We start from the raw sequence: 59,651 nt of genomic DNA, 5'->3' as shown, positions 1-59,651 counted from the left end.
TTGACTCAAGTCATGAAGTTTACTTTGTCCCCCACTGTCATCAATTCAGAGGTTTCCTCAAATCAAGAGTGTTTAAGTCTCTGCTCAACAGAGTTTGATTTTCAGATCAGAAATGTAGCTACTTCTCATTTCTCAATTTGTACATCCTTATTCCTTTACACCCCCCCCCCCCTTTACCCTGCAATCACGCTGAATTATGGGACATAATGATTTTCCAACTTTGACAAATTTGTGTGAAGGACAATTCAAGTTAGACACATGAAGTCAGAGAAAATGTTGGTATCAGTCCCAGACTTAAAGAGTTAACAAACTGGACTTCTTATTTCCTGAATCAAGGAAAACTAAATGAAATAACTCGGCACCCAAAAACTTTATTTTTTTTACTTCTTTTTAACAGGGTTTTACAATATAGTATATACATTTGTTCATGTCTTTATACATTCAAAGCTTAAGCCTTTTCCCATCTAACGATGCATTTAAGAACCGGAAAGTTGGAAACAGAAATAAGAACAACACTTAGTTGTGTGCCTGTGCTGCTTTAACTGTCAAATAAAAGGCCAGGGCGAGGGTTAAAAAGCTTTTGTGTTAGCTTTGCAAAATGTGCTTTTTTCCAATGCTTTCTCTCACAATAGTTTCTTTTTTTTAAATCATCACTCTGCTGCTCTGGGGTCAGTTCAGTTCATGCCATTTCAATAGCTGTAGCCAACGTGAGATTTTTGTAAAACCCATAAAACCTTTCCCTTTATCGCTTTTTTAAATGTAAAAATAATCTTTATATTCAGAAACTGTCTTCTATGGTGTAAAACAGTTTACAATGTGAGATAAATGACTACAGATGTAGGTTATTACAGTATGTAATATGTTGCAGCTTTTAGTTTCCCGGAGGTTTTGAAGTTCTTCTTCATGGATGTATTTTTTTTCAAACTTTATTCAATTAACAAAGAGGCATTTAAACTGTTGAACATTTCACTAATCATTTCACTACTCCAAGCAGAATATTTAATTGACAAAATAAAAACAAAACAACCAAACTGACCAGAAAATAACAATACATCAATATAACTTGAAGAAATTCAAAAATAAAATTAATTTAAGTAAATCTAAGTAAAATAAAATTTGGGGGGCTTTAATCCATATTAAATTCAAGTAATTTAGAGAGTCTCACTTATTTTTATCAACTTTTCAAAGACTGAAAAAAAGATTTTCACGAGATTTTGAAATGTAAAACATTTGAGAAACTTAAAAATATCTACATTTGTGAAAATATAATTTACATATACTCAAAATATTATTAAACAAGAATTCAACCTCTTTGTTCCGCATAAACACAACAATCTTGAACATAAAACAGGTATCTCATGCTTGTTTGTAGACCGACCATTCATAGATTCTGTCCCAGCAACAGCTTCCTGTTTTGATGCTCGCTCCGCCCCCATCCCGACGTCATGGCAACAACGCCAGAGGCTGTTTGGCCGAAGCAAGTGTGAATAAAGTGTTTAGATATGGTTAAGATACAGTTATTTAGAAATAAATATATCCCATAGCCTCTATAAGTGTGTTTTAATATTAAATCGAACAAAAAAAACCTCCTACCTGAGCTGAAGTCCTGCAGAGTTGGTGTCAGTCACAGCAGAAGAATCAGGAAATTCTAACTTTCATCACCCTCCTCCCCTTCCCTCCCCTTTGTTCTCCTTCCTTGCAGTGAAGTTTGTGGTCGGTCATTTAAAGAAATCAGATAAAGGAAGAGGTCAGGATCGATCATATATGATGACTCATTTTAAAGGGTTTCTTCTCACGTCGTTAGTTCAGTTTCAGTGACGGACGGAGCGACATGGAGCCGAGCAGCCAGGACTGGATGTCCGCTCTGCCGGAGGAGCTGTGGGACATTCCTCTGACAAACCTGGCCATACCAGGTAGGCTAAACAGATTCTCCTGTTTTATGTCACTAAGTTCAGAGCATTACTCCTATAGACTATACAGCAGATATGAACACTCATGAAGTTAAGTTATACTAGAATAACTTCTAGATGTCTATTAATCTAAATGATTAATATTGTCATCATTTAAAACGTTAGCTTCTTCTTTCTGCTTGAATTAAGGATTTTCTTCTTTTGTTTGACATTTATCTTGAAGACTAAGAGTCTTTGTCTTTTGGACACTTGGTTGGACAAAACATGCAAATTGAAAAAAGTTTTGGACATCATGATCAGCATTTTCCAAAATATTTTGACGGGTCACTAATTGATCACTTGATCACTTGTGACAATATTTGATAATAATAATGATAATAATAATAATAATAATAATGATAATAATAATAATAATAATAATAATAATAATTATTATTATTATTATAATAAACCAAAATTATTTTATATGCAAATCTAATTTTGACAACCTCAGAGCAGAGCAGAGCCTCATGCCCCCACCTTGGGGGGCCTGGACCCCAGGTTGGGGTTAAAACACTCTCAGATTAAAACTCCTACAGTACCAAACTAAAAGAGATTAAAAAGAGGATAAAAAGCAGCAAGTTGGTATGGAGAAAGCCCTTTTTATTCAAGAAGTCTCACATGGATGAATGTTTAGATTTCACTCGTGATTTTCAAAAATATAACTCATCACTATAAACAAGGTCATCATACCAATGAGCGGTTAGTCCATCACCAATACATGGAAATGAAGCCTCTACTTTAGTTTTTCATAGGAGTGAATGTCTTTAGGTTTACTAGTAGCAGTAATAGAATAAATAGTCAGATCCTGTTTTAAGTAACAATAATGATACCACAGTTTTAAAAAAAAGTCTTATGTGAAGTCCTGCATTCATCTTTATTTATTTAGAAAAAGTATTAACATGAAAACAAACTTAAAGTACCAAAAATAAAAGGGATCATAATGCAGAATGACTCAACTCATAAAATATATATTATTGGGATGATTATTTTGAATATGTTCATCACTTTGGTCAACTTGTAGTAAAGGTAGGCTTACTGTTAAAGCCTTTTTATTCCACCGGCCTCAGTCTGTTAGTATGCTTGTGTGGTGTGAGCAACAGCATCGACCTCAGAGGGTTTTAAATAATACAACTATAATAAGGCTTAACATGTTAATAATCCATCTCAGGATTATTTTGAATAGAAACTATTGCAGTTCCTTAATGAATGGATACTTCTATTCAGCTCTACTCTAAAGTGCACCTTGTATTTGTTTGTCTGATTATTTGTGTATTTTTTGTAATATTGAAGGTGTGATGTTTAAAATGTCAATAAAGACTTGGACTGAATCATCATTTATTAGTTTCTAATTCTTTGCATCAGTATTCTAACTCTTGAACTCAGAAATGTAGAAAAACAAACTGTCTTACATTTGAATGGGGTTTGTAAAGACAACGTTCAAAGTTTCTGTGTTTTTTCCGACCTTGTTTTTTTTTCCAGGGAGCCATGATGCCATGAGTTACTGTCTGGATATAAACTCCCCTTTGGTGCCCTCCGAGTCGGATGCTTTCAGACTTCTGGATGGACTTTTCTACTGCTTTACCAGGCCGGCCATCTTTAAATGGGCAACAACACAGGTATGCGTGATAGAAAACAGACTACAGGTCAGCATAGAGCAGGTGATCATGCAGATGTGTGAGGACCCCTTCTGGATTGTGAAGGTGTTTCTGTGTTGTTCCACAATGCAGCCTTGGTTTAATTACCTTACTTACTACCTGCTACTACCATGATAATTATATGATTTTTTTTTCCATCATTATAATAAATGTTAAAGTTATTTGTGCCATCAAGACACTGAACTCTGAAGAACTAAGTCTGATTATAATAAAGGTGCAATTATTAAATGCAAGAGTATATACATGTATTTTTCACTGTTGGTCTGTGTACATATTTGTTGTCGTTTTCTTGTTTTGTTTTATCCATCTACCTCTGAGGAGATTCACTGAGATTTTATTGTATATTTGTGAAATGACAAGAAAGTATTCTCTTCTATAAAATATCTATAACACAGGGTTATACTGCTAAAAAATACTTTGGGTGATGTTTTATGAATCATTTCAGGATAAAAGCATCGAGGAGCAGCTGTCGATGGGGATTCGGTTCTTCGATCTACGCGTCGCACACAAACCCAAAGACTCCTCCAGCGACCTGTACTTCACACACGTCATTTACACACATCTTACAGTTCTGGTGATGCACAACCTTTCTTCATTAAAGTTTCACTTTTGGATGTTATTGTTTATTCATAATAAGGTTGTCAAATTTCCGATAGTTTGATACCTTTCGATATCACTAAAACAATACAAGCTCTGTTATTCTGACGAGCGATCGTATGGAAAAGTACCAAAGCTTTGAAATAAAGTACAGATCTGTAACCCAAAGTTAGTGTCAGAGAAAGAGAAAGCAGAGGTGATCTATTCTAAGACACAGTTTGGCAAATAATGTTGTTTCTCAAGTCTTTTGGGTGACTCATAGGGAAGTTAAAGTTATGTTTATGTCTCAACAGACTTAAAGAGGTGACACCGTCTACCATGTTGTGTAATTTTGACAGTTCAGGAGTTTGTTTGCAATTGTTTATTAGAAAAAAAAAGCCAAATATTGAGTGCCTAGGACTTCTATCATTTCTGTGGAATCGAAAGCCGTATCAATATTGATTTTTACTAGTATTTTATCGCAGTTTAAAATTCAGGTTCATGAAAAGCCTAATTCATAAATTGTTTTATGTTTTACAGGAAACTCTGTCCTCTGTTGCCACCTGGCTGGAGTCCCACCCGAAGGAGATTGTCATCCTCGCTTGCAGCCACTTTGAAGGAATCGACGACAGACTCCATCAAGCGTTAATTTTCTCCCTGAAGAAGCTCTTTGGCTCAAAACTCTGCCCAAGGAAGGTGAGTTTTCTCCTCATACACAGCTGATTTACAGTATAAAAAAAAACAGCACACTGTCTCACACAACCAGACCTGCCTTCCCCAGGACTCTGTGCCGACCCTGAGGAGTCTGTGGGCGTCTGGTTATCAGGTCATCCTCTCCTATGAGTGCCAAACTGCAGCCAGACATCGTGAGCTGTGGCCTCCAATCCCCTACTGGTGGGCCAACAAGTGCACAGCACAGGGAGTGATCAGTTATCTGGACTGGAACAAAGAGATGGGACGTCCAGGTGAGTTTAATTCACACTTTGGCACAATTTTGATCTGGCTTTCCTGGTGCTCGACTCAGTTTTATGTTTGTTTATTTTACTCCCAGACAGCTTCTTTGTCTCTGGTTTGAACCTGACAGCGGACAGATATTTCATCACTGTGAACCCCAAACAGTCTCTGAGGACGCTAACGTTCAGTAACTGGGACTGTTTGAGGAAATGGCTGGAGGAGCAGACGCCCGGATCAAACCCTGAGAGCCTCAACATCATTGCAGGAGACTTTGTGGGTCCTCTCCCCCTCTGCTCTCTGGTCATTAAACTGAACCAAAAACTTGTACAGAAGAAAGCTATCAGATGAGAAAAGACAGACACAGTTATAGTTACAAACGCCCTAAGCGGACATGTATCCAAACTTTTACTCTGTTATCATACAAAGAGGGATCGTTTCCAGATAATTTCCAGCTGCAAAATCATGAAACAAACAGAAATATGCCTAATTTACCTCAAACCTGTCAGCATGGCATGTCATGAAAATGATCCCATCATCACAAGAAAAACAAGTTTGTAATTCTATATATATATATATATATATATATATATAATATGGGTCATGGAACACCTGTTGCTTTGCCGTGGTAACTCACTCATATCTGGCAAACAGAGGGGCGTCCAAAACGGCCTACCTTCACTGGTCAAAACAAATCCAGACCATTCAGGACCAGAATCTGAAGGAGGACATACTGGCTGCTGCAGAAGCCAGCACTTCAACATATCATTTGATCTGAATGTGTGATGATACTGTAAGGTCATTCTGTGATTTAATTTAGTAGATATCTTTAATTCAGCATATTGTTCATTTTGTTCATTCTCTTCACATCCAGAGAAAAATAGGACAGTGGTTCTCAACTGGTCAAGCCTCAAGACCCACTACCAGCTCCTTCATGAAAAATCATGACCCCAAAAATCAGATATTTTTTTAACCTATCAAATTTATTTCATAAAAATTTGTGCAGTTTGAACCTCTTCAGTTGTGGAGCGTCAAAAAAAAACGCTCCACAGACTCTGACAAAAAAAGAATTCCAGGCACACATTCCCGACCCACTATAAATGGCTCCCTGACCCACTTTTGGGCCTCGACCCCCCAGTTGAGAACCATCACAATAGGTGATAAAGGAGGTTAAACTTTTGATACCTTTGCAACCTGAAAAACGTCCTGCTAAGCGTCCTGTCGTACTTAAAGACATTGTGAAAAATACGTGAGCCGTTATGACTGTAATCTGTGATGCATTCCTCAGATTTAAAGAGGTTTAACACAACTGGGTTTCATTTTTTATCAATATATAAGTGATTATAAAAGTTGTGATGCTGTTTTTCAGACAATTTGAGTTAAAGCTGAATCAACATGGACCCTGTGGGATCCTTAATGCACTTAGGGGTTTATTTATCAGAATGCAATATAAGTCTGTGTGTAAACGATCATGTGGAAGGCTTATTTACATTATCAACAGATTGTCATTTAAAGTTCATATTAAAGTAATTTAATAGTAATAAGTCAAGTGTTTAAATGCATACATGTTTAATGTTTCAGTGGATCAGTTAAATGCATTTAAAAAAATCACTAGTAAGTAGGTGACTACTTTCTTCTCAGTAACTCTGCCCCTTTAATTTACTTTGATTGGGAGAGGAGGGTGAAAGCACATGGTTTTTTTTCACCCTCTCTTTTGTTTTTTGTGGCAATGTTTAACTTTATTGGACAGGGCAGCTGAAGAGTGACAGGATCTGTGGGGAGGAGAGAGTAGATGACATGCAGCCGGATTCAAACCCACAGCGGCTGCGATGAGGAACAGAACCATAAAATCCATACGTTTTGTACGTATTTGCTTTTCCAGTAAGACCAATTTGATGTAGATTTTTCTTTTATCTTGCTCAGCACCCCTGTGGTGCTGGATAACTCACTTGATGGAGAGTACATCCTACATGCGTGGGGCTGTGTCGTTGATGTAGTGGCCCAGGGTTCGACTCTTTTCCTGTCTGTCTTCAGCTGTCCTTTAAAAAAAACACCATGTAATTGAATAACATAGTTATACATTACAGATGCAGGTGATAACTAACAACCTGTCACTCCACTCCAGCTCCACCATATTGTCCAAATATGGTCACTTCTGGCTCCCTGAAACATAATATGGCACATACAAATCAAAGGTTCTTTATATATTTTCTTTATTATGAAAACATTCATCCACTTTAAAGTGCAGTTTATACATGTTTACCAGAATGTACATCATTCTGTAACAGTCCTCTTTTTAAAGGTGTTTGTGGTAGAGTTTGCAGCAGCAGGAAGGATCACTCTCCTCTTCTCTCCACTATTTTCACTTGAACAGTTTCTTGTAGCGTCCGTAAGCAGCACGGCTGATGATGACTCTGATGACAGCTGAGCCTTCGTCTGCGTCCACCTGCACGTCCTGAACGGCTGCTTCTTTGTAGAGCCAACTGCGGAAGGAAACACACACTCACTATGGATGCTCTCTTGTTCTAAACCCTACAGAGAGAGAGAGATTCAACAGTGCTTACCTTAACTGAGGAGTGCTGAGGTCCACTTTGAGATCTAAAATGTGTTTTCCTGTAGAGTTTACAATCTGATCTTCCACGGCTCTCTGCAGCTCATCCAGGCCTCGCTCCTCTAAGGCAGATATGGGCAACACACCGGGCTCTGTAATCTGATAGCTGAGGGGGACAACAGAAAATACTTTTATTTTCTTCTGAAGACTAAACCATTTCTCCACCTCTTTTTACACATATGGGTTAATACCAATATGGGTCTGCAACACCTGGGGAATCACTACAGAAGATCTACAGTATACTGAAAAAATGATTGGCAGACTATTTGTCATGGTTGGGACTCTTTTTGTAAATGTTTGTTTATTAGCTAGTGTGGGTTTCATAAGTGTTGTGTGTTTCTTCTGGGGTGTTTTCGGTTTAGCTCTGGGTAGGATTTTGCTTATTTTCAGTGCTTCTTCTTTTGCTGCAGAGGCTGGGAGGTGTGTTGTCAGAGGCGGAGTTACTCATTAGGTACAATCAATGGCTGCTGATATGTCCCTCTGGTCCTCTGGTTGCCCAAATTTTCTCAGCGCTTTGCCAGTGATCTAACCTGTGATTTCCTCATTCTACAGTGACACTTTCCACCGAGCTTCAATCAATCGATGGGCCTGAGTATTTTTTTATTTAAGAACAAAGCAAAAACTCTCTGATTCCAGTTTAATAAAAAAAGAATATTGTCTTATGTTTTTTTCTCCTCTATGACAGTAAACTAAATGTGTTTGTGTTGTGAGCAAAACAGGACTTTCAAAGATGTTCTAAATATCTTTTGGAAACATTGATTAACAAATTTCACCATTTTCTTAAAAGTTATCGATTAAATAGTGATGTTTTTTTTTTAATCATTTACAGATTTATTTACAATTGCAAGTTGTAGCCTATCACCTACTATCATCGCCTTGAGTGTATACATATGTTTGGGCTTTTTAGGCTTTTATTTAGAGATAGGACAGTGGATACAGTTAGGAATCAGAGAGAGAGCGTTGGCAATGACATGTGGGAAAGGAGCAACAGGTCGGATTTGAACACGGGCCGCCCGCTTGGAGGACTATATCCTCTGTACATGGGGCGCTCGCACTAACCACCAGGCTACCGGCCTAGTATATTAAATGTAATTATTTTAAAACCTTTTTTAATTAAAATTTGATTTTTTACTGGTTTTGTGAAAGAAGGTTCTGAGTTAAGACATCACACACTTAAACTAACTTTGATCAACCTTATTTCAACCCTTCACAGAATTAGGTATGTACACTTTAGTGAAACAAATGCGTTGTTGTAAAAGTTCTCTTTGATGCGGCTGCAAAATTTTTATTTCAAAACTTCAAGCTTTTTCAGATTTGGTTTTCAGTCTTGCCTCTCTTGAATCTCCCCTGTACATAATAAATGTCTATATTTAAGCATAGCTTATGGTCAAAGTGCAGCAGAGTCCAGGCTGCTGCACTTTACATACAATGCATCCTGGGACATGTAGGCACTGCAAGCATGGCTCATCTTTCTCAATAAAGCTCACAATGAGAAATGTAATGCTGCAGATCTGTATTAACTCTGATTGGACAGCCACATTAAAGGTAAAGAAAAAATGAATTTCTAAAGATCTCTGAAATTCTGAAGGAAAGAAGAGGTTCTTTTACTCGTCAACGAGGTCAGTCTTATTGTGGACTTCTATCATGGAGCTCATCAGCCGGTCAGGGATTTGCAGGTTCTTTAGGACATTCAGCACGTTGACTTTCTGATTCACCGTCTCTGGATGACTGATGTCTCTGACGTGGACGAGCAGATCCTGGAGGGTGGAAGACAAGTCAGACTTTAACTTTAGATAGTAAACTAACTTTATCTGAAACTGTTTCTGGTTTGAGAATCTGGAACATACTGAGTGTTTTATGTCTTCCAGGGTGGCAGAGAAGGAGTCGATGAGTTGGTGGGGCAGCTGGGACAGGAACCCGATGGTGTCCACGTACAGGACCGTCATTCGACTGGGCAGCTGGCCGGCGTGAACAGTGACGTCCAGCGTGGCGAAGAGCTGGTTTCTGGGCTGGAGGCCGCTGTCGCCTGTCAGAGCTTTGATCAGAGTCGTTTTCCCTGCACATAGAAAATATGAAGAAAATAAAGATGTGAAACTGTGAATGTTTACCCAGTGAACAGTGTGTCCTGACTGTGTCCAGGCTCTCACCACAGTTTGTGTATCCTAACACGGACACGATGGGGAACTCTTTGTGTGTCCGCTGAGAGCGCAGAAGATGACGCTTTTTCCGCAGTTTTTCCAGCGCCGAGCGAATCTTCATCTCACGCTCTTTGAGCAGTCTCTGCTGCACCTCCAGCAGAGTCTCACCTGGGAAATGAATAAATCACCTTACTGAAGCTGCTTCCTAACAGGTCAGCTCAATCACTGTCAACCAGGTGTTGGGATTCTGTACCTGAACCTCCGATGTACCTCGCTCCCCCACCCTGCTGGTCCATGTTTGTGATTTCATTTCTTAGACGAGACCTGAAGGCAACAACATTAATTAAAGAGAAGCAGATATCATTCATAGAGAGGAATCGTGCTAATTATGGTACAAGAATTTCACATGTTAGGTTCTTTCCTCCTAAAGTTTTTGATCAAATCTGGAAATCCAACATTGGGACAGGTTTTCTAACCTCATCGATTTCTTTTTTTGTCATAGAAATGTGTGATTTTGGTTCAATGTTTGAAATATTACGGTGGCTGGGAAGTGCAAACCAAAATGACAAAGTGTGAAACACTTTTGCAAAGCTTGAGACAAATTTACATTTTGGAAAACCTTTTTACATTTTATAAAACAAAATTATGAAAGTAAAACACACTACATAAAAAATATGTACATTTAAAAAAAAAAAACATTTACAAGATGCTAAACACTTTTACGAGCACCAAGACAAATTTGAAAGAGGCAAGAACACTTTTACCAGTCCTAACAATTTTTTATTTTATTTTACAAATAACAGAATCTTGCCGGAAAGGGAATGTACAGTGGGTACGGAAAGTATTCAGACCCCTTACATTTTTTTTTGATTAGGAAAGGCACACACCTGTCTATATAAGACCTTACAGCTCACAGTGCATCTCAGAGCAAATGAGAATCATGAGGTCGAAGGAACTGCCCAAGGAGCTCAGAGACAGAATTGTGGCAAGGCACAGATCTGGCCAAGGTTACAAAAGAATTTCTGCAGCACTCAAGGTTCCTAAGAGCACAGTGGCCTCCATAATCCTTAAATGGAAGAAGTTTGGGACGACCAGAACTCTTCCTAGACCTGGCCGTCCAGCCAAACTGAGCAATCGTGGGAGAAGAGCCTTGGTGAGAGAGGTAAAGAAGAACCCAAAGATCACTGTGGCTGAGCTCCATAGATGCAGTAGGGAGATGGGAGAAAGTTCCACAAAGTCAACTATCACTGCAGCCCTCCACCAGTCGGGGCTTTATGGCAGAGTGGCCCGACGGAAGCCTCTCCTCAGTGCAAGACATATGAAAGCCCGCATAGAGTTTGCCAAAAAACACATGAAGGACTCCCAGACTATGAGAAAGAAGATTCTCTGGTCTGATGAGACCAAGATTGAACTTTTTGGCTTTAATTCTAAGCGGTATGTGTGGAGAAAACCAGGCACTGCTCATCACCTGCCCAATACAATCCCAACAGTGAAACATGGTGGTGGCAGCATCATGCTATGGGGGTGTTTTTCAGCTGCAGGGACAGGACGACTGGTTGCAATTGAAGGAAAGATGAATGCGGCCAAGTACAGAGATATCGTGGAAGAAAACCTCTTCCAGAGTGCTCAGGACCTCAGACTGGGCCGAAGGTTCACCTTCCAACAAGACAATGACCCTAAGCACACAGCTAAAATAACAAAGGAGTGGCTTCGGAACAACTCTGTGACCATTCTTGACTGGCCCAGCCAGAGCCCTGACCTAAACCCAATTGAGCATCTCTGGAGAGACCTGAAAATGGCTGTCCACCAACGTTCATCATCCAACCTGACAGAACTGGAGAGGATCTGCAAGGAAGAATGGCAGAGGATCCCCAAATCCAGGTGTGAAAAACTTGTTGCATCATTCCCAAGAAGACTCATGGCTGTACTAGCTCAAAAGGGTGCTTCTACTCAATACTGAGCAAAGGGTCTGAATACTTATGACCATGTGATATTTCAGTTTTTATTTTTTAATAAATTTGCAAACATTTCTACATTTCTGTTTTTTTTCTGTCAAGATGGGGTGCTGAGTGTACATTAATGAGAAATAAAATGAACTTTTTTGATTTTAGCAAATGGCTGCAATGAAACAAAGAGTGAAAAATGTAAAGGGGTCTGAATACTTTCCGTACCCACTGTATATGCTGGAAGTGATTGAGTGAGCAGACAATTAATTTGTTAAGACGGAAAGACTGTGCGTTAACTGCTCCACAAAGCAGACGAAACATGATTTGTTCATAAACTCTAAACGCCAAAACAAACCAATTGACCGCTCACTTAATCACTGCAGGTACATTCCCTTTCCGGCAAGATTCTGTCGTTCCTAAATTTGTCTCAGCCCTCCTACATTATTTTTAGCATCTTGTAAATATGTTTTCTGAACTGTAAATTTGTTTTGGCCTTGTTAAATTGTTATACTTATGTAACTGTGTTTTATAAAATGTAAAAATGTTTTCCAAAAAGTAAATTTGTCTCAAGCTTTGTAAAAGTATTTCACACTTTGTAATTTTGGTTTGCACTTCCCAGCCACTGTAGATAAATACTTAAAGTGTGACAGGAAATGATGCAGAAACACTGAGAGTCGGCCTATTGTTAGTGAGATTACTGCCCACATTATTTAAAAACAAAAATACATTTTAGGAGGTGAATTTTGCAACCATGATAAAAAACACTTTGCTTATTTGTCAAATGGAGAATCAAAAGGTCCAGGAGACAATTAGCTGTAACTGTAAAATAAGTGAGTTGTATATGAGAAAACGAAGTCACCTTAACAGAGGGATTTCTGCCAGAGAGATCTGTAACTTGGCCTCTCTAGTCCTGGCGTTACAGCGGAAGATGTGCAGGACCACCGAGTATCTGTCAAAGACTTTGACGCCCCAGGCCTCCTCCAGCTCCCTCTGTGAGGAGGAAAAGAAGAATAAGGGAAATAAATCTGACTTTTATTTTGCCTGATGAGATATTTCTTCTCATCAGGAAATCTATATGTTCTGGTGTTTCACTTCAAAACAGTTTTGATTATTTCAAAGATGCTGCTACAAGTCACAGAGAATGTATTCCTGTTCATGAGAACTTTACAAGAACCAAACTGATTTCAGAATACAAATGTATCTTTTCAAACAGCCACCTCCTTTTTATTCCTTTGTATACTAAGAGCAGAAAATAACCAAATCAGCTTTACAGTTTTATCAGCAGCTTTACACGACAGAGATTCAGTGATTCTTTCATACATAGAAATCAAAAACACACTTTAAGTCATTTCAACTGTTTTACTATTCTGATAAATCCCAAAGACAGTATTTAACAATAAAATTGATTTATCCAACTTTCATTTCTTTTATTGAACAAGCCAAAATCACGTCTAGTCTACACATGCTTTTACCAATAATACTGACATTGTAGATACAAATCTATGGTATTCTTTGTTGTTGCTCTGTTTGTCCTTCTTCCTGCATCTCTCTCTATCCCACTTTTCAACACAGTTTCAGCAGATGGCCGAGTCTGGTTCCACTCGAGGTTTCTGCCTCTTAAAGGAACTTTTTCATTGCTTCTGTCACTTTGCTGAATATTGCTTAGTGCTGAGCTCATGGTGAGTTAATGTTGACTCTTTATAAATAATAAATGAAAGAGTACACTCTAGACCTGCTCTTTTGTAGTGTTTTGAGTATGACTTGGTGCTATATATATAAAGACTGATTGATTGGGGGCTCTGGTGGCGCAGTGGTTGGTTGGTGTGCGTGCCCCATGTATGAAGATTGATAGATTGATAGTCTAGTACAGGTGCATTCAGTCTGAATTACTTATTTTAATCAAGTGTTTTCATACTTCAGGACACTTGCAATAACACCGGCTGCTTAATTCCAGCACATTTATCTTCTACATCCTCATACAAGTATACTAAACCCCTCATTTAATCATGTGATGCTGTAGTCTATTTTTATGTGTTTTTAAGTGTTTTTATGTGTTTTCATGTGTTTTCATGTGCTGTCCTGTAAATGTTTGTTTGTATAGTGTTTTATGCTCTCTGTGCAAAGCAAATTCCCCTAGAGGCAATAAAGGTTTCATTCATCATTCATTGATTGTAATAGTAAAATGAACCTTTTTTTGGTATGTCTTGTTTTGTAGCCTTGACACACTCACATTAAGTCATCTGTTGGTTCTTTGACACTAGTTGTTTCAACTTTTATTTAAAGTTCATGTTGTAATATAGAGACATTGTCTTTTTCTGTTGGCTGTTAATTATGATTACTTTTTTAAGTATTATTGTCCCCTTTCTTCAACTTTTTGAGGGCTGAATTTTTGTCTGTCAAACTTTTCTGTCCAGACAGAGAGTCATTCTGAGACGAGCTCACCTCAGATAAAGGAGACAGACGCTCCACATTCACAAACACAGCAGTGACTCCAGCTGTCTGCCGGATTTTCTCTGCAGAGGAGAAAAAGTATTTGTTAGATGATACTGACCTACAGCACTGACAAATGCGTAAAAAGAGAACAGATCACACTTCAAAAACGCTGTGTGTATTTATTTTTATCAGGGAGGTCATAGATAACCCAGGTTCTAAAAGACGAGTGCATTAATCACTTATAGATAGGTTTAGTGTGGGTTTTTTGAGCTGAGGGGTGACCCGAGCTTGCTTGAATGCGGTGGGGAACACACCCGTTGACAGAGAGGAGTTGATGATATGCTTAAGTGCAGCATTAAGCGGAGAGGAAATGCTCTGCAGGAGGCTTGATGGTATTGGGTCCAGAGGACAGGTGGTGGGCTGAGAGTCTAGCACAAGCTTAGAGACTTCATCCTCAGTCAGAGAGGAGAATGAGTCGAGTGAGGCACTCTTTGTTGGTGCCTTTGGGCTGATTTGGTCAGGCTCATAAAACTGGTTACTGATGGTTTCAACCTTTTCAGTAAAATATGAGGCAAACATGTATGGTGTGAACAGATCGGAGGGTGGAGGAGGAAGTGGTTGAAGCAGTGAGTTAAAAGCAGAAAACATTTTTCTTGTACCTGTGGCATTGCATATCTTGTTCTGATAATATGTTGTCTTGGCCGTTTTCAGGCTGGAGGAGAATGAGACAAGTCTTTGCTTATAGTCACTGAGGTCAGTGGACTGTTTGGATTTTTGCCATTTTCTCTCTGCTGACCTCAGCCCTGCTCTTTGCTCTCTTATGATTTTGGTGAGCCATAGGCTAGGGTGGCTTTTGCGAGCAGGTTTGGACACCAGAGGGCAGAGCTTGTTCAGAGATGAGGCGAGTGTAAAGAAGTGGTCTGATAGATGCAGAGGGGTGACAGTCAGGTTTGCTGTCGAGCAGTTCCGAGTCAGAATTAAATCAAGAGTGTTGCCAGCTTTGTGGGTAGGAGGAGTTGGGACTTGCGTGAGGTCAAATGAGGATAGGAGAGCAAGGAAGTCTGTTGCCTGGCCTTTATCAGTGTGTATATTCATGTCTCCCATTACAATCAGTGGTGTTCCATCATCAGGGATTTCTGAGAGTAGCATGTCCAGTTCCACAACAAAATCATTCAGATTACACCCTGGTGGGCGGTAAATGATAGCAATGTACATTTTAATAGGAGCAGTAACCATGATTGTGTGATATTCAAATGAGGAGTTGTTGCTCAGTGGGAAGAGTTTATTGAATTTCCAGGTATTAGAAATGAGGATACCTGTACCACCTCCACGTCCAACAGAGTGGGGTGTGTGTGAGAACACTGTGTCAACAGAAAGAGCAGCTGGTGTGAATGTATTTTCTGGGCGGATCCAGGTTTCAGTAAGGGCAAGTGCCTGAATGTCTGACATTTTTGCAAGTGCTTGGATGAATTCAGTTTTATTCACAGCAGATTGACAGTTCCAGAGGCCAAAAGTAAATGAAGGGTGGGTAGAAGAGGCTTTCTTAAGCAGAGACAAGTTGTCAAGATTTCGTTGTCTATGACAGATGTGTCTTTTCCTGTTCCCATGAATGACAGAGATTTCTTTGTAGCACATGTTGCGTTTGGCAGGTGACCAGAGGAAATATAGGCAAAAGCAGTAGTGGTGGATGCCCGGGCTCTGTGGCCACGCTGAAGCGTCAGACGCAAAGCAAGTTTCGATTCACCCACCTAGCTGACAAGACCTTCCTAGTTTTCAGATCAGAGCTTGTTCTGCTGGCAGTTTTGGATTCGGACTCTTTTAAGCTTGGATTTTCCCCTGGTTGACTTTCAGCTTGCAATCAACAGAGGGTGTGAGACGCGTCAACTGCCTCTCCTGTTGATGCTCAGAGAATGAGAAAGTCCAAACAAAGCCTGACAGCGACCCACTATCAATCTCTATTAAAAGCAAAGTTTCGCTTCACCCACCTAAACTGACAAGACCTTCCTAGTTTTCAAATCAGAGCTTGTTCTCTATTTCGACGCTTCAGGTGAATGTGGCTCATATTGAGTGGACTTAGATACATTTCTCAGAAACTAATACACTTGTAAAACAGATGTGAGTTTTTCCAGAGCATACCTGTCAGAGTCTGGAAGTTTCCTTTGCCAAATATCTTCTTCTTCTCTGGTGTCTTGGTGGACATGATGATCTTGTCCACCACTCTCCAGTTGTCTAAGGTGTTGACGAGCCCCACAGCCTCGGCCATCATCAGCTCAGCTGCGTAGAAAGTTTAAGGTCAGGGTGGATGAAACCCATCCAGCATCATCATGAACACTGACATATCAGGCTGGCATTGACTTTTAAATGACCTTGGGAATGTTGTTCAAGTAAGAGCCACTCAGAAGGCATAAGCCATCCTGGAAGACCTTCACCACCCTCTTTATGCAGAGATCAGATCCCTAACGCTGGGAGGTCCAAATCCAACAGATATCTTTGGTCATTTGTCCCACAAGCAGCTGGGTTCAATAAGCTGTAGGCATGGTTGTACATTACATGTATACTTTGGACTGTTTGACTTCAATACTTAATATCTGAGTCTCCTCTCACCTGTGGTCAGATGCTGCTTCCTGCTCCCCCACTTCACATCAGGGTGAACGATGAAGACCCTTTGCTGACCCTCTCCGATACCTTCAGGAGCCTGCTGCTGAAACAGCTCCTCCACCTCACTGTCATCAAGGACATCTTCATCCTCCTCCTCCTCCTGAGTGAATCCTGTGGGCTGCCCACTGCTGAAGTCACCTGAGCTCTTCAGCCTCCACGCAGAGAGAGACACACCTGTCAGCCGGTGGAGCTGCTGCCTGTTGACTGCAGGTGACAGGTGAGTTGTGTGGAGGAGTCTGCAGGCTGTTGCTGTGCGACAGCTCCACGTGCAGGGTTGTCTCAGGAGCGCGAAACATGACTGGATCCTTCTCAATGACGTCATGATGCCTCGAGGAGCTCGCCCAAATGAGTCATTGCTGTTAATAAAACAAAACACTAAACTACCATCACGTTTAGCACGCTAAACATGAGCCACTAGGACACACAGCAGCACTGTTTACGTTTTCTTCTTCTTCCAGTCACAAAGGTGCAAAAACCAACAAGAAGAACGAATACTGCCCCCTGGTGTACAACTTAGAAACATTCATGCAGAACCCCCACATGTAAAACCCCCGAAATTTAACTTAATTTTGATTTAATTTAAAGTATTTTTTTTAATTAAATGTGTTTTGGTCAGTCTGGTTGTTATAGGTCTATGTCTATTTTGTCATCTTATTTTTACTATATAACCTGTTGAAGGTGGTAGTCTGTATTACTTTCATATTTGCAGTTGTGAAAATAATATTTGCTAGCAAAAACAAAAATAAAAATAAAAGCGGAAAAAATCTGAATCTAAAAAAAGTGTTGAATATAATATTTGACAAAAAGTGCACAAACAACAATCAATACTGAACATGGTTTTAGGAACTAATGGCATGATACTTTTTTGTAAATGTTGGAAATTGAGTTAGAAGAGGTAATCAGACCTTACTTTAGTCAAAGCAGCACTGCATTATAACAGGTTTAAACTAGAAGATAAAAGCCTGTGGTTGGCTGTAAAATGTGCTGAAGTATCAAATTTCCCACAGGGAAGTATTTCTGATTCTGATGCTGAAAATGTGAGTCAGAATCCAATTTATTGCCAATTAGATTTACACATACTAAGATATTTTCTTTCTGGATTAGTGCAAAAACAATGAACATAAAAGTAGAATAAAAAAGTGGAACACTTTTAAACAGCAGAACTCCTTCTGTCACTTCAATAAGATAAAATAATCAGTTAATGAAAATTTAAAAACAGACAATTAGAAACAAAATGTGCAGGAATGTGCAAAACACTGGATGTAGCAGGGAGAAACTGTGTGCATCGTAAACAGACAATTATAAGTCCAGTGTGTGATAATGTAAATCCCAAACTTGATTTCTATTTTTTTTACATTACTTATATTATGTTGAGTTAAAAGTACACACTTTACTTTCCTGTGCATGAATGTCTTGACTGTATTTAAACATGTAGCTTTTCCTAATGAAGCAAACATTGACTACTTTTTATATGGAGGGTAAATAGAATTCATAGCGAGAAAAACTAGAAGCCTGGGCACATGATAAAGCACAATAAATGTTTAATGCATGTAACTTTATCCAGCACAAATTGAAAAGTGAGTTTCATCAACAATCATTATAAGCACCATCCTGAAATGCTGTTTCACCCTCCTCTGCACATTCAGGTGCAGAGGTTTAGACATAAATCTAATTCAAAGCAGTCTGTTGTAATGTGTTGTGCATAATATATGAAAAATGAAGAAACTTGATTTTCAAAGAAACTTCAGCTGTCAGGTGTATATTTCCCTCTGAATGTAAAGTTTTATAAAATATCATAATACAGATATAGGCTACGTCAGAATTAAATGTTAACTTGTCCTTACTGGGATTTCAGAGTGCTGTCACAGGGTTGGCTAACATCACATTCTCTGCTCGAGGGTGTGTGTGTGTGTGTGTGTGTGTGTGTGTGTGTGTGTGTTTTGTGTGACCTCAAAAGTAGTCAAACAGGTCAGACCATCCCTCATAATATGGCTCTCAGCAGGATGTATGCCGATGGAAACTGAGTACTGAAGTTTTGTAGTGATTTCTGATCCTTACATTTTGTATTTCTTTAGTTTGATTCATTGAGTAGAACAGGAGAGAGAGAGAGAGAATCAGGTATGGCTCAACATGCTGCAACATGATCTACAATGACTTCACACAGAGCGGAGAAGAGGTGTGTGTGAGAGCTGAGAGAACAAGCAGGAGACAGGGAAGTGAAGTTAAACAGGCACAGGAGACGATAATGGAAGTGTCTTTTCTCTCCGGTGTAAAGAAAAAGTCATCTTTGGATTGTTTCTGTGTGTCTCCTGAGAGCTCGGGCCCTCGGCGTGGGGCGATGAAGGGTGGACTCTGGCCCACAGGACTGCTGCTCTGCTTCCTCGGTGTCTGTGCCTGTCTGGGTGAGCTGACTCTCTGTCTCTCTTGTAAAGAATAATATTCAACTGCTGATGATTGACCTTCTTTGTCACTGATTTTCCTTGTTTCTCTCTTCTGTTATTATGTCCCTTTAATTCATAACAAATGTGTTTCACACCATGTTCTCTCCTGATTCTTATAAACCTTGTGTGACTTTACTGCCTCTCAAAACTGAAGCTTTGCACTCGTTGGGGTCACATTGTGTTTTTACCGCTGAAAGCTTCTCCTGTGAGATATTTTACCAGCTTTGACATACATTACATTCTTTTACTTGAACCGTACTGTAGTTTAATATCCTCCTGAATGAGTTAGACCAGGTTTCAGCTCTTCTTTAACTTAACAGTTACACAAAAAAATGCAGGGTGCAACCTGCTGTGGATACTGCTGGTTTGAGGGTGGGGAAGAATAAGATATTTCTGATGTTTTTATCAGAGCAAAAAATATAAACTGTTAACTTTTGAATTCTCTGGACTTAATTTGGAGTTTGCAATTTCTGCACAGATTATCACTTTAAAAACAAAATATCTGATGCATGTTTTATTTCAGTTTTTTTTTTTTTTTTGCATTAGTATTTACGGTGACCCTGAAGGTCACATGCACAAATGTTTCATGATCGCAAAAACATTTCACCTGGACCCAAAAACATTTCACTTGATGCAAAATAATTAATGAAAAGCAAATATATTTAAAAAAAACAACAATTTAAAACAGGACAAAAACAGACTTTAGCTTCTGAAAAAAGATATTTCACCTTCTAGGAAAAAATTGCAAGAATTTGAATATTTTTTATGCATTAATGCAATGTTTTTGGTGTCTGCTGAAATGTTTTTTGCAGTCATGAAATATTTGTGCAGTTGACCTTTAGGGCCACCATAACTATTTCTCATTTATATAAAATTCTTCCAACCTCCATGATTATTTTATGTTTATACATGAACCATTAAACCACCGTAGATTCCTTGAAAGGAAAACATTACACTCCCTTTTTTTCTGTATTTCCACAGGCTGAAGTTTAAACTAAACAAGGATTAGAGGACATATCTTACCGGTAGAGCCTGCTCCTTCCCTTCACATAATATATGAGATGTGCATAGTGTGCTACTGACCGACACCATGTAGTACTAATAGTATTATTTTTACCCTATTTGTTTTTTTTATTTCCCATTTGCTGCCCTCTCCCTTTAGAATTTAAAATCACTTATAATCATTATTTTTAGAGATGGGACCGATCCGATCATGTATCGGTATCCGGTCCGATATTGAAGTAATTTAAGTATCGGATATCAGACTGATGGCGCCGATCCACGGCTGATCAAGAAACATGGTTGGGAGCTTAAAACATTCTCAGCTCACACAGTCTGGCTTTGAGGACGTTCAGACTGAACTGTAAGAAGTGCTCATCAATCGTCTCCGTGACGACGTTCAGACGAGATGGAACAGCTCCTTCTTTATTATCAAAAGTACAACTCTGACACTTCAGTTTGAAAGATTTACATTGAAAACCCTGACAGCTGTTTCTGCTTCCTGTTTGCATGTGAAGCCAGCACAATGCAATGCTGGGTTTACTACAGCTTTGGGTAGCCTTACACATACTACCAACAGCAACAATACCATTATTAGTTATGATGTAAAAATATCACATTCAGTATCAGTATCAGTACATAGGTATCTGAAACGAATCCAAACTGAAAGAAAGTGGATCGTGCATCTCTGATTATTTTCAGTGTGGTATTGCAAGAATCATTACTTTATTTTTTTTTTTCTTAAAGTAGCTCTGACTGATTTATGAAAACCTTTCTGATCCTGTTAATGATCTGTTTAAGACTGAATAGATTCAAAGTGTGAGCAGAAGGACACTGATTCTTTTTCTCTTCTTTCTCTGCAGAAGAAGACTGCGTCCTCGGTATAATCGGCCGGCCGGTCTTGCTGCCCTGTTTTTACTCTCAGTTGACCTTTGTGAATGTTTCCATCGAGTGGAGGCGGGATGATCAGGTGGTGCTCAGAGCCATGTGGCGGGATGACGGAGATGTGGAGGAGTGGAGCATTAACAGAGCCAGCGTCTCAGCTGACGCTTTACTGACCGGAAACATCTCTATGGAGCTGCCCTCAGTGGATCCTGAAGACAACAAAACAAACTACAGTGTGTTCATCATTTCAGGGGACAATCGGAGTGCTGCTGTGTGCAGTGTGTGTCTCAGGATAGCAGGTCCGTATCTCACACACACACACACACACACACACACACACACACACACACACAGAAATGAGAAGGATAAGTAGGATGTCAAACACCAAGATAAACTGTGTTTCTATTAAAAGTTCCAGGAACTTTTAGTCCTATGTTAGTTTTCAAGAATAAAAGCTTCCTCTAACCCAGGGGTTCCAACACTTTTCAGCCCGCGACCCCCAAAATAACAGTGGTAGAAACAAGGGACCCTCATTGTCCCTGGAGGTGGTTAAAACATATAATGTTGCGCACAGCTGGGCACACTTTTACGACTATCCAAAGTGTGCCATTAGAACAGCACAAAAGAACACAACACGAGAAGCTGAACACACGTCACCTCTAGATTTTCACAATAATGGATAAGATATGCTATTTTAATTTTTTTTATGGTTTTGGAAGGAATCTTGCGACCCCCCAGGGGGTCCTGATCACTGTTCTCACCCATGATTGTCTTGAGGTGTTTTCGGACCAAATAGTTGTGGGGACCTTTTGAAGAGGAACTATCCACTAGGAAGTTCCCTGAGAAATACACACGCTGAGAGAAAACCTATTCTGAAGCAGGAGCCAAAAAGGTTCCTCTAAACGATCTAGGAACTTAAATAGTTCATAGTTCCTGTGGTGTGAAATCAATAATAAAGGTGAAGGGTTCCAACAGTTCCTAGAACTATGAAAAATGTCCTGTGCTCCTAAAACCCCTTTAGTTTCATCTACAGTCTGATCTGAGAGAACATTTGGCAAACTAGTGTACCGACAAGTTAAACAGTCACTCCAGCTTTTCACAGGTCACCATAACCATAACTTTTCTGTTTATCAATAAAAAAAATATCAGAGCTGCAAAATGTCCTTTCTTTTGTTCTGCTAATTGCAATACTTGTTCTATACTGTTTTCAAACACACACAAAACTCCTGACAATTTCCTGAGATTTTCAGGATAAACTGCATTTTTTTCACCCCAACTTAACCTGGACCTTTTTCCTGTCTGCTAACTAGAATGTTTTATTGTCTACTATGTATATGTCCAATTACACTTAAGCTCCACCCGCCTCCTTATCTTTTAACCTGTTAACATTAAAACCCCAGCACTTTTTTTTACGTCTTGCCTTGCTTCCTGAGAACCCGAAAACGTCAGGCTGTGATGGACAAGTATGACTTACAACTTTGGAAATGTAAAGGGGCCGGCTATCCTGACATCCTCTAGAAATTTTCCTGGTGTGCATATGCAAAAGCAGCTCTAAGAACCAACCCCAAAGTCCCTGTACTTTTGGAAAATACTAAACCTCAAATCAGGGGCTAAAATAAGGTAAATAGCACTTTATTTAGACCCTGACCCCCTTTGTGGAGTTCCCACAGAAATCTATAGTTCAGCCATCAGTCATCATAATTGATAATAAAAATAAGCTTTATTGAGCATGTTTCAAAACTCGTGTTACAAAGTGCTTTACAAGAATAAAACAAAGCACATAAAGCAAGGTAAGCCCAAAAAAGCAAAAAAAATAAAAATAAGGTTAAATCAATAAAACCTGTAAAATCACGGCCACCTGCAGGTCTGCAGTTGTTCCAGAGCTTTGAGGCTTCAACAGAGAACACTCTGTCCTCCTGAGGTTTCAGCCGCTCCTCAGGAACAAATGAAAGACCTCTGCCTGAGGAGCTCAGGCTGCTTACTGGCTCATATGTGACCAAGAGGTCAGATATGTATCATGGAGAGAAGCCATGGACGGCCTCAGAGGTCAGCAGTATACTTAGATCTCAAAACTGATTCTTAATTATCCAGGGGGCCAGTGCAGAGAGGCTAAAACAGCGTCAAGGTGGTCACTTTTCTTTGTTCTGGTTAAAAGTCTGGCAGCTGAGTTCTGTAAAATCTGGAGCAGATTCATAGATTTTTGGGTGAAAAGGTGTTACAACAATCACTAGTCATCAATCAATCTTTATATGTTTAGCGCCAAATCATAACAAATGCTATTAAAAGACACTTTACAAAAAGTGCAGGTCTAGACTATACATATAAGAAAAAACTTCCTTTAAGAGGCAGAAACCTCGAGCAGAACCAGACTCAGCCATCTGCCAAAACTGTGTTGGGCTTGAGACGGGCTAGAGATGCATAAGGTTTGTCAAAATAATAAAAAGAACGGTCTTCTCTGTTGTCTGTTGGCAGCCAGTTTCAGCTTCCCTCTCCTGCAGAGGGGGGAGGCAGCGCATGGGAACGAGACCAGCTTCCTCTGTCAATCTAGAGGTGGATTTCCTGAACCTGCAGTTCACTGGCTAATAGACAACACCGCAGAGCCCCCTAAAGGCTCAGTGAAGACCCTCATTACATCACTCCCAGACTCCAAACTATTTAACATCACCAGCCACCTGATGGTCAACATTTCCAAAGACTCCAGCGTGTCGTGCGTCATAGAGAACCCGGCCATGAACGAAACTCTGACATCAACAACCTGTAAGTAATCATCAGATCAGCGAGAGAGCCTCAAACGCATCACTCTGTAAACTATCTCTATAAGTGATCATCAGATCAGCGAGAGAGCCTCAAACGCATCACTCTGTAAACTATCTCTATAAGTGATCATCAGATCAGCGAGAGAGCCTCAAACGCATCACTCTGTAAACTATCTCTATAAGTGATCATCAGATCAGGGAGAGAGCCTCAAACGCATCACTCTGTAAACTATCTCTATAAGTGATCATCAGATCAGCGAGAGAGCCTCAAACGCATCACTCTGTAAACTATCTCTATAAGTGATCATCAGATCAGGGAGAGAGCCTCAAACGCATCACTCTGTAAACTATCTCTATAAGTGATCATTAGATCAGTGAGAGAGCCTCAAACGTATCACTCTGTAAACTATCTCTATTTGTGGTGGGTTTCCAGATGGAGCAGGTGGCAGCCCGGTGGTGAGCAGAGCGTCAGAGGCCATGTGGATCTTCAGCACGGCCCTCTCTGTGGTGGTCGGGGTCATGGTGATAGTCGGAGTCTGGTACCAGATTCACCTGGACAGGATAAGTAAGAGGAATCGGAAGGAATTCCAATACCAACAAACACACGGCAATAGAGGTAGGTACCTGCTGGTTACATGTCATCGCTACTGGCACGGCCTTGAAATGTTATGTAAGACACAGTTAGGTTGTCCCTGAAGTTCCAAACACAAAGAAAAGCTTCAGGGGCTCCGTAGGTTGATGTCATCAATCAAAAGAAAAGCTCTCTCTTTTCAATAATCAAAATGCCTTTTACTGTCATGGAGGGGATTAAAAGACCTTAAAACAATCCCCTCTGTGTTGCAGCTCTTTACAATCTTATTTCAGGGGCGCTGTTAGCCTAGTGGTTACTGTGTGTCACTGTACCGTACAGGGTGGGCGCGCCCAGGTTTGAATCCCACCTTCCTGTATGCCATTCCCTACTCTCACCCATCTTTGACTCCATCTACTGTCCTGTCTCTAAAAAAAACTTAAAAGGTCTTTTTACAACAGTTAGTGTTTTGTACTTGGAGATGATCGTGTGATGTTGAGAGGGTGTCACAGTTGCTTGATTCAGTTAAACAATTCTAGTGGAGAATCTCGCTGTTCTGCTTTTAACTTTTAAAAAAATGTCTGAAAGTTTGTCCCATGTCTTAAAAATTAATCATTTTCGTTTGACATGATGCTCAACCTTAAAGGCTTTATATGTGATATTTTGATCCAGCAGATGTCGCCCTTGAGCTCCAGCATGAAACCAAAACAACTCGCGGTACATTGTTGTGTTAGCATGCTAATGCTAGCGATCTTTATTATGCTCGTATCTTCACACTGCATGTAAATTTACCTGAAATGAGCGTGATCTAGAAACACAGTTAATCAGTGAGTACAGTATGTTATTCTTCTTTTCTCTAGTCCCTCAATTAAACAACTTTTATACGTGAGGGGAGGAGTCAGCCAGCTGTCCGGGCGATGTAAACAAACTGAAGATAGGACTCTGAAAACTCTGAAAACATCACAGACAGTGGGACTCGGGTGTTACACCCATTGTAGACAGTCATGACTCACAGAGTTATTTTCAGAGGATATACTTGATTTATATTATATTTAAGTGTGAAAAATCACATATAAAGCCTTTCATTCTTTGTGTCCATTTAATTTATTCATCTTTCATTGAAACCATCAGATGTTAGTTTGCAGCATATTGGTGGCGAAAATGTCAACGTGCTTTCACACGTACAAACACTCCTGAAAACGTTCCTAAAGTTTTGGGTTGAGCTTCGTGTATGAAAAACACAAACTGCTGAACTTTTCACCGCACTTTACTTGAAAGATTTCCTGCCAGCCCTCTAGTTAAATGTCCATGTGATTTCAGGGTGAACACAGCAGGAAATGTTCAGGAAAATTCACATTGATCAAGCTGGCGAGGGTGATGACGTTTATAACCTGTAACCAGCGCACGATCGATTTAATCTCTGCACACATAATGGAACTGTTTCATTATGTTTTCTGTTTGCCAGTGTACGTTCTTCTCTGCTCTTTTGTTGGTAACATATTATGTAATAAAGAGGCAGAATGTGTCCTCACAGCGTCATATTCATTTGCTTCATCTTCTGTTTTATGTCTCCAGCTGTGAGGTGCACATGTGAAATAGTAATTCAGGAAGATTTTCTGCCTTCATGTTCTGAGGAAGTTGGGAAGTGAACACATTTTGCATTTTCTTAAAATGATTGTTTTCTGTCATCAGGATACAAAAGGAGAAGTCCGAACAAGGAGGAGACGGAGGCGATGAAACCGGACAAAAAGGAGACGGATGTGTGAAAATCTGAGTCCAAAAAAAAGCCTCAACAGCTGAGGCAACAGAGCACTGAACTGTAAATGTGTTTTGGTACCTCTGCACTAATCGATACAAGTGATGGGTTTCTGACACAGACAATGTAAATATAAAAACAGGTACCATCCCTTCACTTGATGAAACTTTATCTTTTGTTTACTGAACTCTTTGTTTTTTCAAGCTTGAATAAAAAAATGCTCAAAATGTCATATTGCAAATGGAGCTGTTTTATTCAACTTAACAGATCTGTTCATGATTTTTTTATCTTTACAGAAAATATAACAATAAAATATGAAGTCTCTGGTGCCACACAAGAAAACCTGCTAAAAGACAAGCTTCACTTCTGCTCATATGAAACTGATAAGAAAAGGATGCATTTGATCACATCAGAGAAGTCAAGTCAGAAAACATTTATTTTCACTTATTTGATGCTAACAATTCATTTCTTACCAAAACTGTTTTATAATTTCAATCAAGTAGTTATTTCAGCACCAGACATTTTACAAAACAAATCACCATCGATAAGAAGTGAGCAGCGCTGAGGTGTTTGTGTGATCATCCAAACTGCATCTCCTGTTTCCACGATTAAGACGTAGCAGCCTGGAGCTTCACAGGGAGAGGAAGACGCAGAGGTCAGCTGCATTCTTTATGTGCGTCACACTTTATCTCGAGGTTTCAGCATTCAGCTCGATCCTTCCTGCGTAGACGTCACCGTGTAGATGTCGTCTCGACGCTGAGCCGTGACCGGGATCTGCTGCCGGATGTCGGCTAAATACTGCAGATCTGAGAACAAACAGGAACAGACACGGTGATGAAAAGGATGAACTGAAACAACAACAACAACACCAACAACACCTGTACAATGTTATGGAAACTTTAGGATCTAAACTAACCGATGTCAGCATAAATGACAGCCTCCTCTGATCCTGCCTTTGAGATAACTTCCCCCCTGAAAACAGAAACGACATCAATCACAAATAATAATTTACATTTCTAAAAACAAACAGACAAAAACTCAAGTTTTGATCACAAAACAAAGCTGTTTGAAAAATCACAGATAAGATTTAAAATGATAAAACTTACTCATAAAGCACATTTCTGAACAAAACCACAAAGTGCTTCACAAAGAGAGTTAAACAATATAAAAAGAACTTTCCTGGTCATCCACTTCATTCATTGAATGTCTGAGGTTCTTGTAATAAATAAATAAATGTATTAAAATAATTCACAGAACCGTTGATTACTGGAAGATTTAAAAAAAACAACACGTGGTCGTTGATCACACATGATGCATTGTTTAAACACGCAACAGTAACACATGTAATATAACTAGTTTTAACTTCTACAAGTCTACAGTAAAGGTCAAATATGTATTACAGAGGATCTCATTATCCTTAATAACAACAATAACAACAATTCAAAATAAAACCTATAAAAAACCCTCACACACACTCACACTAGTCCTTCAGTCACTGTGTTACACATTGATGCAGGACTTTACTGGAAATAGCATTTTGTATTTTCTTCCTACCATGGATTTACGACAGTACTGTGACCCCAGGCCACATAAGAAGCACTTTCATCTCTGGCGGGGGACGCTGTGGCTACGTACACCTGATTATCAAGAGCTCTGCAGAGGAGACAAAACATTAGTGAAGTGTAGCATGCTGTCTGTTGAGAGCAGCTTTATCTTTACATGCTGTGGTGTGTTGTAGTGGCTAACATGCTACATACTTGGCCTTTTAGAAAAACACATTCAATTGTTTTATTTTATTTAGAGATGTCAGATTTTTATGATAAAACTCTTTTTTTCTGGCTCTTTTCTTTTGATTTCTCCTCTTATTTTTCGTTATGTTACTCTGCTTACATTAAAATATAACATATTACAAAAATTCAACAACTAATCAAACTTAAAAGACTAAATAGGTTTTGCACAGAGATGTGAGTCTGACCTTCCTCTCTGCAGCAGCTCCCAGTGAGCCGGACCAGTGGTCATGTTGAAGGCTCCGGGGTAAACCAGCAGCTGACAGCCTGAGGATGGAAGAAACACAACCTGATCAACGGTCCTGTCGTATGAGGCAGAGTAAAGCGTCTAATGAGCCGCTCACCTTTCCTGCCGTAGAGCTGTGCGAGCTCTGCAAACCTCATGTCGTAACAAATCCCCACGCCCACCTTACAGAACGCTGCAGGAGGAGAGACAGAGGAGGCAGGTTAAAAAAAGAGTTTGTTTATACTCATGCTAACAATGTACAGAGCATTATTAATCAAACGGATTATTATTATTATTAGGGATGTAACCGTTTACCCAAACCACATTATGATTCTTATTACACTACTGGCTTCATGACACTGTTTTATCAGGATTTTTTTTTTACAATTTTCTAACTTTATAAAGAATTGAGACTGAAGTCATTTTATCAAAAAAATATTGTATTTCAACTAACTTTTTAAATTTTTAAATATCTCTTTTTTATTTAATGAATATAAGTTTTATAGTTATTGTAATTCCTTGTTTGTGGGTTTGGACCAGTCAGCCATTCAATATCTGCAGCTGGTCCAAAATGCTTCAGCTGGCCTCCTGACAGGTAAGAGACGGACCACATCCCCTCTGTGCTGCTTTCTATCCACTGGCTTCCTGTCTGCTACAGGATCTACTTCAATGTTTTGGCATCACCTTTCTTAAGTAAACTGCTCCATGGTTTTGTGTTATATATACATATAAAGTCATGCTGCAATGAAAAGAAGAAGAGTCAGGAGATATCACTTACGAGTTTGGAACATTGACAAACTGCTGCCTGGACTCAGCGTCTCGGACTCCTGGAAGCGAATTTTCCCGGGAACGTCGATGTCAAAGAGGTGAATCTTGAAGACGAAAACATTGAAGAATGAAGAGAAACTACAACACTTAGGTCATTTAAACACAGTTACATTTTGAAGTTGCTGAACATTTACCTTCCTGTGTTTAAGAATCATCTCTCCATCAGGACCAAACACTGTACAGCTGTTATACAACTTCCCTCCGTCCTCTTCAGGGATGGATCCTGTTAAACACAAATCACAGGGTTTCATACTCCACTGAAGAAAAATGATTATATCTTTTTCTTAAACGACTTTCATCATAAACCTCCCTACCTCCCACCAGGTACACCTTGTTCTCCCTGGCTGTCTCTGACAGCACCTGTGTGGACTCTCCTGGGATCCTCTCAGCATAAGAAGAGAAGAAGCTTGTTCCATACGGAGAGTTGAAGCATTCCTGTTTTAAAGCACACAGTGAGATCAACTGCAGTGAAAACTTAAAGGCACAGACGACTAATATTTCTAATGTTGTGCCCCTAATATCTACAGAGTCCTGGATGTTTTCTATTTTGAATACCTGTTTTATAAATTTCATGCGCGTCTTTATTAAACATGCATCTGAAAATGTGTCATTTGTATTCCGCACATGCGTTTCAGTAACTTGCACAAGTTTCTTTATTTAAAGAAGTTAAACTTATTTTCATTTCTTGGATATAGAAATATATATAACATAACTATTTCATGAGTTATGTGAATTATCATACAATTAGACAAATATGTTATACCACCACACCAAGGTCACAACTACAAAAAATATATATAATATATGCCATAATATATTTAGCAACCAAAATTGTGAACTTTCTTGGTGTTTATTGTCATTCTAACACAAGGCATAATGAGGAGGATTTTTTAGCTTTTCTTTAACCTGAATTTAAGCAGTTTACAGGTTTCTCAGATTTTCTATTTAGCTCAGAATGTCTTTCTGCTATGTTTTAATGAATGAATGTCAAAAATAAAACGTGATGCATTTGATAGTAAAAGCACATTGCAGCACTTTCTGCACAGCTGCAGCAGCAGGGTGAAAATCAGCCCCCAGCCTCCCCACCTCAGACCCCTCCTCACCGGCAGCAGCACCACCTTGCTGCCCTGACCAGCCGCCTCCTTCACCAGCCGACGGGCTCTGCTCAGGTTGTCCGCTTTGACACCTGTCACCTGGAGCTGGACCACCGCCAGACGGAACTCTGAGGACACAGGACAACACAGTTACTGTTTTATTTTAATCTTTAACTTAGCGTCACTGCAGCGTCAAAACCTAACTAATGTCACAACAATGCATTAGTGAGTCAGCTTAAACTTAATGAAAATAAATACAGATTATATACTTACTGCTCATCGTTTTAGCTAAAGTTGACATATATGCAGAGAGCTGTTTGGTTTCACGGTCCAGAGTTGACAGAAGACCACGTGATTCAAGTTTGCGGTTTGCCCTTCAAAGTAAGAGTCTGTATTCTAATCTAGAGAATTGAAACGATTCATAAACCTCACAAAATTAATATGAAAAAATAAAACGATTATCAACAATAACAGTCAACGTCTGTAGTTATATGTTACTTATTCCTGACCCTGACAGTCACTTTACGTCGGATGTGCGTAAATTTAAAAAATGTATTGTGAAGTTCGGAGAAGAAGTTGCGTCAGCAAGGGGGGCGGGGTTTACTCCGATGGTCCTCTGACTGGTCTAACAAAACAGCAACAAACATTAACTTTAAATCAACATAAGTTCCTGACAAATATTAACCTACCTGACATGTATACACGTTTTTAATGGTTGCAGGGGTTTGTTATCATATGCATATATATGCATTTATTTTTTATAGTGTTAATAATCACCTCTTAATCAATATTTTGAATTCGACAGCAGTTCTAAAAAGAGCAGCCAGCACATACACTGTTTAAGAGATGACTGTCGTTAAAAAATAAAGTATATTTTGTAGTTGTGACCTTTGTGTGGCGGTATAAAATATTCTCATTGTATGATAATTATTTATAATAAACTGTTACCAACCTCTTTGCATTTAACTTTACTTAATCCGTTAATTTAGTAAAATAAACAATATAGTAGTTTTTAATGGGATTAAATTCTGAGATGGAGAAGGTGGGATGGGACAATGGTTTATTTATTTATATATTTCTTAATGTGCTGAGAAGACAAAATAAAACGTTCCTTTTTTCCAAAATAATTAACAGCAAACATTTAGAGCAGCATGTCACAATGAGTTTATTAAAACTGTAATGTAGTTTATGGTGAAGGCAGAGGGTTGAAAACAAGACTCTACATAGCTGTTGGCTTTTCTGCTTCTTGAAGGGTTATTTGTTTTTGACTCTGCTGTTCAACATTTTGAAAAAGATCATTATCTTGTGGTGCAGCAGGTAAACACGGAAAGCGTGATATTCCTGTTCCAGAGACAACATATTGAGTCAAACATGCTTATTTGTCTGTGTGTGTGTGTTCTTATTTTGTGATTAAGGTCAGCTTAGTTTTTATGTTGCTCTTTAAGGTAATGTCTTTTGTATCAACCTTCATCATCTGTACCTCTTCTGACACATCCACTTTTTATTTACTGAATTTCATCTACTTTAAGTGATATAAATGTATATAAAATATCAATTACAATTAATTATGACGGCTATCAATTTCAAAACAGTACATGTAAAAGAGTGCATGAATGACTCCACCTCCACAGGTACAGTCGAATAATCTCCATTTATTATAAACAGAAACGTTTAGAAAATAATAGCAGAACAGTAAGGTGCAAAGACATGTTGCATTTGGACAAGTGGTGACATCCTGCGATGTTACAGAGCAAAAACTCCTGATTCCAGTCAACACTGATAAATATTACAAAGTTACAACACAATGCATGAGTTACACGGGAATGCTATGTACGACTGGAGTGAAGGAAGACCAGATTTATGACCTTCAAGTTTTGGTTTTGTCCATATTTATAATGTTTTTCCTTCTGTTAATTTAAAGAGACAAAGCCTCTCTGCATCATCTTAAACCAAGGCTGGCTTCACAACTAGACTTCAACACAAATGAGTACATTAGCAAAGAAAAAAAGCAAGAAGAGCAAGAAAGAGCTGAAAATCAAAGGACAAGCAGCAAATGACTGTGATGTGTTGCCACAGCTGGTGCCAGAAATCACATCACAGGCATGAGGCCATGAAGGCAACAAAGGCAAGCTGCTTACTGTAGACTAATAACAATGGACAAGAATGATTTGAAAACAGAGATATATAATGACTTTTCTTTTTACAATCGTTCATTCAGTTCAAAGCTTAGATACTATCTTTTCATCCTAAATATTTAGAAGCATGTACAGTAATCACCTCCAGGTGAGAGTATAATCAAACATTTCACCAGGACCTGCTCGTTCTGAAGCTTTCATCTGGACCATAATGACCTAGATTTGGGGTTGCACTTTTTTCACTATCAAGATTAAGATCATCTGTTTTACTTAAGTCCAGATTCTTGGCAGAAAACTGAAAAGGGTCAAGGTTTTTTCAGATGCAACTTTTTGAGCCGGATGTTGAAATGGATCAAACAGGATTTAAGAGAGAGATGCTAGCATGATGTATTTAGAATGCATTTAATCAGAACACAATGTGAGCCAGACTTCCTAAAGATGTTTCAAGTCTGTTCTGACCCTCGTGTTTCTATGCCGACACATTTACACCGTTATTTACATGCGTTTATCTTCACCCAGATAACAAGTCCAGATGCAGCTCAAATCATAATTGAAGGCATAAATGGGATCTAACTCATGGCCAATTTTAGCAGTTTGACTGTGAAAAATTATCCACATACTGAAACTGAAAAGATGGAAAAATACTGAGGCGCTCAGGCTCTTAAAAACTGCAATCACTGACGCTCCTGTTTGTAATACTGATGTAGTCCAGAAAGGGGGGGGGGGGGGGGGGGCTGTGAACAATGCTTTCTAACAGCTACATCCCACTGCTATAAGAAGACGTTAAATCAATATTTTATGTAAAGGCTGAGAATAAATCATCTCCCAGAAACTGTTCAAAGGGGAGATTCACAGCATAGTCTAAATATCAGGATATGCTTTCCAAAAAATGACTTTGCAAAGGTCTGTGCTGATATAGAGCACTTTATAACAATATATACACATCGATATTTATAAACACCCTCAAATTTAACCCTCTAATTAAGGCTGCCTGCTGGGACATAAATGTGATCAAAAACAGTTGTTGTGGTTGAAACCTCCCTTCTGGTGTGCGTCTTTATCTTTGAGTCTGCTGCCTCACACTCGCTCTTAATAAATCAGAAAAGTAAATAAAAAGACAAATTAAGACTGCTCACTGCATAATGTTCGGGTTAGAATTGAGATGCTGAAAAGGAAAGGGTCAGTCGTGTGAACAGGTCGATCAGTACGCTACGTTAAGGCCAGAGGAAAGTCGCCGAAGAGAAATTGCACTGTGATTAGATTTTAGTCAGTAATAAAGAAAAAAATACAGTACAACCGAGATTAATTAACTTAGAGTAAGAGAACAGTTTGATGATGGTGGAGCACCCAAGTATTTCGTCACATAGCTCATCCCTCAGGCCTGCAGCAGTCAGTAGTGTGCCCACATGTCCCAAACACAGACACACAGGGATCCACAGTCATCGCTGCTCGGGATACTGGATCTGTCCGGGAGGGAGAGCGGGAGAAGTTTCACTCCTGACAGACAGAGACTCTTCCTCTCACAGTTTTATTACGGCAGGCCGTCTCGACCCCCATCACCTCTCTTTACGAGCTCTCCAGAGCGTCAAGGACTTTCATGATCTGCTGCTTGATGACCTTAGTGGCGTCTCCTGCGTTTGGTATCAGATATCTGAAGAGAGGAAAAGAAACAGGTAAACAAGACTTAAAAATGATTAAAAAAACATCAACTAACAGAAAACAAGACTTTTAGAAATACGCATTTTAATTCAAATATTAAACAAACTAGAGCTATGAGGGGGTTTTATTAGTTCCATGCTGATGAGTATCAGCGAGAACATTCATTATTTCTATTTAGGTTGTTTTTACAGCAGAGTAACAGCACGCTGCAGAAACAGCCTGTGTTTACGTTTCTACAACTTAGATTCACGCTGACATGTTGGACTGTAAAAAAAAAATAATAAAGAAAAATAATTCAAAAAGAGGTTGAGCTCAAATGACAATATAGTAGAAAAAAATCAGATCTCAAGAAATAGCCCCTGTAAAACTCTGTACCTGTAATAGATCTGAGTAGCCAAAGGCAAAAATAAATAAATAAATATAGACAGTACACATATCAATGCCATCGTGGGTTATTTTCATTTAAATCTGAAATCTGCTCCTGTAAACAAGCACCTTTCAACAGCTGATATCTCGACTCCAGCCGAGTTGTTGCTTCCAAACTTGAACGTGATGAGTTCTGGGTGTTTCTTTTTGGACGTGATCTTCACCACAGAGTTCAATGCTTGTCTCGACTGGATGTAAGCGAAGCCTTTCCTAGAGGCGATCTCCCTCAGGCAGTACATGTGAGTCGCTGTGATCAACAAGTGGCTGCAGACGAGAAACAGAGTCAGTGTTAAGATTTGATAGATTCCCGAAGGAAGCAATATATCATGTTCATTCACGCTTGTAGTGGAGATGAGTCAACCCCCCCCCCCCCTTATTATTGGCCAATCATGATCAGAGTATTACTAAGGTTCAATTATTACCCACAGTCAGCGGAAGTGACTCACCTGGGGAACATGTGACCGGTTTCTTTCACCTCATTACATGGAATGTGATGTTTAACGTCTGGTTTATTTATCCAGGTCTGAATGTTGACGACCTCTTTCCTGTCATCATCTGACATGGACGAGCTGTCGATCTCATCTGAGAGGGAGGGAAGAAAGACATTAGGTGTAATTTATGATTTTGCTTTTCTACAGAATAGAATGCATCATATGATTTATAGCAAAATTATGCAAGATTTGAATTTCTTTTGGGGTTCCCCCGACAGTTTCTGAGTGGAAGTTATTTCTTCACCAACAACTTCCAAATGAGATTTACTCTCTTAGTCACTCTCACTTCTTCTCTCCAAACAGACAACCATATGGCAATCTTTTTCCTAGATAGGTTTTATACAAATCTCTGAACCCACTGACTATTGTCTGACAGTCTCTGGGACCGTTGGCCAACTTGTCCAGGATTCAAATGTAGTCATTGGTTAGATATTAATGTCTTCCTTGTCTGTGTACTGCACTGTTTACAGTCCAATCAGCAACTTTAGAAATGACCAAGTGTTCAGACCAGAAGTAAAGCAACATTGCCCCTCCAAATGTGTCTGCAAAATAAACACCGTCTTTCTCGGTTCATTACATCCCTCGGTGGAGCCTGTTCAGTCTAACAGTAAATAAGTTACACTGATCCTTCACTTTGTCTTTGTTTAGTGCCGTAAACCAGAAAAACAAAACCCCCTTTTCCTGTGATTTACTTGCAGTTTAGGATTTTAAGGTTTCTGCAAATACAAAATGTCATCAAGAGGAGAATACTTTTTTTCCTTCTGTTAATTGGAGGTTGGGTCGATAATTTCTGTTGCATTCCAAGAAGTCAGGATATCTTAAAAGGTTAATGGCTTTCGCGACAGCGCCATGGATTGTTTTCTGCACTCAAACACAAATATCAGTGTCTAGAGAATAAAAAAGTAAAATGTTTAAAGCCGACTGTTTCTGGGATTGCATTTCAATCATTGCCCACGCAAACAGAATCACTTAATAAAACAAGATCAAGACGTTTGTAGAACACCATGAAAGTCTGCCTTGTATGCAAATATATAACTGGGAGGTAAAAGTAAAAAAAAACATGTCCATCTCCACTTTAAATATTTTACCTGTATCGTACTCTTCTTCATCACCGATACTGAAAACAGGCTTCACCCCCCGGTAAGGTTTACCAACACGGTCGCTGCTGCTCACATGCCTACAGATGAAGAGCAACAAGGCGACTTCAGCACTGAGTGAAGGATGTACACATATGTTAATGTCTGTTTTTAAAGGTTACACATAGAAAATGGCATGAAGACCTCCAGGCTGCTGTAACAAATGTTAGCCCACTACAGTCGGGTTATGCTGTTTGACATAAAAAAAGAGGTTAAATGAAACTTCAGAGGAGCTACAGATTAGTCAGTGTGTGATATTCAGGGCTATTTGCAGCAATCGTGGTTTAGATTTGTTTCATTTTTTAAGTTTCTGCATAGCCCTGTTTATCAACTACAAGAACAATGAAATGGAAAGACAGACTGTTAGGAGCATCTCCAAGCAAACAGCAATGAAGCTGACGTTCTCCCTAAAACACCTCCTTTACTCCTCTGATGTAACGATGACTGAATGCCTTCTGCAGCAGCTCCAGCAGTGAGAACTAAACAGCAGTGCTCGATGTTGTTAGTGAAAGCATGAAGACAGATCCTAAACATCTCGTACACAGCCTGCCCATGAGGAACGTGTGGTGTTTGTATTCTCATGAGTGAGCGGTGTGGGCAGAGATGTGAGACTAGGCATGCGTTAATGTGACACAGGTTAACTCTTAAAAAGCCCCACAGACTGTTGGTGCGGGTCTACAGCCAGTGGGCATGCTGGTGACAGACAGCTTTTGATGTCAGGGAGCTCTTACCGATCAGGGACCACCTTCTCAGGCCAGGGCAGATTGAAAGACATTCTAGCATGAAATAAGGCACAAGGTTTGTACAAAATATGACAAAACTAAAGGTCATTTACAGTCATCTTTCCCTGATGTAATAGTCTGTTTTAGGGTATCAGAGGTAAAGGCTTCTTAGGCCATGCATACACAAGAACGATCTTCTGAAAACTGAGACGTTTTTTGTTCTTGTTTTCCTTGTTGAGAAGACAAAAGATGGTGCTGTTTCCAAAAGTTTGCACTCTGGAAAAGCTTCTGTTTCCAAGCACCCAAAACACCGCCGTTGTGTAAATGAAAAGCAAAAAGGCAACAAAAGGCTGCCGTTTTTGGATGAAATTATTGTTGTGTAAACATGGCCTTAGAGAAGGGTTTAGATATGATCTTAGACCTCACCTTTCTACAGGGGTGGAGGTATTCTCGATGAAGCTGATCATCTTCTCTTTCACGTTGACTGACTTCGATTTCAGTGCAAACGTCATTTTGTTGACCAGAGACTTGACTCCTTTGCTGTCTCCAGGGCTGCTTAGTAAGTCTCCCTGTATCGGAAGAGAAAGAAGGATTCAAGAACTTAAAAAAATGTTGAGAAAAGTGAAGATAAACTGTGTCTCCATACACGTTTCCTTTATCAACCTACATCAGCAGAGCTGAGGCTGCTGTGAGATCCTGATGTGCTGACGATCCAGTGGAGGTATGAAGAGTCCAGACCTTCAATGTTCATGTCCACAAGATGCTTCTGGAGCGCTGAAATCAAACAAATAAATCATGACTTTAAAGATATCACAAATGTCTAAATTGCATATGTGACCAGGGGTAAATTGATAAACACCATGACTAATATGTAAAATGAGTTCAGTGATTAAAGAATGCTCTCTTTTTTATATGAAGACTTTAAGTTGTATGCTTCTGTGTGCCTCAGAATTCTCATATTCATCGACTTACCCATGAAGCCTCCTTTAGCGATGCTGACGTACTCTTTGTTTTTCTGTAACACAAAACCTTCAATTAGCAAAACTATCAGTGAAAAACAAAAACAAATGATGCAGTAACTTGTTATCCTTTTCAAGAAATGATCGGTACTTGTTTTCCTTACAGCTACCTTCTCCTCTCTTTCTTTCATGTCCCTCACCTGCAGAAAATGTGCCAACACCATGTTCATGTACATGTCCTCCTCCTCCCTCCCACTGCCCATGAAACACAGGTGCTCCCCACTGGCGATGGAGCCGGACTCCAGGGACTGTTTCTGAGCTTCCAGGAGGGACTTCACTGAGAGAGCGAACTCTGAGGGGTTCTGCAGCATCTGTTACAAGAAACAAAAACACATTACTACAATGCTGTCATATATGCCATCAAATCTAGCAAAGAATGATTATTATTTGCTCTCACCAGGTCAGAGTCGAGGTGGAAGGCGGTGGAGAGGTGTCCAGTGTTGTACTGCTCTGCAGGCCGACAATCCACCACAAAGAAACGCACGCCGTCCTAAAGGAACATTTCATTATCAGAGGACATCTTCATGTCTTTCTGACACGGCTCACTTACAAAAGATGTATCATCTATTTCTTAGTTTCAATCAGCTAACAATAACCTGAATGTTACTCACCTGCTGAAGCTGGTTAGCCTGCAGGATTTCAGGCACAGACACGGGGAGACACAGAGCTTGACTCAGGTCAGTGTCTTCTTCTTTCAGAGCCACCAGGCTGCTACCAAACAGATTCTGGTTCATCTGCAGGGGCGGCAAAATGCAGACACATAAATAAGGTCTTATAAAGAATAAGTTTGTTGTTGCAACTGCCTTCATCTCTTTGTCAGCCATCACATCACACTTCTGACTCTGCTCAAATCAGGTTTGTTTTGTTTACAAATCCTGTGAACATGGTAGTATATGGGGGCACTGGTGGCGCAGTGTGAGATCCTTTCCCGCATGTCATTCCCTACTCTCTCTCCCTGATTTCCAACTCTATCCACTGTCCTATCTCTCAATTAAAAAGGCACAAAAAGCCCAAAAATAAATCTTTAAAAAACCAAAACATGGTAGTTTACCTTTCGGAGGGACAAAGGGGTCTTGCTCTGGTAGTACTGAGCCAAAGAGAACAAATCTTCAATGTCCTCGGACTCCAGAAGAGAAGGAGACGCTTCAAGATTTTCTGTGACAAAGAAGGAGATGTTTTAAGATCCAGCGTTTATCATGAACCAGTACACATAAACAAAATATCAGAACAGTAAGTCAAACTTACTGATGATGTCTTCTTTGCTGGCTCCTTCTTGTGAAAGGATGGTCTCTCTGAGGGAAAATCATTCAAAGACAAATCAAATTGACATTAAAGGTACTCCATGTAGACCATGTCAGCACTAATACTTTTAAAATCTCAGTAGAGTTGAGTATTTGAAACTATTGCATGGTTCATCTCGGTCATCAAAAACACACAGTTTACACACACGACCGTTCACATACAATAGGCTTGCGCATGCTAGTGTCAACAAAATTGTGTTCTTCCTTCCAAAACAACAGAGCCCAATGTAAGGCAGATAACGACGTGAAACACACTAATGACTTTAAATAAAATATTTTTTCCTGCACATATTTACAGCAGTAGCGGTTAAAAATATATAATTCAATTGTACTACAGGAGCTAGCAGAAACAGCAAGATCAGCAGTGCCTTATTCATGTTTTTTAACCACTGCAAGTCAAACATTATGTTTTTTGTTAACTTTTGGAAAAGGGTCATAAGGAAGTTGTGTGGCACATCAGGGAAGGACTTGTCATTACTAACTAGACCCAATCAGCAAGTGAATGAAAGTGTATACATCATTGTTGATCTTATTCACTGAAAAAAAACCTCGGACGCTGGGCACAAACATAGCAAAAGTTCAGCCTTTATTTTAAAGCCCAAATCACTTACTGTAGATATAGGCTGTGTATCATCATGCTTCTGTAAAGCTTTCCCTCTGTCACTTACTTGGCATTGACGAGGATGATGAGCATGAGAAAGAAGATGAGGAAGGGGTCCGCCTGCTGAAGGTAGAAGTCCCACAAGGCCTGCGTCACATCAGGAAGGCAGTTACTGGAAAACAGACTGCCCAGCTGTGGAGGGAATATGAACACGATAACATACAGTGAGTCAAACATGGTGCTGTACAGTATGCATTCACTTTCAAATAAACAGAGAAATGATCTAAAGCATGCTGTGAAGGGGAAAAAAAGAAAAGAAACAAATACCCAGTTGATGGCGTAGGAGTCGGGTGTGATCTTTTTGGTGTCCAGGAAAGAGCAGAGCTCTGGTTCATGGTACTGCAGCAGGAGTCTGTACAGGTGAAAGGGTCGGCCGTTCGGCACACAGTCCCTAAAAAGAACATGAGTGACACCTTTACAGCCTAAATCTTGAGTTTCCGGTTGATTTTTTTAAGTGGGTTATGATTAAAACTCCAGAGCTCACCTGGGGATGTATTTGTTCATGACAGCGTAGAAGCAGTTGTAGAGGTCGCTGCGAGGGAGCTGAAGGCTTAGCAGCGGTTTGAGGATGTGCGGCCAGCTCAGCTCAGGTGTGAACGAAATGTTTCGGGACTTACAGTAGAAAGTGATGACTGACTCGACATCAGACACCATGTCACTCCTCTCCTCCTCTGACACATCCAGCTGGTCTAAACATGGGGACCAAAGTGGGAAGTGTAAGCAGGACAATGGACATCCATGTTTGACATTCACAAATAAGAACTTGTTGTCAACTTGTCAGAAGAGCAGACTTATAAAGTATTTTGATCAACTGAAATCCTAAAGCCTCTTTAGCTACTGTGAGACTGGGATCACCTGAATCCCTCAAGCTGCCTCCAGAAGTGTGCCTATTAGTGCACGGACTCAACTGTCAACAAACTCACCAGAGGGTAAGTGTGTTGCTGTTTGTTTATGTTTCTGTCATGTTTTCTTAAGAGGACACAACAAAATGTTTGGCTGTCCGACACAAGCTTAGAATACTTATTCATTTTTTGTTAATTTCAGCTCCAGAGCAAACTCCAAAATCAGCTAACCCAAGTCTCATGTTTTACCTGTAAGACTTATGTTAATCAGAGACTTCCAAAAGAGCATCAAAACATTTCCAACAGACTTCTTTCTTAGTCATTAAAAGTACTGCAGTAAACTAAATTAAGCAGATTATAGAGTATCATAATAACTGAGTTACAGTGCTGTAAGCTCAGCAGAAGAGTGTCAGCTTTTTTTTTAATGAAAGCTTTTAATGTGCTGTTTTTACTGGTTCTGCATGTTTTTTAAAACGAGCATCTATAAACAAGCTGCAGCAAGCTCATTTCAAAGATCTGCTTAAAGAACAAATGCCACCAAAGAGCTTTAAAAAAAAAAAAAAAAAGACCTTGAACAAAGAACTGCTTCATTCAGTGTTTAATTACCGGGTCAGATTTTAACCACACTGCCTTTTTTTCCATTTATTATCATTTCACAGTTTAAATGTTGTGAAGTTCCTGAAGCGACAAAAGACTTTTCACAACAACACTTTTTATCCACATGTGCTGTCACAATATCTTCCATTACCGAAATGCACCTCTCACTTCTCATTTACTCAAACATGTTGTATTATTGTTCCTATTAGCTTAGTTTGTGGTGTGGTTCAGTTATGAGCGGTTCTTTTATATGAAGGCATCTCATCCTGAATCTGCACAGCTGCTGGCTGATGTTTCTGCTCATGTTTTGGTGCTGGTTTGATACTTTTTATTGTAGTTTTATTCACACAATAGTGTGAAGGAATCTACTCACCGATCAGCTGTTGACTGCGGTTGTGAATGAGGGTCTGTTCTGGTAAATCAAGAACGCCGTCCCACGGTGACAGACTGTCTCCTTTTCCAGAGACATTTAAAGCAATCTGCGCACACAACACACAGAAAAACTGATAAACATGCAGCACTGAGTGACAAAGAGACACATGAGGAGCACGTGACTATGTGGGACTCATCTGAAATCTGTGACTCAAATGCTGCTACACTAACAAACATATAATCTTCAGAGAAATAGATGTATGGCTTGATATGTTTGGCTTTTTGAGTTACATTAGGACTCTTCAACGAATGGACACAGCAATGAGTCGTTTAATACATTTGAGTTGGTGTCTAGATCTACAGGGAAATCATTTGGATACTGTTTACAAATTGGACAGTGTTAATTTAATACCCTGCATTTTCAGTTATAACTTAAAACCAAATGCTTTGTATTTCCCTTAAATATGTCCTATTGTAGCCGATTAGACTTGAATGCAGGATCATAAATGCTTTATGTGCTAAAGGGGTAGAGCAATGGTTTGAAAAAAAGAAAACTGAGTTTTTTGTAACACTGAATTAGTTTATTCGGTAGAAATGTAGGAAAGTGATCTTTTGTGCCTGCATTGTCCACATATTTCATGTATGTGTGCTGAACTTTTAGCTGTGGGTGTGTTAGAAAGAGGTTATAGTCTTTACATAACTCCAGCCAGAGATGCAGGTCTTTCCAGTCTGTTAATCAGTATGACGACATTCTGTCTCACCTTTAAAGAATGTGTGCTCTATTTATAGAACAACTAATTATATAAAAACTCAATGTCTTTTCATGGCTGATAATCAACTTTTATATTTAAATTAAACTATGGAAACATTATGAGTCAAACTCTTATATTCGACTAGGAGGTAATTTTAACCATGTGTGGACTGACTCCTGTGAGTCTCACCTTCCACATCTTGGCCCTGTGTTGGGCTGATTGCTCCTGGACCTGGATGATGCTTCTCTCCATCTCCATGTCAGAGCCGCCCGAGTCCAGAGCCTCGGCCAGATCCTGGTCCCTGTAGAACCACCGGCAGAGCACATTTTAAAAAGAAATCAACAGATATAAGACAAATGATCATTTGTATTTTAAAGTAATCATTAGCTGTTTCCATGCATTCCACAAAGTTATTAATACATCATAGTAAGCCAGTGTACAAGTTCATTAAAGGGGCTGCAATGATTTAATTTAGTTTTAAGTTTTCAATCGTTTAACTACAATGTCTAAAACATTTTAACTGAATATCTTTGGGCTGTGACAAAATTAAACATTCATGGATATCATGCAGAACTTTTGAAAGCACTGATGGTTATTTTCAACAGTTTCTGGCATTCAAATTGTCAAATCGACTAAACTGAGAAAATAATCTACAACTCCATCAAGGATGAAAGTGATCGGTAATTGTGTCAATTTCAATCACACCTAGCTGTTACAGCCTATTTGTGGTCAATAAAGTCTGAAGTCTAAAGTCTACACATTTTATCATGTAATATCTATCTGTGAATGATTTATGGCTCAAATTAAATGAATCAATAAATGTAAGTGATTTTATAAATATCTATTTAAATGACTTCTCAAATCACTTAAGTCACTTTCTTTAATTCCCTTTCAAAGACTAATTTTTATCGAAATGCCTTCTTGTAATTCTTTTTTTCCATAATGTTTTAAATATTTGTACTGTCTCTTTTAGTCAATCATTGTTTTAATTGTTTCTATTTTATTCTCTATATCTTCTTGTTTATTCAATCAGCATTTACATTTTTGTTTGACATTTTCAATCCAAATGTTTATTGATGTTTGTGTAAAATAATTATTAGATAGGCCTACATCCTATTTTTATACAAACTAAAAACTCAAGGAGGCTTCACAATATTATCCAGTAAAATGTTTTCAACTCTATATTTCATAACTAATAATGATCATTAAAGATAAGTCAATCTTTTAAAGATCAGTTAACTTCATATTCAACTCTTCAACGAGCTTTAAGACCAGTCAGAAACTTCAGGATAATTTAAATAATGCAACGATAGTACATTTCGGGTTAATATGACAAGAGACAGAAACTGGAGCCATGTTTTGAAAGGGAAGCAGAACCCGACAGAACACCGGCTATCTAGCTAGTTATTGTTAGCATGCTGGCTAACTAGCAGTGACTATCAACTTGTCAATGCAAGAAATAAAGTGCAGAAAATATAAATACTTAACCACTTCTTTCTCAAATGCTTATAGGTAACCTGTGTCCATCTTTGTGACCGGTCTGCTAGTTTTTCAGCAACAACTTGGCTAATTAACATTAGCTGGCTAGCAGTAACGGTACCAACCTGGTTTAACACTAGCATCTGCCGTCAGCGGAGCAAATTAACTAAATAAACTCGTCTTTAGTTACTGCAGATCAAACTTTATCAGAAGAAGGTAGAACAAGTGTTTGACAGTCGATAAAAGGTCTCTAATACAGATACGGATAACAAATAGTCTCACCAGCTGCCCTGAAGAGCTTCCTCCACGGCATCCGCCATTGTTGTGTTGACGGAGACACGTCAGATACCGTCAACACGGCAGAGGTGTCGCAAAGCTGTCATTTATCAATGAGCAGCTGAGACGGTCTGATAACTACATCAGCCCATATACTATATGTATCATAATGGTCAGGATAACATTTATAAGATGGAAAAAACGTCCTGAACACTTTCAGATCCAGCTCATTTTCACTTTATTTGTTTTTGTTTGAGTGCCTGTGTGTGTGTGTGTGTGTTTGTTTGTTTGTTTGTTTGTATGATTGTGTTTAATAAAATGTAATTAATTCATTCCAGTACAAAATGTTTCAATCCATTGTCTTTTTATGTTTGAATTGTCGATATCAATCCATCATTGCTCTTAATCATTCCTCCACATGTTTTTGCCTTTCTTGTTTTGTAAATAGCCTTTTATGAATAAAGTAACTAGTTTTGCCCTTATTTCAGTTCCCCTTGCTACCTGTGTGATAACGCTCAGTCAAGTCATGCATATTCATATGTTTTGCACTGTTTGTATTGTTAATCTTACAACAAAACATCTTCATTTACAGATGCTAAGGTTTATTTTTCAAAACCTTTAACAGAGTGGATTTTTGTTTATGAAAACTGTTAAGTAACACAGACTTCAATAAATATGCAAAATGTGAAATTCATTCCAGGAACTTTATTAGGATTCATATATTCTGTCACTTTGGTCACCATACATGTCGTTGATGAAGAGTGTTAGGTATAATTTCTATCAAAAAGCCAAAACTCAGTGGATATCTGCAGAATATCTGCTGATGATGTTACGTAACTTTCTCAAAGGTAAACTCTTGCTTGATTCCTGAAGATGTAGTTCTCATCAGCTGCATCTTCAATGTATGATTCGTTTCCATATCATTACCAAATATCAACAAAATACAGCCATTACTGCTGCTACATGAATGACTGCTACCCCAGAAGTACAAACATTAAGCAGTGGTGGCTAATTTGACTTTCACTTGATGGCATGGATGCTACTTGGGAACAAAATCCTACACTTTTCCAAGAGATTCTTCTGGCTGCATAGGGTCTTAAAAAAATAAGGCTTGAGTTGTGACATAATTTGAAAAGGGGAGAAAACATGAAACAACTTTCCTGGGGTAACTGTCAAAACATGAAACTAAGTGTAGCATGAAAAATAAACATTTGACAATAAAATAGAAAACAAATCCTGTTTCTGAATTAAAGTGAGCTAAACCATCATTATCCCTTGTGACATCTTCTGGAGGTAATTTGAAAACAACAATTTGAAAAAACTAAAGACATTAAGTTGGTTTCTAATGCAAAGTTGTTTCCCAGTCTTAGAATTGTTCTAGTGTTCAAGACAGCACAAGCATTGCATTTACATTTATTTATAAAGTCAACATGCTGCACAGTTTGTAAAAAAAAGAAAACAAGCAATCCCATAATTAAAAAAAAAAAAACTCTCAGGATGCTAAGCTAACCTCTCCGTTTCCCCGCATCAATGGGATCGTTTCCAGCATTACAAACACAGACATTACACATTTGACTATAATTGTTTATCTTGCATTTGAAACTGATAAAGTATGTTACAATGTGGAAGGAGCTGGACAAAACCACTTTAAGTCGGCATAAATTAACAAGTGAACAGTCCATTAGAACTATATGAAGCTCTCACAGTATTTTCTGTAGATTTAAAAGTGTCACAAAAGCCTTTAAGTCGGTAATTGGTTCAACAAACTGCGCACGTTTCAATTCTCTTACATCGATTTCTATTCATGTCATTTAGACAGTGTTACATGGTCGTCATGTATTTTCCTCTCCATAGATGACATAATCTTTCTCTTAATTCTGATCACGATGTTCTGGTTGAATTTGCCGCCCTGACAAATCAACCACAAAGCTTCATCACAGCTTCATGTTAATAGAAATCCTGCCTTCCTTCTCTGATAACAAACCCCTTTAATATGATGTTAACACTGTTTATTTATATTCAGGCTCTTCTTTCCTCTTATATAACCTATACTCTTTTTTTTTTTTTTACAAATCAAATAGACAGTTGCACTTTGAACACAGTTAGGTTGAGCAGTGAGGAGATTGGCGATCAGTTGGCGGTGGAATTACAGTGTTGGGGGTTTCAGCCCGTACTTCCTCGCCACTTCAGTCTGGGCGTACGCTGCGTCACATAACGAGTACAAATGGGCCATCTCCATCTCTGACTTGGCGAGGTTGATGGCCTTGTTGAACATGTCTATTGCCTTGTCCAGATTGCCCCTGAAAGGAAAAAATCTCCGGTTATTTCAAGATGTCATCACATGCCAAGTGTTCAAGTATTAAGAAGCAGCTTGTTTTTATTCACAGGTCATCAAATACTGATGATTTTTCACACCTCTTTGAGTGCTGGTAATCTTATGTCCTCATGAAATACACCACACTTTTAATAAACTCGTATGCAATATCAAACCATTTCCTGCAACAGCAATGCTTTTCTGAAACAATTAAAACACTACCAGGAGAAGCCTCACATGGGAACACATATGTTTGTAGGTGTATGGGACTGTAGGTTTCTACTCAATGAGGTCTTAGCTTGATGCTCTAAAGATTCCCTTGTTGGTATTTCACATGAAGAAATCCACAGAACACTCAGTAAACATTTCATTGTTTTCTGAACTGATCAAAGTTATACGCAAGAGAAAGGTCAAAAACTGTTTGGGTCCATCTTTGGTTGTCTGAATGAATTACAATGAACTCCAAACTTCTCCTCTACCAAGACCACAGTAACTAAAAAGCAACTAGCACTTGCTTACCAGTGCATTTTTTTTGGATGTATTTAACTGATCTATGTACATTATAAATGTGAGCATTTAAACAATTAACTTATTGTAACTGTACATAAAACTCTACCTGTATCAATCTGATTGGAAATACTGTGAAAATGTAAATATGCTTTCCTAAACCAAACCATGAACCTTTTGTACCTAAACCTGATCAAACTGCAACACTTTCACAACATTCATTACGTATTTATAAATGATTGTAGTCGGCGCTCTCACCTCTGAACTTCAATGGTTCCCATGGTTTCGTAGGCAAAGTCACATTTGTTGTCAATTTCGATGGCCTTGCTGATGAGCTCTAGACCCAAGTCAAGGTCCTGTTTCCACTGAAGCTGTAACAAACTGAACACACATTGAACATTTAGCTCAGACATATGGATCTCATACTATTTTTAAAATATCACCTGAAAAAAGGCAAAGATGTTTACCCTTTGTGAACATAAGTGGTAGCGTTGTCTTGTTCCAGTTCAATACATTTGTCGTACATCTCGTCTGCTTTTCCAAACTGCTGCTGATCAGTCAAAGCCTGAAAACATAAATAAACAGTCGTGTTGCACAACATGTGACCATTAAATAGAATGTCTATTTGACATTTAAACTAAACAAAAAAAAATCAACAACTATTATCTGGAGCCATTGAGAACTAATTTGAAGATTTATGCGGTTATATGAGATCAAATGTATTTTCTGTACCTGAGCGTAAAGAGCGTAGCCCTCTGCACACTTGGGAAACCTTTTGATAACGTCCTCAAAGCCGTCCATGGCTTTCTGTACTTGAGAGGGGTTGTTTCCAGTATATGCTTGTCTGTACTGAAATCACACGAAGAAGAAAGTCAATAGCTAATCTTTAGTTATAGCACCCACTGAATCAAAAACTAGACTAGTCACCAAGATTGGTTATGTAAAGAGCAACCACACTTTTCAACAAATCTTCCTTTGATTACTTACAAGAGCAAAGCATTTCTGTGCCTGAGCCAGAGCAGAGTCTGGCCGCAGCAGGATGCACTCATCAAAGTCTCCCACAGCCTCATCCACCTGGTCCAGCAGGATTTTCAGCTGAGGGGAAACACAGATTTCAGAAATTTCTTACTGGCACTTACTGATGAGCAGTAAGCTGAGTCAGACATAAAGCAGGTTTTTGTCCATCGACAGCCAGTCGGTTATACAACTGTCATACCTGACCCCTGTGGTGATAGACGTCAGGGTTACGCGTGTCGATCTCAGCTGCCATGTTGAAGTCTTGTGTGGAGAGCAGTGGCTGCTGCTGCTGCATGTACATGCTTCCACGCTTGATCAAAGCGTTGGCTCGTAGCTGAAAGAAGTAGACAGAACAGAGAGAGAGGGTGTCAGACTGAAGACAATCCAGTCCTGTTCGAGAGACATCTTGGTTGACACATACACTAAGTGTGAAAATGTGATCCTCTGAAGGCAAGACTGATTCACTCTTCTTATGCAATAAAAAAAACATTAAACAGTAATTGAGGCATGATACTTAGAAATTGTGTTTAGACGCAGTTTGAGAGGCCATCTTTTCAGAGCAACGGTGGACAAGACTGCATCAGTTTTCCCAAAAAACAATTTAAAAAAAACCTCAACCTTCTTCTCCTCTTTTTTTTACAGGACACTTGTATGGATTACTTTGAATTAGGGGTGTAACGGTACACAAAAATTTTGGTTCGGTACGGTTCCAAGTTTTGAAGCTTCGGTTCGGTACAGTAAAGGGACCTGATGCAATTTTTTTTTTCTTTATTAGGAACACTTAGAATTTCCCTTTTACACATTGGGCTAAGTGCAGCATCGACAGTTCAGACTTGTACACCTGCTCAGGTTACTTTTTAATAACATTTTAAATTAAAAATAAACTTATGCTGCATCCTTCAACCAAAAGAGTCTCCAATAAATAAAAGATATGAATGAAATAAAGCATTTTAGAATGAAATGAAGTAATTAATATAGCCTATATGTAAAAATATTTCTTCTTAATTACACTGACACCTTTTAGTTTATGAAGGCACCAGTTTTTTGAATGCCCTTTGAGCACATAATAAACCTAATCACATCTGTGACAGTATAGTTTCATCTCAGAACTATTAATATTTCCCTCTGTTGATATAAGAACTTCAACGGCATTTGTTATGGCTTTGGCCCGTTTAGAATTACTAGTAAAAGTCTGTCTGTTGGGGAGGGAGGGGGTTCATTCGATCATGCTGCAGGTTATTTTCACCGGGCAGCACTGTTGGAGCGGGATCATCGCTGAAAATCAAAACTAAATTTAAGAGCTAGTCAGCCTTCCTCTTGTGAAGGAAGGCTGCGGCCGCGGATATGGGACACAACTTTTAGTTAGTAAATTGTAAAAAAGTTCAAACATAAACTGTGCAGATTACTAGTTCCTCGAGTCCTGTTGGTTTGGACAGTTGCATATAACCGGGATGGAGTTCTTTTTACGGACTAGCTCTTAAGTTTCGTTTTCCTTTTCATTTTCAGCGATGATCCTGCTCCAGCAGCGCTGCTGCGTGAAAGGGGAGACACGTCTGTGTGGGAGCATAACCTGCAGCATGACAGAATGAACCCCCTCCCTCCCCAACAGACAGCCTTTTACTAGTAATTCTGAACGGGCCAAAGCCATAACAAATGCCGTTGAAGTTCTTATATCGACAGAGGGAAATATTAATAGTTCTGTGATGAAACTGTCCCAGATGTGATTAGGTTTATTATGTGCTCAAAGGGCATTCAAAAACTGTTGCCTTCATAAACTAAAAGGTGTCAGTGTGCTTCCGCTTTGCGGTCCGTGTGGGAACACAGATTAAAGCACTTCTGTTCCTCGCGTACTCGGATCGGTCCGCGTGCTTTACAATCACTCAGTTACAATAGCACAGACTACTAAAAGTTAAAAATACGTTTTTGGTCTCCCCTAGTCTCTCTTAATAAGTGAATCAGTATTGGAATAGCCCAGTTACTTGTTAAACCTGACTGAAAACAGGATTAACAAATAACTTAAGTATTTAAAAATATATATTCCTCCATACACACATACAGCCAAAAGTGATAAACAGAATCACTTTATGACTAAAAAGTGCAACAATAACACAATAAGATGTCAATAAAAAACTTAATGAAATAATAAAAAGGGAATACAGTTTTATAAAAGCCTATGTTCAAAACTTAAAAACTAAGAAACAAATGACAAATCTGTACCTTCACATTGGCGTCATGCATGTTGATAACCCGGTCCAGGTCTGGCTGAGCAGCCGTGGCGTTACCGATCAGCAGGTAGAAGGTGGCTCGCAGGAGCAGAGCCTCAGCCGTGTATCGACCTCCTGACTCGATCTCCTTGGTGCATTCACTGATAATTTTGTCGTAGTTTTCCTCCTCCATGTACTGCTTCGCCTTCAGGTACCCAGAGCTAAAGAGAGGGGAAGACACAGATCAGGGAAAGTGAAAATCTACCAGGTGATAATACAGTGCTCTGAAGTGGGAGAGGGATGACGTTTTTAAACAGAGTTACAAAAAAAAAGATGATCCAGAGGAGAGTTTCATACAAAGGTCAAGCAAAGAAGAGTTTGACTTTGACCTAAAACTGTCTAATGGTTAAGTTAATGGATATTCCCCAGCACTACACTGGTTTGGAATTAAAAAATGCTTCTACTCAGAAATTTTACATAAAATCTTCAATATTAAACACAAATGATTTTTTTGGGGCTTAAACCTACTGTGAGTAGTTTAAGGAGGAGTGAGAGTTTAAATGTAATACTGAACACTGACCATAATGGAGAGAGTGAATATATTAATACAGCTATTATGAACGTCACCAGGTTGGATTCTGACAAAACAATTCACAACATATTGACTTAAAGGGCCATTATTGACATTTTTAAAGGTAAAGTTTGACAGTGAGAAGCAGGTTAACCACCTAAGGGAAAAAGGTGAAGATATTTCTTTACAGAAAAATCAACACTTCTAAAGAGAAGGATCATCTGAAAGACAAAACATACTGCATTGTTTTATGGAAGTGAGCACAATCAACACAAAATGTAAGTTCCTCATAGCTGCTAAAAGATTTTCTATCAGCTACACATTCCAGCTGTCCTACTTTTAACAGCACACCTCGTGCTCCGAGTCAGACATGAAAATGAAAGTAAAGAAATGAAAGTGGAACAGTAGCATTGTTAGTGTACCAGACGTCTGAGTAAACTGAGTCTGTTAAACAGTAAACACATACTAAATAAACATCATCTAACCTCTCAGTGACATCAGCTGCCTCGCCTTCCTTGTCCTTATCTTCGTCTTTCTTCTCCCCTTTCTGCAGTGGCTGCGAGATGATGTCATCGGTGAAGGAGCTGAAGTAGGATTTGATGAACTGAGGAGACGGCATCATCGGCTCACGGTTCTACAGAAGAGGGGGTTAAAGATAAGTTTCCTATTGCAATTTAGAGAAATAACAGTGGAAGAAGATGTGTCTAAAAGTGGGCAAGTACCTTGTATTTATCTTTGGCCTTCTCTTTCCCCAGCTGTTTCAGCACCTTGTCGGCCAGCAGCATGCTCTGTTGGTTCTGGAAGGCCTCAAGAATACAAACGGCTGTGACATCTGGAAGAGAACGAAAATGACTGTTAATTAAAGTCAAAATTTGTAAGATTAGATTTCAGTTAAAGGAGATTGTCTCACCCTCTAGGCACTCCTTCTTGTTGTCCAGTTTTTCCAGAGCTTTGGCCCTCCTGAAGAGAGCCTTGATGTAGCGTGGATTCAGCTCCACCGCCTGAGAGCAGTCCTGCACCACTTCTGTCCATTTCATCTGAAATCAAAGAGACAGGATGGTTATCTCCCAAAATAGCTCTGTGTCCAGGAGTCCACTACCCAAAGAAGGCTTAAAGTCATAATAGACACAGATGTGTATGGTTTAAGGTTTAAATAAGACTTTTTTGCAGTGATAATGGATTTTGCACTAAAAATAAAAATAAAATAAAAAACAGAAGAGCATCTTTCATAATACAAACACCTTACCCGCATAAAACTGCAGCCTAACGAGCAAATTAACAACTCAAAAGATTTTATTAAAAGATAAAACAAGTCTGAAAGTCCAAATACAACAAACATTTTACACGTGAAATGAAGAATAACTCATGGAGTTGAGTTAACTCTAAGTAAACGTGTTGGAGAAAGTTGATCATTTGCGCACACGCTGAGAAACATTGACAGAAAGTAGGAACCAGTGTTTTCTGCAAAGTAATGCCACCTCTTCTGGCTTTAAATTGTGAGAAGCACCAAGCAAGGGAAGATACGTACTCTGGCCAAAATGTATCCAAATCAAGTCGTTCTAGTAGTAATCGAACTATACTCTATATTCTTCAAACAGCTTAAACACATACTGGAACCACTGTGATACTTATATTTTGTAAAGACTAAGAGCTATTTTCATAGCATCACAGATATGACACATCCTTTTAATGAAAAACACCAAACTATCTCTTTCTACATAACAGAATGACAAACAAAAAAAGAATCAATCAATAGGACTGTCATTGGTGCACTAATCAGGTTTTATCAATTCACAAATGTTGAGGATATGCACAAGTCTTTCTGTTCATGAAAATATCAATTAAGGAAATTAGACCTTGACTTATCAAGTGTTATTTTTATTGCTATCTATGATAAAATATTTTACAATCTCATCACTAATGTATTTTTAAATCCATATAAAGCATACTCTTAGATCACTGAAGAGAAGGAGGAAAAACCTGGGAGGCTTTCACTCTACAAGCATCAAAACTATTAATGCGCTTTTGGAAAAACTATTAGGTCTCTCATGGGATATGTATGTACCAACAACAAGTTTACATTTTATGTGGAATAAGTGATTTATAGGTCAGGACACCTCTGCAGAACCACAATGCTTCATGTATAATGGTATGACGAGACACATACTACAAAAAAATAAAGATCCTGCTATTTGTAAAGAGCATTTTACAACAATAATATTTTAAAAAGTATAGAAAGTGGACACACACTTGCACTACACTACACTACAAATAGTCAATGAATAATGCTAGTTTCTGGGGGAAATCAACACCAGTCAGAGAGTATGCTGTCATTACATAACAGCTTGCATATTATATTGAGAAATTCACTTTCTTGGACAAATCTCAAAGTGTATCATATTTTTGTAAGTACTGCACACCATGTAGGTCTTTCATATGACATTATTCTCTGCAGAGATTAAAAGAAAGTGTTACCCACCAACTGTTCGTAGGCTGCGGCTCTGTTCTGGTAAAATGTTGATAAATCCGTCTTTTGCTCTGTCGGGCAGAGAGCAATGGCCTCTGTGTAGCACTGGATGGCGTTATCATATTTTCCAGCCTTGAAGTATTTGTTACCCTTGTTTTTCGCTCCTTGGGCCCGATCCAGGGGGCTCTAAATGAGGGTGAGTAAAGAAAGACATTTATTGATTAAATTATCCCCCGGTGGATTCATCGGACTGGCTTAAGGCTTGAAGAGCCCAAAGACTGTTTTCCACATAATTAGGTATCCTTTCAGCATCCTACACTGTAATAGGATTTTAGTTAGTTAGTAGTTAACCCTTTAGTTAACCGAAAGGGTGTACTGAGGATTTAATGCCATCAAAATTACAAAGCAGGAGAGTTAAGAAACCATAACTCACAGCGGCAATGATTTAACAGTAAAGACTGCTATGTTAAATGCATGTCGACAAAAACAGTAAAGGTTTGTCAAGCTTAAATAATCCCAGCAGAGGAGGCATTTCTCATTCAAGTAAAAAATAAAGAGTTAATATTAGCTATAAAGCAGTTTAATTATCTTTCTGCTGTTCTTCATGTTTATACCTTAGTATAAGGTATAGTCATTCTGACTGCACCAAAATGGTGAGAAAGCATGGAAATTATATCCAGGCCTAGATCCAACAGGTAAAATACACACATGCTTGGTGTGTATTCTCATCAAGTGTTTTTTATTTATTCCAATAAAATCAGAATTTTGCAATGTGTTTATTGCGAAGGCTGATACCGATAAAATTGCGATTAATTGCACAACTCTAAATATTTTTTATTGTTGTACATCAGTCGCTTTAATTTAATTAATAACAATATGCATATCGCAACATTATATACAACTTTATGGTATCTTCACTGTATTTTAACTATGCGAGAGTAAAGATTGTTAAAGTTAGCTTCACAGGCCAGGCAGTTAAGGCAGGCAGGGCTCAGAAAATCAGCAGAGACACCTCCCACCCCCCACCAAGGGCTGTTTTCGCTGCTGGACTCTGGAAACAGGTTCTGCAGCCTCCGAAGCAGAACTTCCAGGTTCTGTAACAGCTTCTTCCCACAGGCCACAAGACTTTTGAACACAAAAAAATAATCCCTCCATTCCCTCAAACCCCCACACAGGACCATCTCACTGGACTGTAAAATACAATATAACACACATCACAAACGTGCAATATATTTATCTGTATCGTAATTTTATACATAGCTTTTCTTTTTATATCTATTTATATCTGCACCTTATTTTTCTATGTGAATACTTGCTGCTGTTTTTATCCTGCACTACAACGAGCTAAATGATAAATGCAGATAAATGCTTATCTGCACTGTAAAGTACAAGTTTGAATGACAGTCTAAGTCTAATTGCACATTACGCATGCGCAGTACTTGAAGAATGAGGTGACAGACACCTGTTTTATCCTCCACCTCTTGCCTTGTTTCTCAATCAAATGACAGCCGTCCCCGCCCCCCACTCGGCTGATAACGTTAGCTCGCATGAAGTGCTACAGGCTGCGACATTACCACGCATGTGTTCATGTTGTTCACACCTTTGTCTCAGAGAAATATCAACTCACTGTAGATTATCAACAAGCCGAGTTAGCCCACAAGCCACTTAGTTTCTCTGGCTAACGAGAGAGCTAGCTAACAGTTACCTGGGGCTAATCTGCTCTCGGCCTAGCTGTCACTCACTGAAACGGCGGTTGTCCTTGACTACGGTTTACGGCATTGACAGAGTTTAAATTAATAAAATATATCTTCTGATTGCAACAAGACAACCCGTGTTAAGGTGGCTGGTTTCAGGTCAGCAGCAGAAGAAAGAGGGGTCTCTAGGTTACGGTAACGGTACCATGTTCTCCTGCTCCCGGTTGGCTCTAGCTGCGCCGTCCTGGCCCTGAACCGGGCTGGCGCTGCCTTCAGGTGTTTTCCTCTCCCCGGTCCCTTTCCTGTCCTTCGTCCTGCGGCGGTTCCACAGGTAAACCGCCCCCACCCCGAGCACTATGGGGGTCCCGACTAGCAGGGCCAGCTGCCAGCGGGGTAGTCCTGTCCCGGACTGAGGCTCGACTGGCTTTGAAGCAGCCATGATGTACGAGGGAGCGTTAGTTAGCCAGGCAGCAGCGTGAGAGAGCCCCGCTACTTCTTCCCGTGCTTAGCGAGGTCGCACCGATGCATCATGGGAAAACACTGCGACGGGGCTGTGTGTAGTTGTAGTACAAAAGTGGTTAATTGTAGTCCAAACATATCAGAACAGCTTAATACTCAAATATGTACATGATGATTATTCTAATCCGTTCTCAAAAGAAAAGCAAAATTAAATAAAATAGAATAAAATGTACTATGGTTGCCTTGTAAATGTATTGCTTAAATCTTTATTTTATCCTGCTGTTAATTATCATCAACCTTTATTTAAGTTCTCGGAGAGATCATTGAGGGTGACCCTCATTTACAATGATGCCGAGAAAACATACATAAATGATAAACAACGAGAAATAAAGCTACTACAGAGATAAAGCTACTACAGAAAATAAAATCAATAAAAGAGCAATAAGAACAATAAAATATATACACTAAAATAATCTAAAAGCTTGAAATAACTACAGTGATAAGTCAGTAATTAAATAAAACAGTTACAGTCAGGTATTGGGCGGTTAAAAATAATATTTCTAATTTCTAATTTCTAATCTAATTAAGACCCTTTGCTTTTACTGTTTTATAAGGTTGAGCAATTGGGTTTCCCCTGTCAATAATCCTGTTTTCATGTTTAGAAAATAAATAAATTAGACGGTCACTTATATATTTTTTGTATTGTTGAGATCAGCACACATTATAACAAGCTATCCTTTGTTTTTTCAGCAATTTAGAACATTCAACAACACCATCACCCCCACCAAACAACAGGGTAGGCAAATAGGCAATAGATAAATGTTTATTCACATCCAACATCTTTATCATTTACTGGAATGATAATTGTTTGCATTTGAGGTCTGTCCTTGGAAAGAGATATTAGGGCATAAAAAGGCTCCTATTGGAACATCCTGGAAAAACTACCACCATATACTCTTTTTTTTGCAGCAAGCTTTTTATATACAAATTGAGATCATAAAGGAAAGCAAAAGAAAATCTTGAAATTATTCTAAGGAAACTTCTACTAAAAGGACAAAATTATTTTGAGATTTAAAACAAAGATATCAAAATAGTTCTGTCCACCAGGGGCCAGTGTTGCTGATTACCTCACAACTTACCTTTTTTAAACGCTTTATTTAAATCCTCAGAAAACTAGTTCAGAATGTAGCAACAAGCGAAATATCATAATATTTAGTTTAACTATTTATATTTTTTACAACAAGGTTTAAAATATACAATTTAATTTTGTTATTGGTTTATTTTGGAAGGCTTCTCATGACCCCCTTCTTGGTGGCTCGAGACCCCCCAGGGGTCCTGACCACCAGTGGAGTGTGTTAATTAAAATTATTTTTACCGGTCATTGACAATTGACTCCAGTATTTTAGCAAGACATGGTCCATTTGAAACTGTATGATAATTATTCAAATCAGGGCTGCAACCACCTTTATGTAGAGGAAGAACATAGAAAGTCTTCCGAGCTGTAGAAATGATGCTGGAAGTAATACTAAGGAAAAGGAAGATGCACTTGAATTGAAAATGTTGTATGGATACATTTTTTAAAACCCAGAGGGAAATGCTGACTTAATGTTGTGCATACTGTTGTAATAGTGGAGGTTAATTAGTTGCAAATGTCAAAAGTTTTTCAGCTCCAGCATCAACACTCAACTTGTTATTCTGATCAATGTGAGTTAAAATTATGAGTTTGAGTGTTTTTTTGTGTCATTGCCAGGTTCAGCCTCCCCTCTGCCCGTCTGTTCGGGCACTGCTGGAGCCCGAACACTCAATTTGAGCCCAAGGCCATCTGTCCTCAAACAATGAGAACCAGCACTGAGCCGTTCTTTAAGTCAACTATATGCAGCTGGTTAGAGGTCAACCTGTGTAATCAAACTGCCTGTCCTCACAACAACATGCACCCTTAATGGACAGTTATGTTTTTCTATTTTTGGATCGATTAATTACTATTTCCACCCTACACAATCATTCATTCAAAATGAAGTAAAATGTTAAATACACATTTTCTATTTATAATTTAAATGAAAAGAAGATAAAATGTAAAACATCAGTCAAAGTGTATTTTTATTAGATACATTATTTTGTGCTCATAATTGCCTCCTAGTTTGTGTTATGTCTTCTCTTTAACAGTAAAGAGGAATGTTTAAATTCCACATGTTGATTCAGCACTTTTATCAAATTGATAGTTTGATTAAACCTGTGTACATTTTGTTGTGTCCTGGTTCTGAACTTAAAACATACGCTGCCTCAAACATAAAGGTCTGGCACTGTAGCTTGTTTTGAAAAGCCTTAAAATCAATTTTGCCACTAGTCCACAACACATGATGACACACAATAACCTTGCATGTGATGTTTGTCTCTTCAGCGAGCGTGCAGCTGATGTTGTTGTTTTAACAAAGGTGGAAAGTGCTCTGAAAGTGGTTACATTAAGGTTGTCTGATCTTCTTGTTATTCCTGACTCTCGTGTCTGTTATTCTTTGAAAACATGTCTGCTATTGTTAGCACAGCCTGGATTAGTGTTAGTCGCTGCTAGTAATTGTTTGGAAACCTGTGATGTGGTTATGCTCCTTTAGAATTGTTTAGATGAGCGGAGCAGGTACTTTAAAAATTTTAATCTTTGCAGATCAACTACTTAAATGCACCAAATTGTTCCAGTGAGATCATTTAATCAGATTAACTTGTGAGTTACAGATCCTACAGAAGTTTATTGAGGATCTTTTTTTCCTCTGGCTGATTAGTCCTGTTTCCAAACCACAAACACAGAAGAGGAGGGGGGTGATGGGCGGAGAGAAAGGAGAAAGGGGAATGACATGCAGGAAAGGAGCTGCAGGATGAACTTGAATTTGGGCCACTCACTTGGAGGGACTATAGCAGCCGTACATGGGGGGTGACCTAACCGCTAGGCCAGTGGTTCTCAACTGGTCTAGCCTCAGGACCACCAACTCCTTAAAAATATAAATTGCGACCCAAATTTCAAATATTTTTTTCAATCAACAAGGTTTATGAAATGAAAAACTGTACAGTTTGGCCCTCTGACAGCACAAGTGAATCAAAACATTGTTGTTTTTCTAAAGATTCATTTGGGGCTTTTAATGTTTTTATTTTGGAGACAGGACAGTGGATAGAGTTGGAAATCAAGGATGGAGAGAGAGATAGGAATGATGTGCTGGAAAGGAGCCACAGGTTGGATTTGAACCCGGGGCGCCTGCTTCGAGGACTACATCCTCTGTACATGGGGTGCGCAAACTAACCACTAGGCCACCCACGCCCCAGCAAATATGTTTTAAAAGCGCTTTGTAGACTTTTTGACACCATTTGTTTCCATGAACACATTCACGACCCACTGAAAACGTTTCTGCGACCCACATCAGTTGAGGATCACTGCTCTGGCTATCGGCACCCATAACTTTTGGTTTTGTTGATTTTGACGCCTCCTTGGACAAAGCTTTACCTCTCTTTCTTTGCTGATCCTCTTACTTTATTTTAACTGTCAGATGAATCACTCACGGTGAATATCTGCTGTGGAAAATGTAAATAATATCTGTTTCTGCAGCGTGATATTATTCCTGCAAAGGTTTCAGAAATTACAAATAACTTCATAAAAATAATCAATCTTGTAACAGATGGTCTCCTTTGCTATGTTAAGGTCATTAAGAGGCATCTGTATTCATTAAAATGTGTTTAAACTAAAGATCCTTCACAGGAGTTTTAACAATGTACATCTTATGTCAGTTTCCTTTTTTTCAAAAATCATGAGCTGCTTGAAGAATTCCTAAGGCTGCTTTGTCGTTTTCTGAAAGGTTTAAGATATATTTCTATGAGCGTCTACAATTTAAATCCACATTTTTTTCCAATAATAAAGAATTTAAAGACGTGTCAGTTTGACAAATCCTTCCCGATCTGTAAAACGTGAACTTCATAATGCTCTATAAATTAGAATTTATTGAGTTAATTTCGTTTGGATTGTTTGTCAATCGTATTGTGTAAATTGGCTTCCATCTTTGGAAAACAGACTTACAGTAATCTGCTTTCAGTCATTATCTGATGTTACAGCACCATCAATGTTTCATAACATTGCCCGGCAGGATTAGGCCTCCTGAGTGTCACGGGTTGCAGATAGTTAATAACACATTGATCCTCTCAGATTTTGTCCATGTTCAAATCTTATTTTATTCCAAATACATTCCTTAAAACGTTGTAGTTGATGTATCATTGACTTGCAAAACAAATTGCATAAATGAACAATATTACAGGATG

At 39.0% G+C, this 59,651-nt stretch overlaps 6 protein-coding genes across 7 annotated transcripts; 2 read left to right on the top strand and 4 right to left on the bottom strand.

Annotated features, from left to right (window-relative positions):
• The first annotated feature begins 1,479 nt into the window (after positions 1-1,479).
• Positions 1,480-6,622, top strand: si:dkey-66a8.7 (PI-PLC X domain-containing protein 1). The gene is made up of 7 exons (XM_061030090.1): positions 1,480-1,747; positions 1,810-1,913; positions 3,432-3,568; positions 4,053-4,181; positions 4,724-4,879; positions 4,965-5,148; positions 5,235-6,622. Exons 2-7 carry the CDS (start codon positions 1,832-1,834, stop codon positions 5,483-5,485), a joined length of 939 nt encoding a protein of 312 aa, XP_060886073.1. The 5' UTR covers positions 1,480-1,747; positions 1,810-1,831; the 3' UTR covers positions 5,486-6,622.
• Positions 6,623-7,330: 708 nt separating this feature from the next.
• gtpbp6 (GTP binding protein 6 (putative)) lies at positions 7,331-17,388 on the bottom strand. Its single transcript, XM_061030256.1, has 10 exons — positions 16,867-17,388; positions 16,399-16,536; positions 14,272-14,342; positions 12,689-12,819; positions 10,137-10,207; positions 9,893-10,051; positions 9,593-9,801; positions 9,354-9,502; positions 7,699-7,851; positions 7,331-7,617 (listed from the first exon to the last, which is right to left on the bottom strand). The coding sequence occupies exons 1-10, from the start codon at positions 17,240-17,242 to the stop codon at positions 7,497-7,499; spliced, it is 1,578 nt and encodes a 525-aa protein (XP_060886239.1). The 5' UTR covers positions 17,243-17,388; the 3' UTR covers positions 7,331-7,496.
• Positions 17,389-18,903: 1,515 nt separating this feature from the next.
• Positions 18,904-26,557, top strand: LOC132956699 (ICOS ligand-like). The gene is made up of 5 exons (XM_061030279.1): positions 18,904-19,322; positions 21,224-21,544; positions 23,718-24,002; positions 24,435-24,617; positions 26,262-26,557. The coding sequence occupies exons 1-5, from the start codon at positions 19,061-19,063 to the stop codon at positions 26,333-26,335; spliced, it is 1,125 nt and encodes a 374-aa protein (XP_060886262.1). The 5' UTR covers positions 18,904-19,060; the 3' UTR covers positions 26,336-26,557.
• A 186-nt stretch (positions 26,558-26,743) lies between these two features.
• On the bottom strand, positions 26,744-30,693 carry nit2 (nitrilase family, member 2). Its single transcript, XM_061030307.1, has 10 exons — positions 30,534-30,693; positions 30,270-30,388; positions 29,481-29,601; positions 29,301-29,389; positions 29,117-29,210; positions 28,457-28,531; positions 28,301-28,379; positions 27,880-27,978; positions 27,242-27,297; positions 26,744-27,131 (listed from the first exon to the last, which is right to left on the bottom strand). The coding sequence occupies exons 1-10, from the start codon at positions 30,559-30,561 to the stop codon at positions 27,031-27,033; spliced, it is 861 nt and encodes a 286-aa protein (XP_060886290.1). The 5' UTR covers positions 30,562-30,693; the 3' UTR covers positions 26,744-27,030.
• Positions 30,694-31,892: 1,199 nt separating this feature from the next.
• Positions 31,893-44,211, bottom strand: tbc1d23 (TBC1 domain family, member 23). 2 transcript variants are annotated; one of them, XM_061030069.1, is made up of 19 exons: positions 44,135-44,211; positions 42,563-42,674; positions 41,623-41,728; positions 40,295-40,499; positions 40,078-40,201; positions 39,818-39,942; positions 39,094-39,140; positions 38,900-39,003; positions 38,460-38,582; positions 38,246-38,338; positions 37,989-38,159; positions 37,802-37,844; positions 37,497-37,603; positions 37,256-37,398; positions 36,839-36,883; positions 36,060-36,148; positions 34,927-35,062; positions 34,550-34,744; positions 31,893-34,046 (listed from the first exon to the last, which is right to left on the bottom strand). In XM_061030069.1, exons 1-19 carry the CDS (start codon positions 44,170-44,172, stop codon positions 33,962-33,964), a joined length of 2,091 nt encoding a protein of 696 aa, XP_060886052.1. In that variant the 5' UTR covers positions 44,173-44,211; the 3' UTR covers positions 31,893-33,961. The 2 variants fall into 2 exon arrangements, with proteins under 2 accessions (XP_060886052.1, XP_060886058.1); XM_061030075.1 differs by lacking the exon at positions 36,839-36,883.
• Positions 44,212-44,813: 602 nt separating this feature from the next.
• Positions 44,814-55,414, bottom strand: tomm70a (translocase of outer mitochondrial membrane 70 homolog A (S. cerevisiae)). Its single transcript, XM_061030058.1, has 12 exons — positions 55,108-55,414; positions 53,221-53,394; positions 51,652-51,778; positions 51,464-51,573; positions 51,227-51,375; positions 50,184-50,391; positions 48,166-48,300; positions 47,937-48,044; positions 47,682-47,798; positions 47,417-47,514; positions 47,208-47,330; positions 44,814-46,428 (listed from the first exon to the last, which is right to left on the bottom strand). Exons 1-12 carry the CDS (start codon positions 55,339-55,341, stop codon positions 46,275-46,277), a joined length of 1,737 nt encoding a protein of 578 aa, XP_060886041.1. The 5' UTR covers positions 55,342-55,414; the 3' UTR covers positions 44,814-46,274.
• Positions 55,415-59,651: the final 4,237 nt, after the last annotated feature.

Source organism: Labrus mixtus, chromosome 3, assembly GCF_963584025.1.
Source record: "Labrus mixtus chromosome 3, fLabMix1.1, whole genome shotgun sequence".
Taxonomy (NCBI): Eukaryota; Metazoa; Chordata; class Actinopteri; order Labriformes; family Labridae; genus Labrus; species Labrus mixtus.
Note: the sequence above shows the minus strand (reverse complement) of the source record. Positions and strands in the feature narration are given on the sequence as shown.

Coding starts and splice junctions, on each gene's coding strand:
- tomm70a (XM_061030058.1), bottom strand. CDS start 55,341: ATGGCTGCTTCAAAGCCAGTCGAGCCTCAGTCCGGGACAGGACTACCC. Junction 53,395..55,107: donor ACCGGGAGCAGGAGAACATG/GTACCGTTACCG, acceptor ACCCTCATTTAG/AGCCCCCTGGATCGGGCCCA. Junction 48,301..50,183: donor TGCATGACGCCAATGTGAAG/GTACAGATTTGT, acceptor TACTTCTTTCAG/CTACGAGCCAACGCTTTGAT.
- tbc1d23 (XM_061030069.1), bottom strand. CDS start 44,172: ATGGCGGATGCCGTGGAGGAAGCTCTTCAGGGCAGCTG. Junction 42,675..44,134: donor GAAGCTCTTCAGGGCAGCTG/GTGAGACTATTT, acceptor GTGGTTCTACAG/GGACCAGGATCTGGCCGAGG. Junction 40,202..40,294: donor ATGAACAAATACATCCCCAG/GTGAGCTCTGGA, acceptor TGTTCTTTTTAG/GGACTGTGTGCCGAACGGCC.
- si:dkey-66a8.7 (XM_061030090.1), top strand. CDS start 1,832: ATGGAGCCGAGCAGCCAGGACTGGATGTCCGCTCTGCCGGAGGAGCTG. Junction 1,914..3,431: donor GACAAACCTGGCCATACCAG/GTAGGCTAAACA, acceptor TTTTTTTTCCAG/GGAGCCATGATGCCATGAGT. Junction 5,149..5,234: donor CAAAGAGATGGGACGTCCAG/GTGAGTTTAATT, acceptor TTTTACTCCCAG/ACAGCTTCTTTGTCTCTGGT.
- nit2 (XM_061030307.1), bottom strand. CDS start 30,561: ATGTCAACTTTAGCTAAAACGATGAGCA. Junction 29,602..30,269: donor GCAAGGTGGTGCTGCTGCCG/GTGAGGAGGGGT, acceptor GCTTTAAAACAG/GAATGCTTCAACTCTCCGTA. Junction 27,979..28,300: donor GAGCTGCTGCAGAGAGGAAG/GTCAGACTCACA, acceptor TCTCCTCTGCAG/AGCTCTTGATAATCAGGTGT.
- LOC132956699 (XM_061030279.1), top strand. CDS start 19,061: ATGATCTACAATGACTTCACACAGAGCGGAGAAGAGGTGTGTGTGAGA. Junction 21,545..23,717: donor TGTGTGTCTCAGGATAGCAG/GTCCGTATCTCA, acceptor GTCTGTTGGCAG/CCAGTTTCAGCTTCCCTCTC. Junction 24,618..26,261: donor ACAAACACACGGCAATAGAG/GTAGGTACCTGC, acceptor TTCTGTCATCAG/GATACAAAAGGAGAAGTCCG.
- gtpbp6 (XM_061030256.1), bottom strand. CDS start 17,242: ATGACGTCATTGAGAAGGATCCAGTCATGTTTCGCGCTCCTGAGACAA. Junction 9,503..9,592: donor TGGAAGACATAAAACACTCA/GTATGTTCCAGA, acceptor TCCACCCTCCAG/GATCTGCTCGTCCACGTCAG. Junction 7,618..7,698: donor CTCAGCACTCCTCAGTTAAG/GTAAGCACTGTT, acceptor TTCCTTCCGCAG/TTGGCTCTACAAAGAAGCAG.